This window comes from Alosa pseudoharengus, unplaced genomic scaffold (genome assembly GCF_046254945.1).
Source record: "Alosa pseudoharengus isolate Yale_2024_CS ecotype anadromous, Long Island Sound unplaced genomic scaffold, YU_APseudo_1.1 YU_APseudo_1.1_scf_19, whole genome shotgun sequence".
Taxonomy (NCBI): Eukaryota; Metazoa; Chordata; class Actinopteri; order Clupeiformes; family Clupeidae; genus Alosa; species Alosa pseudoharengus.
The window spans coordinates 9510843-9573237 of record NW_027468657.1 but is presented as its reverse complement, the minus strand read 5'-3'; the positions used below and the strand labels follow the sequence as shown (position 1 = coordinate 9573237).

General features: G+C 42.4%; 5 protein-coding genes across 7 annotated transcripts; 3 read left to right on the top strand and 2 right to left on the bottom strand.

Annotated features, from left to right (window-relative positions):
* Positions 1–6109: 6109 nt before the first annotated feature.
* On the bottom strand, positions 6110–16251 carry LOC143132241 (uncharacterized). 3 transcript variants are annotated; one of them, XM_076291639.1, is made up of 7 exons: positions 16123–16251; positions 13102–13201; positions 9282–10829; positions 7986–8324; positions 7719–7832; positions 7203–7250; positions 6110–6787 (listed from the first exon to the last, which is right to left on the bottom strand). In XM_076291639.1, exons 3-7 carry the CDS (start codon positions 9334–9336, stop codon positions 6591–6593), a joined length of 753 nt encoding a protein of 250 aa, XP_076147754.1. In that variant the 5' UTR covers positions 9337–10829; positions 13102–13201; positions 16123–16251; the 3' UTR covers positions 6110–6590. The 3 variants fall into 3 exon arrangements, with proteins under 3 accessions (XP_076147754.1, XP_076147751.1, XP_076147752.1); XM_076291636.1 differs by having other exon boundaries at positions 7203–7295; positions 16123–16249; XM_076291637.1 differs by having other exon boundaries at positions 7203–7295; positions 13102–13156; positions 16123–16249.
* A 10590-nt stretch (positions 16252–26841) lies between these two features.
* On the bottom strand, positions 26842–29066 carry LOC143133041 (beta-crystallin A1-like). The gene is made up of 5 exons (XM_076292845.1): positions 28992–29066; positions 28767–28885; positions 28143–28284; positions 27471–27613; positions 26842–26989 (listed from the first exon to the last, which is right to left on the bottom strand). Exons 1-5 carry the CDS (start codon positions 29064–29066, stop codon positions 26842–26844), a joined length of 627 nt encoding a protein of 208 aa, XP_076148960.1.
* Positions 29067–31162: 2096 nt separating this feature from the next.
* LOC143133040 (beta-crystallin B1-like) lies at positions 31163–32854 on the top strand. Its single transcript, XM_076292844.1, has 5 exons — positions 31163–31252; positions 31496–31614; positions 31770–31902; positions 32258–32400; positions 32683–32854. The coding sequence occupies exons 1-5, from the start codon at positions 31163–31165 to the stop codon at positions 32852–32854; spliced, it is 657 nt and encodes a 218-aa protein (XP_076148959.1).
* A 2574-nt stretch (positions 32855–35428) lies between these two features.
* Positions 35429–47525, top strand: LOC143133039 (sideroflexin-5-like). The gene is made up of 14 exons (XM_076292843.1): positions 35429–35571; positions 38055–38123; positions 38379–38456; positions 38795–38821; positions 39182–39236; positions 39471–39496; positions 40100–40153; positions 40511–40567; positions 42103–42168; positions 43961–44051; positions 45104–45219; positions 45324–45409; positions 45919–46036; positions 46723–47525. Exons 1-14 carry the CDS (start codon positions 35515–35517, stop codon positions 46798–46800), a joined length of 978 nt encoding a protein of 325 aa, XP_076148958.1. The 5' UTR covers positions 35429–35514; the 3' UTR covers positions 46801–47525.
* A 288-nt stretch (positions 47526–47813) lies between these two features.
* smyd5 (SMYD family member 5) lies at positions 47814–55468 on the top strand. Its single transcript, XM_076292842.1, has 13 exons — positions 47814–47909; positions 48387–48495; positions 48681–48820; positions 49145–49266; positions 50406–50475; positions 51487–51591; positions 51776–51838; positions 52062–52132; positions 52267–52373; positions 52819–52875; positions 53368–53462; positions 54164–54234; positions 55143–55468. The coding sequence occupies exons 1-13, from the start codon at positions 47817–47819 to the stop codon at positions 55270–55272; spliced, it is 1233 nt and encodes a 410-aa protein (XP_076148957.1). The 5' UTR covers positions 47814–47816; the 3' UTR covers positions 55273–55468.
* Positions 55469–62395: the final 6927 nt, after the last annotated feature.

The following is a 62395-nucleotide window of genomic DNA, read 5'->3' as shown; positions in this document are numbered from 1 at the left end:
TAAGTACCATAAATAAGTGGTATTGCTGTCAAAAAGTGATTATTTACCATTTATCAGCGTCATGTTGCTACTTGCCACGAAGACACCGTTTGTCCGGTGGATCTCTACTTTGTACATTCCAAAATCAGGCCACTCCACAGGGTTTATAATCAAGGTCCCATTGTGAGAAAAAAACGTCCATCTTGGCTTGATCAGTGAGTTTTTCCTAAATTGAAGTGGTTTGGATTCACTGTTATTGTTTTTTATTTGCAATTTCAGTTCCTATTCTTGTTGCATTCTCTGTGCTTTCTCTTTTGAGATCATCTGTAGATACAAAGGCTGCCCCACAGTCCCGTCACATAAAACATCCTGCGTAGCATCACAAGTGGCCTCTATTTCTGTGAAAGAGATGCGACACAAATATTGTTTTAATGCTTTCGCCACCTTAAAATACCATCAGGTTTCTCAATATTGTGACAAAATTAAGGATTAATGATTAGATGAATAATGCAGGATAGACTAAAGATGAAGTTGGTGAGAGAAGTGTTGTGGCCTGTAAATATATAGTGAAAAAAACATTAATCACACTGTGAAGAAGAACAACACTCCCTGTGACATGAGGGTGTAATTCTCCAGAGAAAAATGCCTGTATGGTATCCGATACACTTCTGAATTTTGGCACATTCCATGATACTTATATCAAGTTGTGAAAACTTCACAGGATTGTGCAAATGTACACTAATGAGACTATATAGTTTATGTATTTTTTTTTTATTATTTTACCATCTTTCCATGTCATCCACAATAACAATGTTATTTAAAGGTCACAGTTACACTTTAGTACAAACACTTGGTCTATTCCTGTTCTGTTTCACCAGGTTATGAAGATCATTAACGGCACCATAGCATGGGCTATGACATTTGGTAGCGATTTCAAATGTGCTACTGTACCACTGAATCTTGTTGTCAACATGTCTCAATATTTTAGAAAAGGTGTAATGATCATTTAGACAATTTCTTGGTATCTTGGTGTTGGTTCTCAGGCTACTTACCATGAATTGTCCCGGCAAACACCACAACCAAAGCCAGTATAGTCTGTAATCCCATGTTTCAGCAGGTTGTATAGCTAGAGGTATGTCTAAATGTGTCTGATCAAACACTGAATGATAGAGCTGCAGAAAAAGATAAAAGAGACGTGAACTCTCATGTACGACGCCTCTTATAGCTCTGTGGACGGGGCTGTCTGGAGTGTTCTGTGGGTTCACTTCTATAAGTGACATGTGGTTACTGTGAGCTACTGGAGGATTAGCACAAATAAATGACCAAAGAGTTCAGCAACACAAACGATAGAAGAGTACAAACTGAACCAGCCTTGTGATGCGGCTTCTGGCGTTTTCTGTAATAAAGGACGAGGTGAGCCCTGGGTAAAATTGATCCTTTGGAGGTGAATGAGGCCTCGCTTTTAGCACTACAGTGCACTGTGAATACTGATTAATTTGTGGTATGTTAACTGAACTGAAGCAAAGTGAAGGTGGATAAACTAGACAGACTACACTAGAAAAGTCTAGAAATCTGAAATTAGGTACTTAGGTACTTTAAGTCAGTAGCCGTCATTAATACGTTCTCAGAAGGTTGACTTGCATGTTTATGGTGAAGCTGCTAAGATTTAACTCAGTATCTTCATTTATGCAACACATGCACAGCAGCAGTGAAGAACAGGACCAATTATCTGTCAGTATAAAGATCATTAGTGTGCTCAGAAATGTCCCCCAAAAATAGAAAATAGAGTTCCTTTAGAAACCCTTCACCTTTTACTTTTTGTCAGCCACTTTCATCCAACAACTTATTAAGGTTACAGACATAGACATACATGAGAATGAGCCCTGAATGATATTCTTGTGTGTCTATTTTGAGAGAGCTATCTTGATATACTGTGGTCACGTAACAGTGTGCAGTCGTTGCGGCCAACTGTTGAGCTGTGAAAATGCACACCACGTTGATCTGTTTCAGAGTACTATTTACATTTGTATTCAGGTGAAAGATAAAAGCTATTATGCTGATTACTTGATACACAGTAAAAAATGTCATACATGTGAAAAATGCAATGACATGACATGCAAAATGCAAAGCCTAAAAGCTAACGTAATTAATAAGCAAAATGTACTTGCTAATTTGATGGCCCATCATGAGCTAGACCCTAAGCAAACATTGATAGATCATCTTAATGCTTCTCATGCCACACAGATTTACTTCATGCAACAATTTGCCAATCTGAGGTAATGGGGGGGGGGGGGGGGGGGGTTAGACACCACTTAAAGACACCAGTTTATAGCTGATGCCAACATGCTATAAACATGCTATATCACTTATTGATAATATAGTACTCATTATACCTTTCTTTTATTAAACTATTTTTTGACTATTGCCCTTCTATGCTTCTATTTGCTATTACTGTTTGCTTTTGTTTATTGTTACGCCTGGATGTTAAAATGCCTAGGGGCATATGGCTGCGTAACTAGTTAACTTAAATAAAGGAGAACAGTAAACACAAACAAGGAAGTAAATGATTGAGATGACCGGTTTATTGATAAATCAAAATAAAAGTTCAAACAGACAATCACACTAAAGTATGAAAACGGCTAGACCTAAAGCAAATAGTAACAAACAAACACATAAACATACAAACACTAACCTCCCCACTGGGAGTAGTCTTGCCGAACCCGGCACACCCTGGCCACACTAGGCCAGTATTTTGCTACATCGTAGCCACTCTCCCCACTGGGAGTAATTGCCGCACTCGGCACACACTACCACCGTAGTAATCTAAAAATGAGCTGGTCAAGATCACACAGCATGACAACAGCTCAGGACAATACACAACATAAACCATAATACACACAGCCATCCACGGCTCTCACACAACCGTGGATGCTGGCGGGCTCAAAGGCACTGAACTAATGCCATCTTGGGTCTTTTAAGGGCTGTCCAATCAACCCCAATTAGGAACTCCCTTTCCGGCAATCAGCAGTGGGTGGGACCTAAACAAGGGCAAAGGCAAAACACGAGACAGACGGCCGAAACACACTAGGGCCGTAACATTATGTAAAGCACATTAAATGTCCTCTGAATATGAAATGCGCTATATAAATAAACTTGACTTGACTATATCATGCTATAACACGATATGGACAAATAGAATGGTCTGTGGCCATTTTGTTGACTGAGTCAAATAAAAACTAAAGTAAAATAACACTTGATATGTCAATAGCCAAATCTGCCCTAATCTGCATAGCCTACCCAATTTTGCAGTTCTTGAGATACTGAAATGCATCAGTTGTAGAATGGTAATGACACGTACAATTTATTATCAAGATATTCAATATTTTTACATTTCTGTCCTTCACTGTGTCACATGACACAAGTGCCACATAAAGAGATGGGGGGATGGGATGGGCCTATTAGAGGTCAGCAACACTTGCTTAATAATATTTGGCGCAGCGGTTGCAGAACTGCTGCAAAACTGCAAAAAGGGCCTAGGGGACGCCTACACAATTCAGGCCCAGCCACTCTGTTTGGGAAACTCCCTCTGTGTTCTTTGGTGGGGAATTTACCTAAAGAGGCCTTGATTTGAACACTAGAAGACAAACCATGTGTGAATGCCATCTCATACTAGCAGTGAGGTAGTTTTAGTGTAATCCTGCACACAGACAGACAGACAGATGGACAGACAGATGAATCACACAGAGCACACCACCTCCTAGTGGAATCGTTTATGAAATACTCTAATAAATAATAGATCAAATAAAAACATGTAGTGCACAAACTCTACACAGTCCTGCAATAGTCATTAATAACATAAATAATGTGTAAATGAGTACACATTGTTTCCTTTACGCCAAGGGTCACATAGCCTCGTGCATACATCTCAGATTATCTCCAATCCTGCACAGAACAAAACAAAAGATTCCTTTTCTGAGAGGTTGCACTGATGAATGTGCTAGCCATTATAGCTTTGACCAACAAGCTATAATAGAAAACCTCTTGGCCTCAGAAAACTCAAAGAAAGAATTTAATTAATGGTATTTTAAAAATGTGTGTTGATGTTTCTGTAGTCCTATTTGTCACACACTACAGAAATAGGGCCTACAAGACAGGACACCCTCTGTCCCCCTAAAAACCTTCAACACATTAATGCAAGTAATTGGTACTAAGAAACACCTTTGACCTTTGACCTTTAAAAGACATTTGCATTCAATATTGTCATCTCACCCTCAGTCTTAATACTGTCTTTTACTGTACCGCATGAAAGTTTCATACCTTCTGCCACAAAGATGTTTACCACCAGGGGGCAGCCAAGACCTCCATAATTGCATACGAAGACTTGCCTCGTTGGCCTTCCACTGCCTTGTGAAGTTCTCCTGCGTCTTTCTCTTCATCACAAATGCCTGCTACCTGCTACAGATGGGGAGACCCAGAAAGTAAAAGTCCTAGCATCCAACTACACAACTACAATCCTACAATTAGCTCATCTACTTGGCTGCAGAGTTGAGCTCATAAGAATCAGCTGGTCAGTGTGTGTGTGTGTGTGTGTGTGTATGCAGACATGGGCAGTATTTTAATGATATGTATTTTAAATACGTATTTAGTAATTACTTTAGCATATTTTGTCATTTGTATTTTGCAGGATTGGAACAAGTCTAATGTTGTTTGTAACAAAATACTTTGAGGGATTGTATTTAGAGTATTTCAAATACTTAAATATTTTCATTCTTTCATTCTTTCTGTCATTTTTTTGTCTAATAAGCCAACATTTCATCACTCAGATAAATATACTAACTGTTACAATAAACCATGTATATCATAATCCAGGAGCCAAAGGCCAGAATCATGGTGAACCTGGTTTTGTTGGTTAACGTTTTTTTTTCTTTGCTGTTTCTTGTTGCCTAGGGGTTACTCCATAAGAATAGGGTGGGTGCCGATGATATCCCTTGGGCAATTCCCTATATTCAGCTCTAAAGTTGACCTTAGTAGCAATTTGTCCATAGAAATATTAATTTCATTACCCTTTTGGAAGGACAGCATAAAATGTAAACCCATTTTTCCTTTTTCTTGCAGTAGTTTGTCACATTGTGACCAACGTAAGTGTTAGATACAACTTTTCTCTTTTACGATCCCCTCTGGACATGTCTGAAGTTGGAAAAAATGAAAAGAAAAGTCAACTGAGTGAGCCAAAATGGTCAACATGGGTTGTAAACCCAATTTTTTTGTTTGTGCCGCCAATTTATTGTCACCCTGTAGACAACTTAAAAGCATTATATCTGTCTTTTCTGTTTCATCATCCCCTTAGAACATTGAAAGTTGAAAAAAAGGGAAACGCAGTTCAGTTTAAAAAGAGGCCGACCTGTTAAATTTGTCGTTCTACATTCAATGGTTACGGAAATGATGGTGGGTAGTATGTCATGTCAGTGGTTCTCAACTGGTCTGGCTTTGGGACCCACAATTTCCTATGTGCTTAAAGTCGCGACCCATATATTTTTTTTTAGCGTTCAAGCCAATGGATATGGTGAGCCACATGGTAAGACAAGTGAAGTGCCTGCAAAGTGCTGTAGGCCTACTTGTTTGGAACATGCGGATGTTTGGCATTAGGCTACATTTGTGAAGTCTTCAACTCTTGATTTCACCTTTCAAAGTACTCGACAGGTATGACTTTGACCGGGGTACCTTGTTGGCATTTTAGTTTTGATGGTTTCATGCTCTCATGTGCATGTCATCTACCTGCAGCCATAATTAAGCAGTTGAATCTTTTATATGGATTGCATTCACACAGTTCTACAGCCACGTTTACATTATGCATAACTTTTTATTCTGTGATTTTTACAAACTCAAAAGCAACAGGAAATACTCTCGACAGGAAATGCTGACACCTTTATGGGCCTCTTCACACATTCCTCACACGTCTGCCGTGAACTTCACTGAACTTAAAAGTGTTATAGTGGCAAGAAAGACTCAACATAGAAACTGGCACAAATGGTTCCAAAGCATATCAGACTATCACAACTGAAATAGTAGTTCTTCAGGACAGGAAATCTGTTTATGCTATGACTGAATGAATGGAGCCTCACTGACAAGCTTGGAGTAGGCAAGATTTATTCAAAAAAAAGAGGTCAACAGGATTTCCATACGCCAAAAAAGCAATGCTGTCATAACTTATTTACATTATCAATTACCATGCTTCTCAGAATATTTTATTTATTTGTGGTGAAGCAACTGAGAATGTAATGTAGCTTGTATTGTGTCACACCAGCACTCAGAGAAATGACAAACTAAACAGCAGAAGGAACACGTGTGGAAAAGGGTTCTCTCATTTTCTACATCTGATGTTCTGTACAGACAAGAGAGTAATTTATGGGAGGTGGTGGGGAGGTTGTATACAAACAATAATCAAAACCAGCCAATATGACACCTCCAATAATCATAAATATTAATCGTTATAGAACATGAAGAAGAACCTAAAGTTACGCCCTTGCCAACAGGCAATAAAGAGCAGAGAGATGATTACACAAGGTGCATTTACCACAACAACAATAACAACAAGTTTGCATTTCAGATTGCTACTTATTGTGTCTAGTCTTCACCTCAGCATACAGAGCCAGGGAAAAGCACTGATCAGGGTCCACAGGTGTGTGACCTCTCTGGACGTTCACCTCCCCATACTCCACCGTCTCCTCCTGCCTCTCTCTCTGGTCCGACTGCTTCGCCTGTCGATTGTGTATGGTCACGGCTGCATACACCAACTCCTCCGGCTCCGCTACAGAACAGAAGAATGAGAGGTGAATAGAAAAAAATACTAACCTGTCATGCCAAGTTACAATAGCTGTACCTGTTTACCTCATTTATGTGTTTTTACTTGATTAGCTGTTATCACCAAATACGTCTTTGCCATTACACTTGCAAGTATAGTGGTATTTTGTGTAATTATATAAAATGGCACGAGAGCCAAGCCAAGCATGACATTTACATTTACATTTATTCATTTAGCAGATACTTTTATCCAAAGTGACTTATTATGTCAATTATAGGCTACTACAAGGGCCACTGTCTCCGAAGTAACCTTAACCACTACACTACCGCCGCCCCAGCTTAAAGATATTTTAAGGTACACAAATTAGCCATTAGCTAAAGACCAATTTGGTCTGAGATGGTTGTAAATGTTTCAATCTTACCCGTTCTATAAGTGCTCTTTGTTCTTTTGCAGTAATAGAATAATCCTCCTGACACAGTCAAACACAGAAGAGATCCAAATACAACCATTATGGCTAAGAATGAAAAAAGGAAAAAGAAAAACAGAAACTTAGAGACTTTTCAGAGATATTTGTATACATACTGTACAGTGCCTATAAAAAATAATTCACCCCCTTGGTTATTTCCCCTTGTATTGCTTTAATAAATGGAATCTTTGTCAATTTTTACAAAAACAAACAATATTTTTTATTAATTAACATCACATTGTAGAAATCTGCTTTCACTTTGACATTAAAGAGGAGATTTTTGTTAACGAAAAAGGCCAAATTCAATTGATCAACGAATATTCCATTTATAAAAGCAGTAAAAGTGGAAATATTCAAGGGGGGTGAATCATTTATAGGCACTGTACCTATACAGGAATTGAAACTGAGGTAAACAACATTAACCACAACAACAATAACAACAACAAAAATATACCAGAAACAAATTCTCACCAAAGATGATATTCCATTGTTCTTTTGACATTGTTCTTTTTCCATCATTATTTAGAGGGGGGTATGTGGCGTTTGAAATGGTCAGTGTCATGGGGGTCGTCATAGGGGTCGTCTCTGAAACACATACAGCACTTATATTAAATACTTTCACATAGAATATACACAAATAAACAAGTGTTGTATTTTTATCTATATAAAAGTAGTCCGTAAAAAATATTTAACTCTAACAAAGGAATATTGCCCTCAAAAAGTAACCATTTAGCCTACCATTTACTATCAGCCACACATAGTTATCTGCTACCTTGGTGCCGTTTCCTGAGAAGATCTGTACTCTGTACTTTCCTAAATCAGTCAACTCCACAGGGTTTATAAATAAGGTCCCATTGTCAGAGAAAAAAGTCCAACGTCCAGAAAAATTTCCAGCGTCCAGAATGGTGGATGTACTCCATTTGGTTGTAAATCGAAAGATTCTGGATATTGGGTTTTTTTGTCTATAAAAATGCAATTCATAATCCTTGGTTGTTCTGATCAGCTGTAGGTACAAAGGCTGGCCCAGAGTCCCATAACATGAAACATTCTGTGTAGCATCACAAGTGGTCTCCATTCCTGTGAAACAAAAGTGGAAAAATGATTGCTAAATGCTTCGCCCATATCAAAATATTTGTACATTGTGACAAAATGTGTTAAGTTACTCATTCATTGACTAATGTAGAATAGTAGTCTAAATTGAAGTTGATTAGAGAAGGCAGCCTCTTAATCTCCCAGAGCTATACACAGTTTTTTTTTTCACAGTTCATGCAGAGGGTGGAGCTAGTAATCAAGGATCTTTGGTTCATGCTTCAGCCTAAACTGTGCAAGGGAACATTCAGTGGAAAACATCAATCAGAGGGTAAAGATCACCATCAGTCCCTATAGCATGTAGGTGGAATCCTCCAGTCTAGAAGTTAATGAGTGGAACTTCACACCACTTCTGAATTTAGCCTCATTCTATGACACTTGAGTTTAAGCTGGGGTGCATCAAGTTTATGCAGAGTGAAAACTAAACAGGATTTGGCTTGATGGTCTTTTTGGCCCCTACCATCGACTTCAAGGCAGCGCTGCCTTGCCTAACCCTAGCCCTAACCCTAACCCTGACCGTAACCTTAATCCTGGCACCTTCCAGGCAGCGCTGCCTTGAAGTCGATGAGTGGGGCCATCGAAAAGACCATATATCACAGGATTGTCCAAATACACTGACTGCTATAACAGCGTAGGTTAATGGTAAATCGCCTGCATGTTGCACAGTTTATCATGGCTGTCAGGGATATGTCTGACACTGTGTAGGTGTGGGACTAGAGAATCTTAAAGTGTCAGTTTACTTTTAAGAAAAGCACTGTTGCACTTTTATTTAGTTCAAACACTTGGTGATTTTACCAGGTCATGAGGATCATGGAAGGCACATGACATTAGGTTAGGTTGTTAGCATTTTGTAGCCTCTGGCCAATGAACCAAGCCACCAGCTTAATATGTCACAATAAGTGTAATCTGTAATGTATTGGTGTCATGATCGTAGGCTATACTCACCATGAGTTGTCCTCACAAACACCACAACCAACGCTAGCACAGTCCATAGCTTCATGTCTGAGTGAGCGGAGCTCCAAAATGCATCTTATGAAGAAGTCTGAATGATAGAGCTGGAGAAAGAGTAACTATCTCCTTGTCTCAGCAAAGAGACAAGGTCTAGTAAGAAAACCGTTTGCTATAGCACTGTGGTAGGGGCTGTGAAAGCAACACCCAGTCGTTTTGTCCATGTTGTCATGCACCTGTCTGAACAGTAGGCTAGTCACAGTTTTCTGTGGGCTGACTTTAACAAGTCCCTGTGGTGAGATCTGCTGGAGGTGTAACACAAGCACTTGACTGAAGAACTCAGTTTATGTACTGCAAATTTGACATTTACAGATTACACATGTCAGCAGATGTTTTAAACATTGTAATCACCTGTCCTGTACTATTTCTGCGTTTATTGTATCTCTAGGTCAGAGCTACCTTCTGTCTCCTGGACCAGGGCACCATTTCCATCAAGCTGAGTTGAGTTGCAAGAGATGGGGTCCACAAACATTGAGATTGTGACATATTTCTCAGTACATCACTTTATCACCAGTTGACATTACATTGTGAGTTTTCATGGCTTTGACATACACAAAGGGTGTTAGTTTGGAAATATTACATAATGTATTCTAAAACTGGAAAATTAGTTTAAAGAGAAATGATATGAAAGATGAACCTGATATTCTCCTTCTGATCAGTTGAATTTTAATTCACAGTGACAGTGAAATTTAATTTGGGATTAATAAAGTATTTATTATTATTATTATTATTATTATTATTATTGAAATATACTGTAAGATAAATAATAAATCAGCTTACAAATATGTAGCCAAAGACAAACTTTATGATTAAGAAGTGTCAACTCTAAAGAGGAGATTACTGCTACCACATGGAATAAAGGTGTGTTGTCATTTCCTCTTCCCACAGTCTATGGAGACTTAAAAGTGTGTTGTCATTTCCTCTTGCCACAGTCTATGGACTGCACTCAGTAAAAAAACAAAACCACGTGGCTGTATTTGTTATCCCAAACCAGGAGTGACCATGATTACCATATAGGCCAAAGCAACTATTTGCATAGGCACACCGCTCAATCATTTTCACATGTAATTAAAAGAAAACATTTACTGTAGAGTGGCATCTAGTACGGCTGTCACAGTTTTACTGAAGTGGTTCATGAAAGAATATCTGCCTCTATTTCTGAAAACCTGTTCCCTTCTTATACTCATATTACATTTACGGGAAATATAGATTTACAGGGAAAGCCTGAAATTACAGTTGGATACCATGTTTAATGCATTTCCTTTATAGCGTTTTACATTTACCGGTAATTTCCTTTTTTTAAAAACAACACACACCACAGGTAAAAAATGCAAAAAAACAGGAAATTGCAGACAAAACATATTTAATTGTGTGTCTTAACACCTTTCTAGCTTTCTTTTCAAACATGCTGTAAGATTTCAGGTACAGTTATAACAATTCCTCACCATGTTACAGTCTTCTTAAATGCAAGTTCTTCAGTTGAGGCTAGAACATATAAGGATATATTCAGAATTGGTCCATTCATGCAAAATGCCCATTGACATAATCTGTAACAAGGATGGTAAGCCCTGGACAAAAGTGATCTTGAATGAGGCCCATTCAGAATTATGTTGCACTGAAAATATTGACACATTTGCAGTAGGTTCACTGACCTAAAGCAGAAAGAAACTAATGTCTTTAAGGGTTTATGGTAGAGAAAGAAAAATCTGAAATAATTCACAGTACAGATGTGTACAGCACATCACATCAATCAAAAGTCATCATTACAGTTATCAGAAAACTGACTTTCTGTCACGTATATTCACTTCTACAACACACATACACAATAGCAGCTCAGATGCAAGAACAGAGAAGTAACCACGTGCGAAAAAAACAACTGTGCTGAGCTTTTCTCACTGTCTTACTGTAATATGCAGTATGGCAAGAGCACAGAACTGGCAAGACCAAGTGCATTTCACACAGATTGCTCTAGTTTCCAGATTCAGCATACACGACCAAGCTCACACACTCCTCAGGTGTTCCACAGGTGAGTGGTAGGTCTGCACGTCCACACGTGTACCTGTGCTCCTGTGCTTTCATTTACAATCGCTTGCACAATCAACCCTGTTTTTTTTTTAAATTATTATTTTTTGTCAGCCACCAACTATTTTATTATAAGTGTTTTTATGTAGTAGGCCTATTTTAGATTACACCAGAATAAACAGCTCCAGTACCACCAGTGTTGGGGAGTAACGGAATACATGTACCAGCGTTACGTATTCAGAATACAAATTATGAGTACTGTATTCCGATACAGTTACAAGTTAAATAGTTGGCATTTTGAATACAGTTACATTGTTGCAATCAATGGATTACATGACAATACTTCTCTGTTTCATAAGTTTATTCACTCTCTAAATAAATTAAGGCAACTTCATTTCCCAGAAGCTCCTGAAAGCAATCTATGATAAAATTGTTTCCATGTTTAAATCCAAGACCCGCCGTCTTGCACTAGCCTCAAAACGCAGCCAGCGCGCATTATGGACGCGTCATGGGAGACCCTGAAATGACTGTTTGCACAGCAAATTAGGAGTAAAGTAAGTGGAGGTAACTCCTGTTCCTCACTGATTGTGGTTCCTGATGTCTGTTCAAAGGATATTTTCCCAAGTATTAATAGCTCAGGCTACTTCGGCCAATCGGTTACACAGTTTGCTACTCAATAAACAAAGCCTACTTCACGTGTTGATTTAGACCTACAATAAAACCAATCTCTAAAATAGGCACTGCATTCTAAGTTTTTTATTCTAATTTAAAATAGCTTTATGGATTTTTTTTTCTAATTAGATCTACATTTACGTTTTAAAATGAATTATATGGTGCAGCCTCTGAAGAATTATTCTTGCGAGTACTGTAGGCCTATTTTAACGTGTGGTTTTTGATTGTCATTACGCGATCAGGTTCATTTTGAGAGGCCTGATATACAGTAGCCTATAGTGTTTACATTTACAGGTCATTTGCGTTCCTGTCATATGCGCCCCTCACTTGTAGGTTGATGCCACCGAAAAATCTCACAGGCACACCTTAATTATAATTTCTGGCTACGCCCTTAAAGTAGCCTATTTATTTTGTTTGTTTTAATTAGCATAGTTGCCTGCTGTAGTTTTAGTGGTCACCTTGCTATTTTAAAGTTGTATCAGGTAGCTTAGTTGACTTTACATTCTCCTATGTGGGCCTAACACTTCAGCCATTTGGAACAGAAGAACACCAGAATAGGCCTGTTTAGGCCTAAGCAGGATTTGATGGCCGCATTCCTACACTTATAAAATGCAATTCAATGCGGACGTAATCTAAGTATTCAAAATACGTTACTCAGATTGAGTAACGTAACGGAATACTTTACAAATTACATTTTTGGGCATGTATTCTGTATTCTGTAACGGAATACGTTTTGAAAGTAACCCTCCCAACACTGAGTACCACTGACACTGAAGCCAGTGCTAGAGGGATTTTGTTTAATGTAAAGAAACACATCAAAAGAGCAAAAAGGCAAAGATTAATTTTCCCCAGTGTTTTACTTGATTACCCGTTATCACCATTTCTTTTGAGATGCATTTGTGATTACACTTGCAAGAATATTGGTATTTGTATGTAGTTTTAAGAAGCACCAACTCTAGCACAAGAGCCAAGCCAGGCATGAAATAATTGTTATGCTTGTTATACAAGTTAGCCATAAGCTACCATTTATTCTGAAATGTCTGTACATGTTTAAATGTCGTACCTGCCCTGTAGGTGCCCTTTCTTCTTTTGGAGATATAGAATAGTCCTCCTGAGTCCTGACACAGTCAAACACACAACAGATCCAGACACAAGCATTATGTCTAAGAATGAAAAAGGACAAAAAAAAAATATAAACACAGATACTTTTCAGAGATGTTTGTATACATACCTGCACAGGAATTGAAACTGTGAGGGAAACAACAACAGCGTATACTGTATACCACAAAAATGAAGATGATATTCCATTGTTCTTTTGACAGATATCCATCACTATTTACAGAGGGGTATGTGCTGTTTGAAATTGTCAGTGTCATGGGGGTCATCTCTGATACTGTACAGCACTCATATTAAATATTTCGGAGTGTCTATTCGTACCCCTGGTACGAATAGCCTTGGCCACACAACTGGGCTATTCACACCCTGTTACATAACAACAAAAACATGTTGCTCGCGTGCCCAAAAAACATGGCCGACATTCGTTTTTTCGTCAGCAGAAAGTGAAGAATTCTGAACGGTTTCAGCACTAATATCTGTTCAAATTAAAGTTGAGATTTAAAAGTTGTTTTTTATTTTCATAATCTTTGTTCAGTGAACACATACAACCGTCAGTTTGTTAGCTAACAGAAATTTCGTGAATATGACGTTCAGGCCTATAAACTCTAAGCTTACCTGTAAATCTCAACTTTTTGTCGAAGCAGATAGTACAGTGGTCACAGGCAAGGGCTGGCACGCGGGAGACCGGGGTTCGATTCCCGTGTGATGTTTTTTTTAGCGGAGTGACACACAATACATTAATTTATGTTACTATACACCAACTGGCCTGTAGATGGCCGGAGACAATTTTCTGTGAATATCTCGAGAACCGTAGGGCCTAGGAGGACGACATTTTTTTTGTATGTTGGTCTTAAGGGGCCATGTCAACCCATCACATTACCACTTATTTCATGTATAGCACCTAGTTAAAAATTAAAAAGCAAAAAATTAGGTGTTTTTATCACAATATCTCTGGCTGACATGTTCAAAACTGCAAGAAGTGTAGGATCATTATGACACCCTCCGAATGCATGCCAAGTTTCATGAACTTTCGTTCATGGGGGGCCTTACAATACAATAATGTATGTGTACATTTAGTGACCTTACACCAACAGAGTTTTCTGTGAATATCTTGAGAACCGTAGGGCCTAGGATGACCAATTTTTTGCGCATGTTTGCCTCCAGGGGTCATGTTAACCCATTCCATATGCACACATGTGCATAAACAGATACACATGCACACACATACATTCACAGTAATCATACGTTTGACACATACTCACACAGTAGACATATGTACGCATGCATGCACATGCACAGACACAGGCACATACACAGGCACACACACAAGCACATGCACGCACACACACACACACACACACGCACCCACACACACATAAACATAAATATGTACACGCACACATGCACACAATTCAAGAATTTCTCAGCATTATGAACAATCAAAATGGGGGTGGGGTTGTATAAAATGTATTTTACATGTGAAATCTATGAACTAATCATGTTTTGATACTTGTTGTCTAGCAGATACCAGTGAGAATTGAGTGTGCATAATGCAATTCAGTGAGACAGTTAGAATCATATATGCCTTTCAGCGTGACTTATTTTTGTGGAAAAAATGTGCTGGACTGGGCGGTCATATTTTGTAACGCTCTGCGGTACATCTAGTTTAACAGATAACAGCAGGTTTCCAGGTCAAGCAGTTATTTATTTACTATGCACAGTACTCCTCAGCGAGGCTTACAAAGCGGTATGAGGTCTTTGCCCATAATTATTACAGAGACATAAACAAATGTATGAATTCTAGCATCGTAATATTTGGCTGCATACCCTCGCACACTTCTGATTATTTAGGTAGCTTGACATTTAAAAGCGATTAAACCACAACCGCTTCAGATACAGTTTGTGATAAATACAAAACAACAAGAACCAGTCTAAGGCAGTCATGCAAGACACCTTCTCTAGACCTTAGGTTATAGTAAGTAAGTAAGCAAGTAAAATGTATAACACATATTTAAAATACAGTTTACACTGACCAAAGTACCAAAAAGGGCCTGAGACAGTCATGCGATGCAAGTCTCTAAGGTCATACAGGAGTAAGATACAATGTTTGCATATGCACTTAAAGGACAAGTTCTGTATTTTACACTTAAAGCCCTGTTTTCAGATTGTTTCTGATTAAATAGAACGGTTAAGATTGAAATTTGGACACATGCTGCTGGACCGAGAATTTTCAGTTTCTGTGGTAGCGCCCACCTCCACTATAGCTGCATAGGTGCACTGGAACAATCCTTCCTAAAACGCATTAAACTTTCGTTTACAAAGACGTGAAGCTCACCGAGTGGTCAGGGGTTTATCATGGCAGTCAGTGAAACCAATTCGAAACTTCAAGCATTAATTTACTTGTACTTGTCCTATAAGAAAAGGTCACTGTTTGTATGTTGGGCTAATGAACTAAGGGGACCTTTTGTCAACATAATATGTCACAATATATAAAAAGGTGTAATGATCATTTTGAATCATTTACATGTATTATTTATGTTAATTTAGATAATTGTATCCAAAGCTAAATGAGAACAGAGATGAGGAAATGAGCAATGAGCATGGTGCTTTGAGCATGATGACACATTTCTAATTTACACATACTGTGGAACAATCCGCTGGGATAATCCAAACCTCCCATGGCTGACAGAGTCTGCCCACACAGGAAGTTTACCATGCAGAAGATGTACTTGATACAAGTATGACTATAATGAAATGCAGGGCACTTGAATTATTACACTGTGATGAACAAAAGTTGATACATTGTGAAAACTGAAAAAATATCGTGTAGCCCTGCTCCACCTAACCAATAACTTTAGCCTATGCTAAAGGACCTTAGTTTGACAACATTATGTGTCCCAGTAAAGGTCAAATAAAAAAAGGAACAGTTGCCATCATCAACGTCTTCATACCACCGTAAGCTACTTACCATGCGTTGTGCCGTTAAACACCAAAACCAGTACAAAGTAGTACAGTCTTCATCTCGAGTTCTCAATTTTTTTGCGATCAGACTAAATGTCTGATCAAAGAGTCTTAAGGCTAGAGCCGGGGACAGTTTAACATTTCTTCTAAATATCTGTCAGCAGAGACACAAGGACCAGTATAGTGTGAAACGGGGGGGAGGGGGGGGGGGCTGCTGAATCACTGTGGTGGGAGCTGTGAAAGCTACAGCCGTTCTGTTAGGGTGTTGCATGCACCTGCATGTAGAGTTTTATCAAAGTTTGGTGGGTTGACATCAATGGCTACCAAGAGATGGAGACTTCACAGAAATAACAGAGCAGCCCATGTGTAGCCTACATCTTTCAGTTCTTTCTGTCGTAAATCTCACACATCTCAACAGTTTAGACATTAAACACTGATGTAGACCAGAACTATTCTAGATGTTTTTATAGTGAATGGAATCCACTATCTTGAAATCTCCTGGCTTCTTCTTATGATTATAACCTTTTCTTTTTACCTTTTCAAGAATGAATGCGACTCTAACCGCTTAACGTACAGACATGTTGAAATAACCGTTCTGAAGGTCTGGAGTGGGGCATGAGAGTTATTATTTCAGATTTTTTTTTAAAGTTTATACTTTTTGAGAAATAGGGGATTAAAAATGTTAAAAAGCTCATTTTTCCCCCATAGACTTGAATGGCTGTGATGTCATAATGGCCTAAAGCCAGCTGCACTCCTTAAGTAAGGGATAATGTATAGAACGCCGGTCATTATTGGGGAAATAAGTCCCGACAGGGCGAACCGGACCCTGACGCACCAGCGGAGGGGTCTTGTTTCGCCCTGAAGGGACTTATTTTCCCATAATGACCGGCGTTCTATACATTATCCCACTTATTATATGGCTACTTGCCAAAACGAAATAATAAACTCCCCACGATATGACTTTAGCCTACATAGCCTAGCCTATTTGTTACCGTTCATCGTGGCATTTGCTGAGAAACAAATAGTTTGCAACAACACACGCTGCTGAACTTGAATCAAACATTCTTTAGAACACAGCTGATCAACCGTCTGCTTTCACGTTTGAATGAAGTTCCAGTCCTTGCGTAGTGATATGAAAGACGTATCAGAAGCACAAAACCCGATGCCATTGACAGCGGTAATTATATGTTTGCAGCGGTAATTACATGAATTCATTTTACCGCTAGAACTTTGGGAAATCCCATTCAAGTCAATTGAGCGTTCTACTAGCATTGTGAAGAGCCGTATAATAAGTAAGGGATAACGGCCGCCGAGGTGTCCTGTTATAGGCCTACAGAATTAATGGACGAGGGCAAGGGGCAAAAAACTCCCCGACGCGCAGCGTTGAGTCCATTAATTCCGTATAACTGGACACACCTCGAAGGTCGTTATCCCACTTATCACCCGGTTGCCACTGTAAAGCAAAGGAAACACGCGGTTCCGTTTAGCTTGTTGTACAACTTTCGTTGGCCCTATAACAGCGATAGCATTGACAGCTTGTTTACAGTTGATTCCATTGTTGAAGCCGGCAACCGTCGGTCTACTATGGTTGTTATAGTTACCATTCATAAGCATTGATATGGAGCGGTGTCCTGTTATTCAGAATTAATAGCCACCCCACCAGCCAATCAGAAAAGAATATATCTTCTCTCCGGGTGATAAGCTCCCAGAGTAGTTCCTGGGCTAATCAGAACAATGGCTGAGAATGATTTGCCCCTCTGACAATCAGTTTGGGTAGGCTATACATGTAGGCCTAACTGAAGCAGCTGTGCACCATGTGATTTTTCGAACTGAGACATGGTGCTATGTCTCCTGGGCCCAGTTCAAAAAATTTAATCTGGAACAAAATTATCCGGATTTGAAAATCCCATGTTTTGCTATCCAGGATCACCTGATCCATTTTACTTTTATGCCAGTTTTTTAAAGGAACATTGGATTGGATCACTGTGATGTAAATACCGAATTTCAGGATTACCAAATCCTGTTTACAAGAGCTTTAAATGGAGCCAACAGTGTAGCCTACTGGTTAAGCAAAGAAGTTACATCTTAAATACCACTTGCCACAAATTGCCATTGTTTGTTTTAAATTGAAGAAACAGAAGCACTGTAATAAACAGAAACATTTTGCATTCCTTATGTTATTTTTGTTAAGTACCCAAAAAATCACTGTCCAATAGTAAAAAAAGGACTGTTTCAATCGTTAATATGAATACATATCACCTGAAAACATTGATTTTGTGATCATTCGTTTTTTCAACCCATTAGTCATAAATGGGACAAATATTTATAAGCCTCTAAAACTGTTACTGGGGAATTTTCCAATACTGTTTCAGTATATTGAAATAATAGAGTGTTTCAATGAAATGTGTGCAATGTCAAATGTTTTGAGTAAACTGTCACATGTCCAGAGCTGTTTATCTTCTTGATTGCACCTTGAGAAGAGGATGGCTGTCTCAAAGCTCCTGAATAAAAGGTTATTAAAGTATGTTAAAATAAACATAGGAAGATTGTTTGTACACATGCTCTTTAAGTTGTCTAGTTATGATATATACATTTGTAATTATTCTGTTTACAGAATGAGTAAACATTGTGACCAATGGGATAAAATGTTGTATCTAGATGCACACATATTTTTATACAAACAAAATTCTTGTTGTATCTTACCTACCTACCTACCTACACACACACACACACACACACACACACACACACACACACACACACACACACACACACACACACACATACATACAGAAACACACACACACACTCGCACGCACAGACATAGACACTCAGGGTTCTATTTTAACGAGCTGAAACTCCTGGTCAGAGACGCAATAAATAAACAATGTACATATTTTTGCCATTGGTCTCAGTGTTTATATCAGTGTGGAAAGTCCCAAGTTCCTGATCAGTAATTGCTGTCAGAATACCCTTATTTTAACAACAACAAAAAAAACACAAAACAATTTGAGCAACCTTTAGTTGAGAATACGAATATTATTCCACCAGTCACAATTGTGACTGGTAATAAAACACACTTTTTCATCTACTTTTCTACATAAAAAAAAAAAAAAACATAATTCTTGATTATTTCAAATGGTTGCTAATAATACATGATTTGTATATTTGCATGTCTGGAAAAAATTGGGGCTTAAAGATCGAAAAATCACAACTGAATCCACAATTCTAATGGGATCAGGATAATCTTGTTTTTTATTTTGATCAAATAGATCCCAAATCAAGTTCAACGTTTTGAAAACCCCAAAGGACAGGTTTGTTCCAGATCAAATGTAGCCTAAAATCGGATTACATGATCTGATTTTATTTCGGAATCCCTCTTTTGCTTTTGAAACCCATTTACCAGATTTGATTCAATCCGTAGTAGGCTAGCCTAGGCCTACTTTTGAAAAACTGGTCCCTAGACATCTAAGGGATGACATCTAGGGGTTTTTACGTGTCCAGGGGTTCTTACGTGTTTTGTGAGATAAAGTGATGCTCAAATAGCCTGTGATAATGTGTGTGACGTAACCATAACTTATTGCTTTGGCGTTTTGGTTTGACCTTTGGTGTGCTTTAGCCCCAAAAAGGTTGTGAACCTAGTCCAATTGGCAGCTGCCAGACTAATATGCCTATTACACTAGACTACATGTGATTTTACACTCTGAAGTCTAAGTTTACATACAGGTTTGCGTGAACCTTTTGCAATTATTTATTTATTTGTTTATTTATGTATTGCTTTTTCCATTCGTTCATTCATTCAGTGCTACATGTGGAACTTTTTGATGTATTTGAACGTTTTATGCATTTCGTTTGGGCTCTTCGTGTTGTTTGAGACAGACCAAATAAACTGATAGCGTGGCAAGCGTGGCAAGCAAAGCCATGGAACAAGTGTAACGTTACAGCTGGAGTGGAGATGTTAGGCACTGACACCTGCGATGATAGCGAAACACTGCAAGGCAAAACAAAGGTCACTCAAGGTTCAGATTAAGTTGAAGATTTAAGTAAACCACCCGGTTATAGTCAAGTCTGGAGGAGGACATCGTATTTACTGAATTATCGGTAAGAAAATATACAGGCTAAGCAAACTTATGCACATGTAGATAGCTAGCCTAAGCTATGTAGTAGAACATGCTTTCTTGCTTGTTGCCGCTTTATAGCATTATAAGTTAAAGTTCTGTAAACCTAAGCTGTGTTGGTCATATAAATATACTACCTTGTCATCGATGTTAATTTCACAGATTGATGGATCCTGAGCAGTCCATTGTTATTCAGTTCAATCAGTCAGTTTGATCATGAAAAGTAGCCTAAGTTCTTGTTGAAGTGCTAGTATGGTATGGTTAACAATCGTCAAAATCAGATTGAATATCATCACGTCATAACTGGCAAAAAATTAAGATGACTTACATGTATGTGCCTATTTAGAAAGTCTAAATCTTCTTATCATGTGATGTGTGTCCGGTTGAACAGAAGCCCTCTTTCAGACTGGCATCAGAGGGGTCTCAAGTAAAAAGCACTGCACATCACCCCAAGACTGATTAATTATTGCTTGCCTCTCTATCAAGCTAGTTCTCTTTCTTCTGTCCCTGCCCATCGCAGTGAAACACACACACACCTGCACACCTCACACAGTCATCCTCCATCTCTCTCTCTCCACCAGATGGGGATGTTTGAACAGCTGTTGGTGAAGGGGCTGCAGAGGCAACAGCACAGAGCTCAGTTCTGTGATACAGTCCTGCAGACACAGGGTAGGCCCGTTAATGTATACAGACACTTGATATTAACTCTTTCTCTCTCTCACACACACACACACACACACACACACATACAGGGATGGCTAGGATTCTCACTCTTGTTTCTAAAATTTTACACATGAACAGACATGTAACTGTAGTGTAATAAATAGTAAAACTGGATGATAATGATAGTTGTTTCTCACATATATCATAGCCTACATGGTTTGGATTTTAAAGGTGCTCTAAGTGATGCCACACGTTTTTTAGGCTAAAACATTTTTGTCACTTACAGCAAACATCACCTCACCATCCATTAGCTGCCTGTGTCCTGAATACACTGTAAAAAAAATGTGATCTCTGTGGACAGCCCAGGCTCCAAAAACAACAACAAAAACAACCTGGGCAAACCTAGCCCATAAAAACATAACAAACTGTTCAGCAAATCACAACCCGAGATGCCACGTTTAGGAGAGTTTCAATTGTACGGGAGGGAGGGGGAGGAAGTAGCGAGCTAGCTCTCTGTTTTGTTTGAATGTCAACAGAAGTGACGTTACCCAGCATCACTTAGAGCACCTTTAAACTACTACTGGCAGTTTCCCAGAAAAGGGAATAGCACTAAGGCAGCTCAAATGACTGTTGCTCTTGCATTTACAAGCAATCATTCTATCTTCTCTCTCTCTCTCTCTCTCTCTCTCTCTCTCTCTGTCTCTGTCTCTGTCTCTCTGTCAGTCTCTCATGTTCTGTTCTGTGTGTGCACTTGTACAATTCCAGTTCAGTGGTACACCCACTCCCTTAATCACTCTGCTCTGCTCTCATTTCCTCTGTAGGCATCTACACACTGTCTGCATTCAGGCCTAGTAGATTATTTGAAGACGATTGAGAGATGATGATGACTCATTGAAAGCTCTTAAAGGGGAATTCTGGTGGTTTTTCACGTAGATCTCTGATTCTCAAGGTCACAGAGTAATGTCGGTAGGGAAAAGAACAACACTCTGGGGGCATGAACATGGGGGCTCATGAACACGCCCCCAGAGTGTAGCGCTATAGCTGCCTGGCTACTTTAGCTGTTGACTGCAGCAACTTGAGCTAGGTCAGGTGAAACCGATTGTTTTTGTTGTTTTTAAAAAAAAAAATTTTAAAAACGGATATCTACCTGAAAAATCACTGGCATTTCCCTTTTACTTTAAAACCCTGAAATTCACATCAAAATTCACAGATATTCACATATATTGCCATTTGATACATTTACCTACATTTTTGTCTGTAAACATTGCCCTGACCACCTTACGTTTTGATCCCACAGCTGATCAGAGCTATTCCCTTGATTAGTAGAATGTTCATTTTTAATTTGCATAACACAGTGGATGGAAACGCAGGCTATCCGCACTTTCTTTTAAACAAATTTTAATGAGTTGAATCCCAGTTAAACCCAGCTTGCGACTGCCAACTGTGCCCCCTTGTCCTCCTACAGGTATCTCAGTGCCTGTCCACGGCTGTGTGCTGTCGGCCTTCAGCCCTCGGCTCTGCGAGTTTCTGTCCACTCTCCCAGCCCTCCCCAACGGGAAGAGTAGAGTAATCGAGCTCCAGGCTGTCGAGGCCTACACGCTGCTCAGGCTGGTCAGGGTGCTGTACACGGGCACAGTGGAGGGCGAGAGGACAGACCTGCAGAAGGCCGCTGACAAACTGGGCATCACGCTCCCTCCGGAGAAGGTGGAGGAAAAGCAGGGAGAGTGGGAAGCAGGAGAGAACAGGGAACCGCTGCAGGACGGGGCCTTCGGCAAGACAAGAGGACCTAAAGAGGGGGGGGGGGAGAAAGGAACTGATAGAAGGGAGTGTAAGGATGCGGAGACGCAGTTCGATGTGACACAGACTGACGGAGGAAGACACGCAGCGGAGATGGACACGCAGACTCACTCTGACATCACTTCCTCCCAGTTCATGTATGAGAGGCTGAGCTTGACGGAGTTCCAGTCTGACGTGCCTCCGGTTGGCCACATGAGTCAGTTTTCGTGGGTTACGGACGGCTGCTTTCAAGCGTCTACTGTCGAACACTCTCTCATGTCACTCCCTGATGATGTCACCACTGCTGGGGCAATGTCGTCCACGCTTGATGACGTCACGGTGTGTCAGCTGTTCAGCCAATCAGCTATTGGAGCCCCCGACACCTGCCCCGCCCTCCTCCTCCTGCCTCAAGAGGACCAGCCAAACGAAACGGAGAGACTTCGCGCGGGGGGTTCCAAAGGCGACAGCGGCGAATCGGGTTTGGTGGAGGGTTTCGAGCAGTTCGAAGGGAACATCCCAGAATTCATCAGCTACTTCCTGGACTCGGCGGGGCGCGGGAGACGAGGCCAGCGGGCGCTGAGAAGCCCGCGGGGGGCGGGACGGGCAGAGAAGCGGGGGGGTGAGAGAGCCAGGCGACTGAAGGGGGAAACGGACAAAGGGGACGAGGACAGGCAGGCCATCGAGAAGGTGGAACGGCGTTTCCCGCTGAGAGAGGGACGCCCCGTGGTCCTCACCTGGAGGGGAGTCGGAGGGGGACGCATCGGACGGTCCCTGCATCTGCCGACCAGGAAGAAGACCCGGCCCAGATCGTGCGTCAGACAGAACAGTGCAAAAGGGAAAGGGACAGAGCAGAATCAGGTATGCGGTCAATCTGTGTGTGTGTGAGTGTGTGCGCATGCATGTGTGTATGTGTGTGTGTCTGTGTATGTATGTGTGTGTGTGTGTGTGTGTGTGTGTGTGAATGAAAGTGTATTTTTGGCAACAGCTGTTGAGTTAATGAATTCTTGTCTTAGACATCCATCTTTAAACTAAGATTACATTCAAATGTAACCACTGGTGGTCAAGTGCTTATTGTATGTTGATTCCACACCTTTTAGCTTTTTCTGATTGTTATGTGTTGTCATATCATATGTTATGTGTTGTTCATCACAGGACAAAGTCCCTGTCATCAAAAAGCCGAGAGGGCGACATCGGGTCCGGCCACCCCCTCTCGTTGCTCGCCTGCCTCCCCCCGACATTGGCACTTTGACCCCCACCCTTCCCTGCCTGCCCCCGACTCCGTTCATGCTGCAAACCCTGCCCCCCTCTACTCCGCCCAGGTCCTTATGGGAACAACTCCTGTTCGAGCTCAACCAGCCTATCGGTGCTGGAGAAACAAACACTTCAACTCCCAGAATGCTCTGCCCGTCTGGAAACAACGCCGAGGCCAGAAGCTCCCAGCAGCAGCAGCAGCAGCAGCAGCAGCCGGATGGGGAGGTCAGCGACATGTTGGATCACCTGCTGCTGTCGCTGGAGCAGCCGTCGAGCATGCGGCCGTACACCATCATCAAGGATCTGCAGCAGTGCAGCAGAGAGGAGGCGAGAGATGCTGCGCCGGCACACACACACATGCGCACTCCTCGTCGGAGAGCACCGCGGCTGACGCGCACCATGCACCTGTCCGCCACCCCGTGGCGCCGACACTGTGATCCCGCCGACCGCAAGATGGAAGGCAGCGGCCAGAAGAGGATCCTGGCGGAGATCAGCCTGCAGGCGGAGATGTTCGAGGAGCGGAGGATGACCAGGAATCAGGCCAAACTTTTGCGGAAGTCCGCCACCAGCGAGTGGGCTTCCAGCAGCAGCAGCACGGGGCCGGACGTTCCCGACCCTAAGCGCAGAATGCCGGGGAAGAACATGAAAATACTGCGGCTAAAGTTGCTCGGGAAGCGGAAGAGAGAAAAGGAGGAGGAGGAGGAGGATGAAGAAGTGTGGGGGAGGGAGAGCGCCGAGACGTCCCCACGGCCCCCTCTGCCCCCCAGGCCTCAGTCCCCGTGCCAAGGCGAACCAGACACAGAGGCACACCTCAGCCCCTCAACCGCCCCGGCCAATCGACTCGCTGGACGGCTGGGCAGGACCAGTCCACAGGGGGGCGCTGTGACCCTGTAGGAGCACCCTTAAGTTTGATGGAGACTGTGCAGTGCACAGGAAAGAAAACGTTCTGTGGCTTAGGTCAAAGGTCATGACATTCCACCAGAGGTCAAAGGTGGATCAGCAGGAGTTCAGATTGAGATTTTGGGTTCAGTTGAGTAGTGTTAATGCTTTTGTTGTTTTGTTAAGGTTCAAATTAAATTGTTTCTTTTAATGCACAGGTGTATGTGTTTTTATGAGACTTGTTTTTTTTAACCTAACTTGCTTTTTATAAACAGCCAGGATTCTCCTTCAGACTTTCTGGTGTCCATTTTAAAAGGACAATTGGCATTGATGCTGGAGTGCCTTGGCCCCAGTAGGCTACAGCAGAACACCTACTGTAAGTTTTTCCTCTGAATTATTTAAGGACCTCTGAGCTGTTCTGTCCAACAGAATGGGTGTCATAAAACAGAAGGGTCATCTCTCTCATGTTTGGAATGGCAAGTAATAGCAGGCTGATGTGTTACAGTAAAGGTTAACAGAAAAGGTAACTTATCACCCGGAGAGAAGAAATACTCTTTTCTGATTGGCTGGTGGGGTGGCTATTAATTTTGAATAACAGGACACCGTTCCATATCAATGCTAATGAATGGTAACTATAACAACCATAGTAGGACGATGGTTGCAGCGCTCTAGAATCTTTGGTTGCAGGCTTCGCAACAATGGAATCAACTGTAAACAAGCTAACTGGGCCAACGAAAGTTGTACAACAAGCTGAACTAGTGAGCTTCTTTTTAAACAGAACCGCGTGTTTCCTTTGCTTTACAGTGGCAACCGGGTGATAAGCGGGATAACGGCCTTCGAGGTGTGTCCAGTTATACGGAATTAATGGACTCGGGCGGAGGCCCGCGTCGGGGACTTCTTTGCCCCTCGCCCTCGTCCATTAATTCCGTATAACAGGACACCTCGGTGGCCGTTATCCCTTACTTAACCAATGCAAGACCATTTAAGTTCATAACATAAAATCTGTTGCTTTTGTATACTGTAGGTCTTTGTAGCCTACTGACCTACCCTGCATCAAGCAGACCTGCTTAGGTCTGTAATATAGGCTGTAGAAGGAGTTGTAGAAGGAGTATTTTAGACAATGTTTATTCTAACTTAAAAAAGCTAAAACATAGTTATACTGCAACTGCAACATATGTGTGATTAGATGTCATCAGATTACTGTTTTGACACCAGTGTAAACAAGCCACTTGTTGCTTCTCATTGAGTAATGGTTTACCTCTATCTAGTGGATATTATTAGCTACTACATGTAGGAAATTATCCATTTCTCAATCACTATTATAGACAACACACTTAATTTAATGCAAATCTATTTATTTATATTTTTTACCAAGTAATGAACTATACTCTCTATGGTTGCTGGATGTATTATCACTTACAGAATGGTCAAACACTTTTAAGTCCGCTGACAAGGTAAAACACAGGACACCACCACAACATTTACAACCAGACACACAAGCTCACACCTGCACCCACCCACACACACACATACACTCACAACCACAACCACACACACATGCACTCACACACACACGCACTTACACATACACACATACTTCCACACACACACTTAATGATAACACAGAGGTGAGGTACTGAAGTGCACATAAGTTTATTTTTTCCATATTATTTTTAGCTTCATGATGATCTCATCCCCCTGCACACCTAAACTGGACCAGCAGAAGGATGGGTCTCCACTGCCACGCCTCCACCCCTTGACAAATCACACATGGGGGGGTGTGGTCTAGTCTGTGCCGATTGGATGGAACCCTCTGTCAGAGTGGCTCAGTCGCGAGTGTGCGCGCGGGGCAAAGTTAGTCAGTTCCAGACGTCTTAACAGTATAGAAATGCAGGTGTGAATGAAGGTGGTTTCTTTTCTCTGCTAGGAGTAAAAAGACACTGGCTTGGAGTAGCTGAATAAGTGTGTGTGTCTGTGTTGTGTATGTGTGTGTGGCGGTCTCGGTGGTGCTGGGAGGGTTTGCGGGCGTTACGAGGTCCTTAATGCTGGATTCTGCGGATAGACTGGATCTGGGGGGTCTGACTGTGAGAGCCCCAGTTCCTCCAGTGCTGGTAGTCTCCACTGTGTCTCTCACACTCCATGATGTACTGTCTGCCTCTGTAGCCAGAGAACTCGTAACACACAAACCTGCAGAGGGACAGAACACAAGGGCGCGCGTGTGTGTGTGTGGGATGGAAAGGGAGATAAAAAGAAGGAATGTTCATGAGTACTGAATTTGGAGGAGAAAGGGAGGGGGGCATGAAGTCTGTGTTGGTAGATCTGCTGTGCCTGTAGCTGTAACTCACCTGGCTCTAACACACCCATGTGCCTAAAGGGCTTGGACTGTCTGTGTAGTAACTGTGAGCTGTAACTGTGTTTATTCATTCGTAAGAATATGCTATATTTTTGTGATGTCTTAAATGAGCAATTCTAACACCAAACTTACTCGTATTCTGAACTATATGGCAGCTTGCTATTTTTAGCATGAAAACAAATAATCTGCAATTGAGTTAAATTAGGAAACTGAAAACATAGTCAAAATTGTGACATTACAATTGATTTTACATTTTCACATACATTCTATAAGGACAGAGGGGGAGTGTGTGTATGTGAGCTGATTCAGACTTACGCGCCACACTGCACGTGCATGGAGCCGACCTCAGTTCCACACCAGCCCATGGCCTGGAGAGAGGGGTAGTCATCACAGATCTCCACGCTGCGACCCAGGAAGTTCTCCTTCTCAAAGATCATCATGCGACTGCTCTGGTGAGACTGGGAGACAGAGAGAGAACGAGAGAGAGAGAGTTAAGTAAGTATTCATAAACACACACACACACACACACTCATGTGCAGAGATTACTGCTACAGAGCATACTACTACTACCCTGTTAGGCCTGTTAGTCTGAGAAAGAATGTACACATTATTTAACTGAAAAGACAAATCTAAAATACGGCAGGAAGTCAGAGACTTGCACACACTTCATCACCACAGAATAAATAGCACACTATACTTTTTGAAGAACACATAAATATGGGCTCAGAGTTGGACAAATGGTCTAAAATCCTCTGACTTTAACATGCTTTGCACATTTGGTACAGCCACACAGATTCCAGACACATGCTAACACTCCAGACATATGCTAGTACTCCAGACACATGCTAGCCCTCCAGACATATGTAGTACTCCAGACACATGCTAGCCCTCCAGACATATGTAGTACTCCAGACACATGCTAGCCCTCCAGACACATGCTAGTACTCCAGACACATGCTAGTACTCCAGACACATGCTAGTACTTACAGCGCAGTAGATGGGTCTGAAGGACATGAGCCTCTCTATGTGGTAGGACAGGTTTCCGCTGTAGGCGTCCCAGTGAGGGTACTCACCCCTCTCCAGGATAAACTGCTGGCCCTCGAAGTCATGGTGCTCATAACCCACCCAGCTGCTCACACACACACACACACACACACAGAAACAAACACATAGGGACACACAAGGAATTGAAAAGGTGTTAATCCAATCAAATCTCTCAGACAATTGAAGAATTTTCAACTTCTGTCTCTCTAATACATGACGAATATAATATAGTATACATTCGTTCCACAAAGACTGCTAGTTTGAGACTAAGAATATCTTGTGTATATACTTACAACACATGGATCAATAGTATATACTTACAACACAATATATGTACACACACACACACACACACACACACACACACACACACACACACAACCGAACTCATGCACAACTGCACACACAGTATCGAAACACACACACACACACACACACACACACATACACACACATACACACACACACACACACACACACACACACACACACACTTCCAAACATACTGTAAATACACATGGACACAATTGCATTTCCTTATTCCTCTTTCACACAGACTAGACTCACGCTCCACACTCCACGCGGATGGAGCGGATGTTGTCGAAGCCACAGTCCTGGATGTTGCAGCATTCCGAGGTGAACTCCTGACACTTGCCCTGGAAGTGCTCCTGCTCGAACACGGTCACCTGTGACGAGACAGCGAGTGAGAGACCAAAACCGTGAGTGTGTCCGTTCCTGTGAGCAGCACGACTTCCTCTGGATGAACTAACGCCTGTGCACTTAGTATGTTACCTTGAAAAAGGGGGCCATGCCCATGCCGGAGTGCATCATTGGCTGCATCATCGACGAACGAGTGAATCTGTACATCTTTTAACCTAAGAGAGAGAACGAGTGAATCTGTACATCTTTTAACCTAAGAGAGAGAACGAGTGAATCTGTACATCTTTTAACCTAAGAGAGAGAACGAGTGAGTGAGGGACCATGGGGCATGGAGTACTATTGAACAAGGACTAGTATGGTAGTCCTACACCAGCTCAAAATGTATGACAGCATGTCACTGGCCATTACACAGCACTTTGTATCTTGTTTTTTGAAAACATACTAATAAATAATAATAATAATAATTATTATTATTATTAATATTATTATGACTTTCTCCATGAAGATTTTCTGCCTTGCTATATCCATTTGGACCCATGTGTTTGCCCTTCACCCATCTGTGTTTCCCTTGTCTCTCTCTACTGCCTTTGCAAAACTCCTCACCATAGATACACTTTCAGAAAAGTTCCTCTTAATCAGGTCTGCTTTAGTTAGTAGACTATACGAATTTGTTAAACATTGTTAATTATTGGTTGTTATAGTTAAACAACCAATAATTAAATATTGTTCATTTTGGTTGTTGTAGTTAAAGTCAATACTGATCTGACACAGTTAGGATAATCAAATATATATTTTTTGTTAAGATTTACAAAACTTTCTGATTTGCTGTGAATTGTGGCGGCCATTGAGTGATTTCATTTGTGTAGAAACACCAATTCCATTATTGGTTTTGTGTCAGTCAGTGAATATCCGCGACTATCCGGTTAGGTGTTTTGGTGGAGAAGGTAAAGTCGAGTGTTTGGCACCTTACCGTACTGGCCGTCACTGACTCGCAGAACTTGGAAGTGGCACGCGCCTGAACGCCTGTCTCGCGTGGAGCTTTGAGAGGACCTGGCGCTTCGGTTTTATATCAACTGCCGCCGGCCGCGCGGCCCCGTGCGTCCCGTGCAGGAGGCGTGCGTGGGGGTCGGAGCGGCGCGTGACACCCCATTTCTCTTCTTTCCAGCCAACTTGTTTTGCGCGCTCCCGGGACACACTCCCCGCCACTGAGGGGTACGCCAGGTCAGCACATACTAATGTGGCTCCACAGAGGTTTCCAAAGCGGGCCGTTAGTTCTGAATGGGCCAGGGGAGGTACAAAGACAGTGACTTTAGTTGAACTGCTGACCCGTGCAAAACACAGTGTCACCGGGATTAACCTCAGCTGGCTCAGTGTGTGTGTGTGTGTGTGTGTGTGGGGGGGGGGGGTGTCGTGTGTATGCGGGTGTGTTCTAGAGCAGTGTTGGAAAACAATAAGAGACACACAAACACTCCACAAAACACACTGGGTGTGTGCCACACTTAGTCATGTTACTTTACTTCATTTAACATTTGTGAGTCTGAGTGGTATATGGACCACCCATTCATTCTCTCTCTCTCTCTCTCTTTCTCCCTCTCCTTCCCTACTCTGTCTCTCTCTCTCTCCCTCTCCTTCCCTACTCTCTCTCTCTCTCTCTCTCTCTCTCTCTCTCTCTGTTCCCCTTAGCCTCTGATGATGTTGTGTTTCTATTCTCTGGCTGGCGGACAGCTGTGCGGTCAGCAGGTCTCTTTGTGGCGGCGTAATCCAGCTCCTCCCTGCGCCAGACTATAAAAGCAGGGCACGAGCCCCAGCACACACACACTCTCAGAGTGGACATCGTCACCGAGCACACAGGTAAGGTCACACAGCACATCCAAATCACACAGAAACACACACATAGCACACACAACACACACAGAAACACACACAGAGACACAGGCTCACTGGCCAGCCTCATTAGTACAGCTAACATCAGCTCTACTGCGAGAGTAGTTTCCCGCATTCATAAATCCTCACTTCCACACTCAAATATATCTTTTTAAAAATCACTTTATTCACATGACTGTCTAATGCATCCCCCTGTCCACCACTAATACTCACCAAGAGCACTGGAGGCAGTAAACCAAAGTTCTGCACCAACGTTGCTCTTTTCCCCCTCAGTTCTCCCATCTCTGTATCTCCTGTGTAGTTAGCTGTGTATTAAACGCCCTCATTCTCCCGGTCTCTCTCTTTATATATATTTCCCTCTCTCTCCTTCCTTCTCTCTCTCTCTTTCTCTCTCTCTCTCTCTTTTCCCCTCAGGCATCATGTCTTCCGATAAGTCTAAAACTGCCTCCCAGACCGACGGGAAGGCCGCCCAGAGCAAGACCTCCGAGATGGGCATGATGAACTACAAGGTAAACACACACACACACACACATACACACACACATGGACAGTCACACACTCCTACACACACACTTACAGTCTTGTAGGTTCTCACGGTTTCATCGTATAGCACTTTGGTCAACTGTTGCTTTTTTTTTAGACAGGGAATATTCATACTTACACTGGATATGGTGTAAATGTTGTCATGCTTCTTTGGTTTGTATGAAGCCACATACAGTACACACTTAATAATTCTGATGTCTTCCTCTCAGATGTACGTGTTTGACCAGGAGAACTTCCAGGGTCGCATGATCGAGATCACCGCCGAGTGCATGAACGTGTGTGACATGGGCATGGACAGAGTGCGCTCACTACGCGTGGAGTGTGGTCCGTAAGTACGACTCCATTTTAGTTTCTGTACTATTTTGTAGCATATTTGTTTGTATTTGACCAGTAAAAAAAAGTGGTCAAGTGTCTGTATAGTTGTGAGTGAGTGTGTGTGTGTGTGTGTGAAAGTGGTCTCACATCTGCGTTGTCCCTGTGTAGTTACGTGGGCTTCGAGCAGATGAACTTCTGTGGCGAGATGTACATCCTGGAGAAGGGAGAGTACCCCCGCTGGGACTCCTGGAGCAACTGCCAGAAGAACGACTACCTGCTGTCCTTCAGACCCATCAGAATGGTGAGGAAACGCCTCTAGCATCCGCATGGTTTGCTCTCTTTCTTTCTTTCTTTCTTTCTTTCTTTCTTTCTTTCTTTTTCTTTATTTCTTTCTGTCTTACACCAACTTCTTCTCCCTGCCATCTTGCTCCACTTAAAAGTTAAAGTTGACTGGTATTTAGCAAACACTTTTATCCAAAGTGACACAGACTTGCAGAACAGCAGGTTTGGGAATCTGTTTTCATCCTTCATCTTACACACAGGGCTCCAAGCTGAAAACAAACAAACAAACAGAGACATGTTTTTTTTGTCTAACTAATATCTTAATGACCCGACTGACCCGACACCTTCTCTCCTGTTTCTTGTGCCTTCATCAGGACCCTGAGAAACACAAGATCTGTCTGTATGAGGTTGGAGAGTTCAAGGGCCGCAAGATGGAGATCATGGACGATGACGTCCCCAGTCTCTCCTCCTACGGCTTCACCGACAGAGTCGGTAGCATCATCGTCAGCTGTGGAACGTAAGTGTTGCCCTGGAGACCACATTCGGTTCCTATGGCAATGGGATTGTTTACTTGAGTCGCAAAGGGGCCATTGTGTATCTGTCTTAGTGTTTAAATAAGGAATCATCATTCTGTGTAATTATGTATGTTTGTGAGAGTATTTTCATGCAATCTGGAAGTAAATTGTGTGGATCTGAGCAAAACCCATGCAAATAAGTATCCACACGTGTGACGTGTCAGTTATGTGTAAGTTTGCACTAGCCAGCTCTGACCTCCCACCCAATTGGCTTTTGCTTGCAGCTTTGTGGGCTACCAGTTCCCTGGATACCGTGGCAGCCAGTTCCTGCTGGAGAAGGGCGAGTACAGACACTTTAACGAGTTTGGCGCCCGCTGCCCTCAGTTCCAGTCCGTGCGTCGTATCCGCGACATGCAGTGGCACCCACACGGCTGCTACACCATGGCTAGCAAGTGAATGCCCAGCCAGGAGCGAAAGAGGAGGATCGGAAGGGAGGGAGAGGGGCCGAGGAGGAAGGAGAGAAGAAGAGACGTCTGAGGCCGTGCCTCCGGCCCTCTCTGAGACGGGAGCAGAGCGGAGCGGAACATTCCACCTGGGGATTCCATGGGGGGGGGGGGGGAAGGGAGGAATGGAGTCTCCGTGTGTGTGGTTTGAGTTGCACAGGACTGCCTGTCTCCGTGACCGCCTGCTCTCATTCAGGCCAAGGCGAAAACCGGCTCGCGCCCCCCTGAACACCACAGTCCTTCCCCGAGTCTCCTCTCTCTCTCTGCTCTTCTCTTTCTCTCCTGCGCTCCGACTGTGGCTATTTCATTTCCTTCCATTTTTTGTCACTTTTTGTTCTCTCTTTTTTTTTTTTTTTCGCCTACCCCTTTCAAATCATGTCCCTTCCCCCAGGAGTATGGAGAGCACGGGAGAGAGGAGGCAGGTGTCACAGACGGACCTCCTGAGCCCAGCTTGTCTCACTCCAACACTGCTGTACAGAATCCTGGCCACCTTTTAAATAAAATCCCAAATGCTTGATTTGAAAAAAAATGATTTGTGAGTCAGTGTTTGTGAATGTGTGAATATAGCGCGCACATGCATGTGAAAGCTTTGCCATTAGTTTAGTTAGTTGCTATAAGCTTGCCGTAACTACTTAATAAAAACATTAGGGGTCAACCAAGCTACTGTAAATAAGAGAAATGCTTGTTTTAGAAAGCTTGGCTATCACAACAAAGTCAAAGCTAGTGAACCGTTTGATACCCTATTGCATTTCACCAGCTATGAATGCATTAGGATACATACACAACCAACAGGGTGCTTATATACCGCCTTACTTACAAAATAAAATCCAGTTTACTTTCAGAGTTGCAGACAGTTGATGACTAATTTTTAATGTGAATAAGGTTTCCAAGTGGAACATTAAGTAAAGTTAATTTGCTCTAGAAGAAGGTGAATAAAAAGGATTTATGAGGCAATTACAACCTCTAGGAGTGTCATTATGCAAGATGGGACATAGATTGGAATTTAGACGCGTAATGGATTTAGTCTCAGACCAGCGAGTCGGACCTCATAAACAAGAAGTGTGAGCAGTTAAAATGTGAAGGAGTCCATCAACTGCTGTTCACAGATCCAAAGTGGATTGATCTGAGCAACTGTTAATTATCCAAACCCCCCAGACTGTAGAAAATAAACTGTCCAAACCAGCTAAAATGAGAAAAGGAATAAACAAAATGGTGACTAATGAACATGTAAACAAAATGGCCACTGCCATTTTACTATTATAAGCACGTATGACTATGTATTAACACAGGACCTGTTGGTGTGTAGTCTAGTTATGATTTATTAAGGAATATATATAAACATATTAATATTTTTTATTTTGTAATATAATAATATATTGACTGTTAGTTCTTGTTTTTGTACAAGAGTAAAAACAGTGCAGAGAGCTGAAATGAGATGAGGAGTAAGGAATTCTTAAGCATCTGTTGAAATGTACCACTTCACATGTACAGTATGCGACCTGTGTATCGTGTCAGAAGGCACCTTCCAGTTACACACCAACCATTGTTCCTTCCATCTGATAGAAATGTATTGGATATTATGTTATTTTGCTATATGGGAAATAGCTATCTACATCTATTTACATTTACAAATGTGGGATTTTAAAACATGCTCTACCTGTTGGGTCTCCTTTGATTCTAATCAAGGGTTCCCCAGGAATTGACATAGGCTGATGGAGTTGCTGACTGCACCAGTAGACTGGTGGGGTCTCCCTTCCATGCTGGACCTTTTGTGACCTTTTGTGGTATGGCGGTAGACCTCCACCTGTTGGCACGGATGCTGCCTCCGCAGCCCTTGCAGCTCTCCTGCAGGCACCATGGGAAGCATCTGTAATCGTGCACCTTCTTCCTACACTGCATATGCATGAGGGATAGAGCCATCTGTCATTTTCGGTTGGGTTGGTTAATTTTTAACTTGGCCAAGAGTGTAAACTGCTTGAGTAATTGTGCTTATTTAAACAAAAAACATTTCATATATATTATAAATCTTGGTAAAGAATGTGAAGTTTGACTAAAAGTAGGTGGATAAATGTTTTGCACATGTGGTCCATAATTGAACATTTCAAAATTGTATTTGTCACGAAATGATCCAGTGGACATATTCATTATCACCCTCTCGATTATGTGTAACAGCTGTATTTTTGATGGATCTAAATGACACAACCATGACAACCCAACCCGACCCCCCCCCCATCAGGCAGCCCCAGCAAGCAACTTCAGTCACCTCTCATTAAGCACAGGCGCCCTCTAGCGTTCCTCAGCTATACTTTCCTATAACGGGACGAATGGGAGGTGGGCAGTCTCTTGAAATTGGCTCTGATTCAACCGCACACACAATACACGCTCAGACCACTGCCTACAGTGAAGTCCCGTGTTACCCACCTAAAACCCAAGTGTGGGCCCCATGTGGACATGGTGGCTGGAAACGAACACTACACTTCCCAAGAGTCTCAGCGACAGTCTCAGTATCGAGGTCTTCCCACAGTCTCAGCTCTGTTTGCCACAGGAGTTAAATCTTCAATTTTTCGTTTCATGATACCCATCACTATCTAAAAACAGTTCGTCGTCGCTGCCATGGCGGAACCTGCAGCTTGTCCGCCTTTTCAGTTGGGAAGACCTCGATATGATCAGGTAACTAGGCTCTGATGAGTTTCTTATGTATGCAAAGTGCATTGTTTCCTCGGGTACAGATCAACATTTATTTTTTGCAGGTTTGAGGTGTTATGATGTCTGCTGTTTGCAACTGCCGATTGGAAGTTGCAGATAGTCTTCCGCTCCTTGCATAATGTGTCTGGCACATCAACCGTGTAACCTGTACTGTATTATGATAACCATCGTTGTGAATGTCATCAAGCTAATATTGTGTTTGTTTGATTGGACTGGGATAACTCGAAGCTACTTGATCAAGTTGATAACCTATCAATGGTATAGGTGAATTAAATTCAGAAAGTAGTTAGATGATTTACTAAAGACTAATTACAAAGATTTCCAATTAAAAAAAGAAAAGAAAGAAATTTGCGTGCGTAATTGGGCAATTGGGTTGCCTACTGACACTTAAAATGTAGGCTATCAATATTGCAAAAATTATATTTTGTTGTTTCAGGATACAGGGTGTAGCAGAACTTAAACGTCTCCGACAGCAGGACAGCCCGCTCAGCATCTGTTTTGATACTATCGCTGTTCTTTGCTTGCCTAGATGCCATTGTATTGTTTTGTGTTTCTTGCTCATTTTTTGTGCTTTACTTTTAGAACGTTTGGAAATCTGGGTCAGTTCTGTAAAGCATGTAAGATTAATGGGCCGGCTGTCCATATCGTTCAGATCGTCTTTAAATATATAACCATTGCAGACTGTACTTTGGTCTAATAGGTTACCATTGCCAAAGGACTCCATGGAAACGCCACTGTCTATTGGACTCTTCTATAATTAGAAAAGCAAATTGCGACGCTAGTCTGTCACGGGCACGTCAAATTCCTCTTTATTTAATGAGATAGGCTATAGACTAGATGGGATCACAATACGCCGATGTTATCATCACACATCGAGTGCTATACCAGCGTTACATTAGACTGTGAACGTGTAGTGTTGTCTTTTATCGGGACAGGCCTATTTCACCATCAGGTCCAGAATTACCAATACCTTTGTGAAATAATAGGCCTACTCATTACCTTAATGAGGGATCCCTCTGCTGGTCAGTGTATCACCCTCATAGCTCCAGCTCCTACTACCTCTTACCATGGGATTTGTATGGGAGCATGAGAAGGACAAAGGGTGTCATCATAAATATTCATTGACTGCTACAGGACAGCTGTGCCAGCATTTATGCAAGGTTCTTCTCTTTTACAGCTCTGCAAATACAGAATCCGGTACACACTTGAAAGTCTGTTGTAGATTCAAATTTCAGAATATAACCGGATATGATAAAGTAGCTGTGTAATGTAGGGTGTCATAACTGAGTCACAATTCTTGATGGATCATGAAAACAGTACACGATTATGGTCCCTTCTAATGAATTATAATGTTTTAGGTTGGCATAATTTGGGCAAATTGGGACCCATCTTTCTTTTAGATAGTGAAATCTTCTCAGTCCTTGAATGGGAGTGTGTTTCTCATTGCACAGATGCATCACTGCTTGCTGTGTTGCGTAGTCTCGAGGGATCTGAAACACATGCATAATTAAAGGCTTCTCTCTTGCATCTGCTCCCTGCTCTCTCTCTCTCTCTCTCTCTCTCTCTCTCTCTCTCTCTCTCTCTCTCTCTCTCTCTCTCTCTTTCTGTCTCACACACACACACACACACTCACAGATCACACATTCCAGCAGAGAAGCTGAGATGCTCCACTGTGCTGTGTTGCTCGCTAACCTGTTTAAAAATAACACACATGACATGAGCAGCAAGGAACCGAGTGGAGTAACGGAGCTACTGAAAGGTGAACAAAAGGCAGAGGAGTTGCCGTCATAGATACCTTTGGAGGGAAATTCATCTCGCTCTCACCGAGTGGCCTAATTTCACAGAGGAAGAATTGCTCCAAGAGAGAAAGAGAGTGAGTTGAGTGAAGCTGCCATGTTTGGTCCCTTGCATTTGCCAACAAACAAACCCTTGGCAACCATCGTCCACTGTTTTTTTTCTCTAACTCTTGGCACCCATTCCAGTTGGCACTGGCACACAGACAGAGCAGGAGGGGGAGCAATGGCCATACCGGAGTGAGAGGGACTAATTGGAATGGAGTTATAGAGGCATTCTCACATCCGAGTGTTCTCTCTGGAAGTACTCGTCCACAGAGAGTGTCTGTAGTGTAGGATACCTCAGAGTCGAATTATACTCAGACTAATATAATGGGCATAGCTGGTTTGCAAGCTCATATTGTGCATCTTAGTGCAAAAACAGTGTATATTTATTGGGCTTTTATACTTTCGTGGCTATTAGATTTGTGCTGACAGATGCAAAGCGATAGAAAAAAAATAGACAAAAAGGCTATAAAGGAGACATACAGTAAGAAATGTTTTATGACATGAAATGGCTTTCAACTTCAGTTCCTTACTTTCATTCATTTAGGTGGTGTCATGCAGTATGTCATTGGATGTTGTTACTGTAACTGTTGTTGTTTTGTTCCATAGAGCTCATTTCTGGGGAGGCTGAAGCATTTCATCGACATCATTGACCCCAGCACACTCTTTGTCTCAGAGGTAAGGAGGTCTCCACTAGGCTTAATTGTTCCCTGGAAACACCCATTTACGGTCATTAATTACATCATAAAATGTATCTGTTGTTATAGTGACAGCTGTTAAGTTAAATTGGTCGGAATGAAAACAAGCTGAACTTACAATAAAGCTTGCCCAGTGGCTGCCATTGTTCAAAGGACCCCCTGCACGGAAAGCCCTCTGCTTTTGGTGGGAGTCCAATGTAGACTGTAATGTCTCCTTCCTTCTCCTTCTTTTTAGGGTCGATTAAATGAATGTGTGAAGCTCCTGGATGACTATAAGAATGGTAGCCTTTCCCCTGGAGTAACTGACTCACAGGTACATGAAAGATACAAGAAGATAGAAAAATAAGAAATACCAATCCCAAAAGAAATTTGAGTATCACAACAGCACCGTCCTGCACATGAAAATACAAAAAGGAAAAAAATAAAAGATATCAAAATATAAAAGATAAAGGTCACCTCAGTTGCATCGGTGTGGGAGAGAGGGGAAGAGTTATATAATTTGAAGGCAGTTGGTACTGTGGTGTCTTTGATATATTTTGCATTGTAATGAGTGAATGTGAGGACATGCATTTCTTGATTTTTGTTTGTTTTACCCATCGTGAAATCATCAATATTTCAAAAGATTCTTAAAGATGATTTCTTTGTTCAAAGCTCTGGGAAGCACAAAAAGCCAAACAGGTAAGACTTCTTTCCAAATATTTTTTTCTCTTTTGCAAAAATCACTGAAGCTGAAATGTCTTTCCAAAAAAAGTTTGCTCTCATATCTAAATGATATTTTTTGTATAAAGAAAAGTGAAACTTATTGAGGTATTTATTGTCAATATTGTTTTTCTTGTGGAAACATTCCATTCTCAGCATATTATCGCACTTGATAAACCTGCAATAAACATGCTGAAGAATGCCTTTGTCATCCCTCAAAAGGCACAGACACATGTTGCCTTTTGAAAGACAAAAGTACACAGACACTGTCAAATCGGTGCACATTTGACAGTACTAGTCATGCTATGACCACTGAGGTTGTCATCTGTCTGAATGCAGGCTATCATTCATCCTGATACAGGGGAAAAGATCTTTATGCCTTTTCGCATGTCAGGTATTGCTTTCTAACACTGTCATTACATCTGCATGCATGGCTATACTGAGTTATTCTGTCCTACTCATTCCACATGTACTCTATTGTATGCTTACTTTGTGTTGATAGTATGTAATGCATGAAGAAAAACATTGTTTTATTTTTGTGTTTTGATGCAAATGTTTGTATTTAAATGGTTGCTGTTCTTGTCATGCTTCAGTCTTATAACTAATTGAGTGTGTTTGTTTTTGGCAGGCTATGTCCCATTTGGAACACCAATAGTAAGTTTACAGCTGCTTGCCGGAGTGTAATATCAGATTAATCAGTGTGAGAACCTTAACAGATGGGCGTACTATCCAAGGGTGTTGCCAAATACTGTAGATACATGTGAGTGTAGGGAAGAAATGCTGTTAGGTTAAAGTTCAGTATGTAAAATTGTTGTTGAATAATGATTTAACATCCCCATAACCAAATCCAAACCCTAAGATTAACCATAGATTATAGTTAACAGTCAACAGATATTTTGTTGTTAATCTGAGCATAGCTGTTGATCTGTCTTGTTGATCTGTATCCGAGTAAAGTGTGACCATTTATTTTGCTGGTCTTTTCTTTACAGAGATTTATGAGAGCAAGACCTCAGTCAGGAGTGAGACAGAGACAAACACCATTCATTAGCCTAATGAAGCTCTAACTATTTATGGCAGGTTCATTATGCTTAATCATTGCTCCTTTTATAGGTCACTGCAAAGGCTTTGAATTAAAACATAATTGATTTATTTTTTAAATGCTGTAGCTCTGAGAGTGTTTGTTACGAGGGTCATTTCCATATGGCTGTGCATATTAAGTAGTTTCTAATTGGTTGTTGTCTGTTCTACCTGTTTTAGGTTGTGGGTCTTCTGCTTCCTAATCAAACACTGGCTACAACTGTTTTTTGGCAGGTAAGGATTGAGGAACGAAGGAAATCATTGTCACACCAAAGATTAATAGATAACCAAACAGACATTTTCTAGAAATTGCACTTGGAGTGTGAAGGTCTTGAATGAAATAGTTTTTCAATTGTAATATTTAGTATTGAGTAATATCATTAACATGCACTGTTATGTTATGAAGGTAGGGGTTGGGGGGGGGGGGTATTTTCTTATGCAGGGCTGGGGAGACAGGAAACATAAGCAGTTTGCTTTGGTATGACATTGTCATTCATAGATGCAATTTATGAAGACATGTCCCTTATATAAAGATGAGTACTACTATGTGTAGGTACTACGGTAATAACCAAATCTTTTTTTTTCCTGCAGTGGTTGAATCAGAGTCATAACGCCTGTGTGAACTATGCAAACCGCAATGCCACAAAGGTAATATGTTATGTACTCTGGGTTTTTCTAGGTCATCCTATTCCCTTGAGAAATGTAAACAGCTGGAGTTTCAATGGAGGGAGAGCAGATTTGTAATTCCATATGATTGAACAACCCTCTGTCCTCAGGGCAAAGGGGTCTGCTTAGCATATGGCATACAAGCCCCTGACGTAGACATTTTTTAAGAGTTTCCACTAGAGTGTATTTTTAGTTGTAGTGCAATTTTACCGTACAAGCTGTAACAGATGCGGCGGGCAGCGCGTCTGGTTTTCAATCAACCAAAAAGGGCACATCACCCCACTGTTAATTGAACTCCACTGGCTAGCCGCCTGCATCCAATTCAAGGCACTTAATGCTTGCCTACAAAGTGATCACTGGGTCTGCTCCCACTTAGTTAAATGCCCTCATAAAGGCTGATGTTACCCCTTGACCGCTCCGTTCCTCCAAAGAAATGCCGTCTGGCTCTGCTGCCCGTTGCACACACAGCAGTCCAGACTATTCCCATTTGTAGTTCCCAGATGGTGGAATGACTTAGAGCTGCAGTTGGCAAGATTTTTTTGATCATATTCACTGAAACCGACACTATGCTCCGACAGAACAACATAAATCAGCCGGTTTTAGAAAAAAAACGCACTTCTACCTCCACCTCTAGGGCCTGTTATTTGTTTTGCAAAAATCCATAGCTCCCGGTTCTTCTGGTCCAATCAGAGCAGGGCTGTGTGAGATCTGACTATCAATCACTAATTTGTAGTGTAGTTCCCAGATAGTGGGACGACTTAACAAGTGCTACCAAAACAGGGGTGTCCCTCTCTATCTTCAAGAAGCTCTTAAAAACCCAACTGTTCCAAGAGTATCTCTCCTAACACATCTACCCTCCTAATATCGCACTTACCATGCACTTCCTTTTGCTACCTGCTCCTGCCACTAATTCCTTCAACTACACTTTGACTAATACTTGCTCTTATCCTCTGCTAGTCTTGTGGAGTTTGTAAAGTAGTATTTATTGTTACCTAAGGTATCGTTTGCAATGTAGCTTGAATATTATGCTGCCTTCACTTGCAAAATGCACATTAATGCCCACTGAGGTTGTCATTTTTAATGGGAAATTGGAAAATAATTTTGATACACGAGTTTCCGAGATGAGATAACCTTTGACATTTCAACATGGTGGAGAGTAATCGTTACGTATGGTAAATAATGCCTTCATAAACAGTTACATTACTCATTAACAAATCAATAACTGTTTTACCAACGTAGCAGGTAGGATGAACCGTGTGTCCGACATTTTTTTCTCTCGCTCCAACAGCAAAAGCATTTGAACAAAACACACTCATAGTTCCAAATTCAAAAATGGGAAGTATCATCTTCCTGACAGCATGTGAAGGCGCTTTGGATAAATGCATCTGCTAAATGAATAGATGCAAATGTAATGTACCGGTAAATGTAACTTGTATGAATGTAACTTGTCTTCTATTAGCCTGTCATTGTACTACTTGAAATCCTAATAATTATCCTGTAACATATTATTCTCTCAGCCCACACCAACTTCCAAGTTTCTGCAAGGCTACGCTGGAGCTGTCGGTAGCGCTGTCTCAATTGCAGTAAGTTCCACCTAACCGCTCTTTGCGATACGAGCTGTATGTATTTCTTAGTAAATGTTAAGCAGTTGAAGTTGAATCCAGTTGCGCCACCGTTGTGCTCTCGAGCAAGGCACGTAACCCCAGGGTGCTCCAGGGAGTCTGGCCGTGCAATTAATAGACATCTGTAAGGGAGTCTGGCAGTGCAATTAATAGACATCTGTAAGTCGATTTGGAAAAAAGTGTCATCCAAATAGATACAGATAACTGACCGCACTGCATATCCACATGCCGACCATACTCCAAACAAAGTCACCTGTTCACTTCACTTCAGATCTGAGCAGACACTACGGGTGCAGATAATTTCTCTATTTGTCCTCCCTTCCTCCCCTCCTCCCTCCCTCCCTCCCTTCCTTCCCTCCTTCCTCCCCTCCTCCCTCCCTCCCTCCCTTCCTTCCCTCCTTCCTTCCTTCCTCCCTCCCTCCCTTCCTCCCTCCCCCCCTCCCTTCCTTCCCTCCTTCCTTCCTTCCTCCCTTCCTTCCCTCCTTCCTCCCTTCCTTCCCTCCTTCCCTCCTTCCTTCCTCCTGTCCTAACCCCTTCCTTCTAATTAATTTTGTGAAGGAAATGAGGAAGGAACGATAGGAGGATGGAGGAATGAAGGAGAGGCAGATATCAGAAATTAGATTTCCTGCACACTCACTCTCTTTTAAGAGACGTCAATTACGAATGACGATGCGGCGCTTCACCCCTTCGGCTAGAATAAACAAACGGTTTTACACGCAAATGGCAGAGAATATGAACTTATGCCAAAGCCTACAAATATCATATCAGCATGGAGCGGGAGGAACAGAGACCGAGGAGAGAGGACGCATGCAAATAGAGCTTTGGGATGCACCCTATCGCTCGCACTCATGCTCTACTGTTTGCACTCAGACTCTGCTATAGGCCTCACACCTGTGGCCTATGTACAATCAGACAAAAAGGCACCACAGCGCCCCCTGCTGTATGGAGTGTGATTGTGTCAAAAACTCATGCACCTCATTTCCTGACAGAAACTGAAACTTAAAGGAGAATTCCGGTGTGATATTGACCTAAAGTGTGTTGAAACATGATACCGAGTGTGAACGTATTTAGTCACGATAAGTCGAGCGACGAGTAAGAATGAACAGGTATGATAAGGGATCAGATTCCAAAAATAATTCCGTGGAAATGCATGGATTCCAGTTGCTGCTACTGGAAGAAACTGGAATCCATGCATTTCCACAGAATTATTTTTGGAATCTGATCCCTTATCATACCTGTTCATTCTTACTCGTCGCTCGACTTATCGTGACTAAATTCAAGATGTCTGCAAACGCTATACTTCGTGAAGGACCTGTCTGTATAAATCGTCTTGTAAGTAAACTACCAGTGCTTTTTCAAAGTTCTCAATGTCTCGTTTTAAATGTCAGGGCCCTCGGACGTCTACCAATGAAGTGTGGAGATACATTGAGCCTCGTAAATGGTGTAAAACAGTGATTTATTTGCATGGCTAGGCCGATGCCGGAGCACCACCATTGTTAGCATCGGCTAACTAGCGCCAGATTTTGGAGTGCAGGGGACAAGCCGAGATGGGCTATGAGACATACGTTCACACTCGGTATCATGTTTCAACACACTTTAGGTCAATATCACACCGGAATTCTCCTTTAAGCCATCTGTGACATTCATGAAATTGACTCTGCTGTTCTAAAACTCTGTGTGTGTGTGTGCCTGTGTGTCTGTGTGTCTCTGTGTGTGTGTATGTCGACTTGTTATTTTACCTGTGCCTATAAAGGTGGGGCTTAACATACTGATCCAGAAATCCAGCAAATTCAGTCCAGCAACTCGTGTCATTATTCAGAGATTCGTCCCCTTCCCTGCTGTGGGTATGTTTTATCTTGCACTCCGCCGTATCGTCTCTCACAGTTACTGTGTTACTAAGGCAACACTATCATCCTGTTTAGCGTTTTTGTTTGTTTTGTTTTGTAAAGCATGTGTCAGGCTGAATGCATGGCTTGCATATGGCTTAGTTTTCAATATTTGTTTTAGTTGCACACTGTGGTTTTAATAAAGTGTCTAGTGCTGTTTTTGATGAATTGTTATCCTTCAGGAAAAAATGTTGTATAGTATTGGCAGAGGAATGTTTGCTACCACACAGTATCTGGCAGGTAAATCGCAGTATTTGAAAACTACAGTACATATTTCAATGATATCCAAACAGTGATGTCATATTTATTACTGTAACACTGACTCTTGTTATGCAGATTTCAGCACTGAAAATATGGCTGTATCAGGCACTCATTCACTCATTTTGGGGCAGTCGTGGCCTACTGGTTAGCACCTCGGACTTGTAACCAGAGGGTTGCCGGTTCGAACCCCGACCAGTAGGCACTGCTGAAGTGCCCTTGAGCAAGGCACCTAACCCCTCACTGCTCCCCGAGCGCCGCTGTAGCAGGCAGCTCACTGCGCCGGGATTAGTGTGTGCTTCACCTCACTGTGTGTTCACTGTGTGCTGTGTGTGTTTCACTAATTCACGGATTGGGATAAATGCAGAGACCAAATTTCCCTCACGGGATCAAAAGAGTATATATACTTATACTTATACTTATACTTATACTATATACTTATACTCATTCATTCCCACTGATACAGTATATAAATTACCTGTAAAATCCTAAAGAGAGAAGACATACATTTACCTTATCTGCTCTGTTTGAGGGGTGAAGACATTCATTTATTTTATGCAATGTGATCCATTTCTTATTACTGTAACACTGCCTCAGTCTTTGTGCGGTCCTCCTGCATTCCTAATTGTCAGATCTCATAAGCAGCGGCATAATGCGAAGGGGCCTTTGCCAGAACACACATTGGCCATGTTTAGTGCAGAAAGGACACGGCGATGTCCCAGTGATTAACCCAGCTTCTCGTGCCTCCTCAGCCAGCGCCAACATCTGTAACGTGGGCCTAATGAGGCACAATGAGCTCTCCGAGGGGATCGATGTGCTGGACGACAACGGGAACGTCGTGGGCTCGTCCCGGATAGCTGCCAAACACGTCTGTGAAAGACTGCTTACATTCCATTGCTAACATTTTGTTTTCTCAGTATTGGAGGAAAAATCGATAAAAAAAAACTTTTTTATATATATATTTCCCCTCAGGCACTGATGGAGACAGCCTTTACAAGAGTGGTTCTACCGTTTCCCATCTTTGTCCTCCCGCCAATGATAATGGCCTACCTCGAAAAGTATGACTATCTCCTGATGTGAACCAGCTGTCCATACAGCCTTCCCAGCAAGCATCTATTGATCATTCTGATCCAGTAAAACAGCATGCATGCTGTGGTTATTGATTACTGATATATTTCAGAATTTAAGCCCCATGCCTCACTGTCTGTTAGGTCCGCAGAGTGAACCATTGCACGGAACCAATGCCTTAGTTGTAAATTGTGCATCATAACCCCGCTGCGCTAATTTGTTTAAAAACTTTTGCATTCAAGTTAATTCTGCAAACCTACCACCACAAATATAATTAAATTCTGTGGGAAACACTGGAACCATTGCACGGAACCAATGCCTCAGGCTTTATATAATATCTCAAATGAGCCATACCAATTCAGGCTGTAATTAACAGTGACACTGTAACCCAGTTCTGTTCTGCCCTGGACTGGGAAAGCCCAGTGTGTTTTTAAAAAAAAAAAAACTAGAAAAAATCAAGAAAGTTGTTCAGGGCTGTGCGTGTGTTTGCCTTTGACAGACTGCCACTGCTCCAGGCTCACCGCAGGCTGATGCTGCCCATCCACAGCTTTGTGTGTCTGGCTGTGTTCGGCCTGTCCTTGCCTTTGGCCATCAGTCTGTTCCCACAGATGTCTCAGGTACTGCCCGTCCTCCCAACCAGTGGAATCAGCAGCTGAGAAACAGAGTTTGCGTGTGTGTTTGCGTGTGTGTGTGCGTGTGTGTGTGTGTGTGTGTGTGTGTGTGTTTGTGTGCGTGTGTGTGTGTGTGTGTGTGTGTGTGTGTGTGTGTGTGTGTGTGTGTGTGATTGTGTGTGTGTGTGTGTGTGTGTGTGTGTGTGTGTGTGTGTGTGTTTGTGTGTGTGTGTGTGTGTGTGTGTGTGATTGTGTGTGTGTGTGTGTGTGTGTGTGTGTGTGTGTGTGTGTGTGTGTGTGATTGTGTTTGTGTGTGTGTTTGTGTGTGTGTGTTTGTGTGTGTGTGTTTGTGTGTGTTTGTGTGTGTGTTTGTGTGTGTGTCTGTGTGTGTGTGTGTTTGCGTTGTGTGTGTGTGTGTGTGTGTGTGTGTGTGTGTGTGTGTGTGTGTGTGTGTGTGTGTGTGTGTGCGTGCGTGTGTGCTAAAGGGAGGGGAGAGCAGAGAGAGGTTGCTGAATACTGTAGTTGCGCTTACTTATCGTTGCCTGTATTTCATACAGGATTACTTATATCCAGTGTTTTTTTTTTTTTCTGATTTAAAGAGCAGGTGTTGTGGTGTATAGTCATGGTCAAGGTTGAAAGGGGAGTAGGTGTTCAGGGCTGGAGGTTTGCTCATCAGAATCCACTTTTCACAGATTGAGGTGTCTCACCTTGAGCCAGAGATTGCCATGGCGACGGATTGCAAGGTAGTGACCTACAACAAGGGACTGTGAGGAGAGGCGCAGGCGGCGAGTGGAGTGCACGGGAAGGGAGCCAGTTCCTGATGTGCAGCCAATCACAAATGTGAATGAAACCACTGGCAAAGTGTATGGCATGCCTGCCAATTCTGGACATGCTCACAAAGAGGACTTGTATGTAGCCATAAAGCAATACTAATGGTAAACCTGCTGTCTATGAGTTATAATCCAGGGTCTTAATTGCACTGACATAATTGTCTAACAATAAACCTCTAACAAACTAAAAGGGAACAAGCATATCTCAAATCTTGCTTCTATTTTGATATTGATTAAGTACTGTAACTCTAACAGAGATTCATGCATTTTGAGAATGGGCATTGTTAAAAGATTTTTCTTCCTACCTGTTTTGGGACTAATTTCTATTAATTTATACAATGATTTGGGAAAATCAATGATAATATGTAAAAATTGCATGGTCTAAACATCATTGTACAGACGATGTACTTTTATCTGTAAAGTACTTTTACTTTATCTATATACTTATTAAATGTAGCTTAAATTATGACATTATTTATTGTGTTTTGATGACCAATTCATTTAAGTGCAGCTAATTGCTTGCAAGTGAAATGCTTTGAATTCTATATGCATCAGCTGTAGAAATAATTATTGCATAATTGTCATTAACATTTTTAACAAAAATATGTAATCTATTAATATTTAAATACAGTATGTTGTATTGATGGTTAATGCTATTGCTAATTTTTTAATCACTGGGTGATATTTGCAATGCAAATACAATACTCCTAAAAATAATACTGTAATGCAAAATAAAATTGAAAATCAATATAAACACATTTAACGTGCATTGGCATTTACTTCTTTATTCATGTAGGGATATTTCCTCATCATAAATCACTGCATCATAAATCCACCACACCGCTGCTGGTAGTATCTGACTGTGTGTAGAGCGACTTCTTCTAAAAGGAAGAAGAAGAAAAACGAGACGTCCCATTGGTCAATTCTAGTGTCAAGGTTGAAAAAGAAATTCCAACATGGCGGCCCCCCAAGATGACATGTTTTCTCTCTGCGTGGAGCCCGGCAAAGTTAGCAGTGCAGTAGAAGTCCGATTCATTGACAATATAAAGGTAACCTGCGCCTCTACAGTCAAACAGTTTTGACCCATTAAGCGGATACGGCTAATTATTGTGTACTTACACCTAAATATACATATCAAAGCCGGTCCCTCAGCTGGGCTTGAGACTGTAGAAGTGAATAATGGCTTTGGCTAAAGCTAGCTAAAGTCTGGTTAATTTGCCTGATTTTGACGTGCCTAGCATTAGTTCAATTGTTCGCATTGCTTTTGATTTTGTTGTTGTTGTCTATCTGGTACTGTTCAGTGTTTTGGCCGTATGTCTCAGAGCCATACGCCTTGTTACATGTATAGCAATGCAAGCATAGGCTAACGGTGCTTCTCTGCATTCATTAAAGCAGAAAACGCTGTTTTCAGTTCATCACCGGATCAAACGCAAACGTTATACAGCTAATGTAGAAATCTAATAATTGGTCACTGATCGTATGTTATAAAACATCATTACCAGCTTATTTTATTGGGAACCCTTTAGGGAAAGGGATTATTTGCAAAGAGAGCCATCCGCAAAGGAGACACTATATTGATTGAGCGACCACTCATCTCCTCTCAGTTCCTGTGGAATGCGTTATATAAATATAAAGGTGAGTTGCCTGTGATGGTGAAAACAGATGCTTTGATGCATTTACGGTCATCATAAATATTTCCTGTACCCTCATAATACATAATACTACACTCCTCTCTCTCTCTTTCTCTCTCTCTCACACTCACACACACACACACACACACTTTCACTCATCTCCATCTTCCCATTCTTGTCTGTATTTAGCTTGTGAGTACTGCCTGCGATCCTTGGAGACTGCCGAAGAGAATGCACGGAGACTCAGTGGGGTCCCTGGGCTTAGCCTGCCCCACCCTGAGCTGTGCAGGGTGAGGTCAGAGCTGCACCAAGCATGCCCGCAGTGCCAGGTGAACAACACACACACACACACACACACACACACACACACACACACACACCAACCATCACCCCCTCGGACAGACATTGCCAGCTACCACACATTATTGCTCTCTGCTAGAGAAGTCAGAGGATGGGAAGTGTCAGTAATAAAAGTAATCTCATCACAGATCATAACAGATATCATAGCAATACTCTAAGTACCTAATAAAATACTAAGATGGGACAAAAGACCTTCCATTCATGTGGGTACAGACGGACATTCCATTCATGGGGTACAGAATGTTCAGAATAAATGTGCTCACAATGTCCTGGGCCTCTGTCTCCCTCTATAGGTGAAGTACTGCAGTGCAGAGTGTAGAAAAGCTGCTCAAGAACAGTACCACAGGATCCTGTGTCTTGGGTCCTCCCAGGAAGATCCTGATCATCCCATCAACAAACTGCAGGATGCATGGAGGTGAGTGGTGCATTAATGATCCAGGAAACGCTGCAAGATCAACAGGAAGTGGAAGAGAAGGTGCACTGTTGTCAGGTTTCTTTGTCAAATCGTTGAACAGCGACTATGTTGGATCTGCATATCATCAGGGACTGAACTGTGATTAAAATGTAACTGCTTACTTGAACTCAACTGCTGAAATAGAAATCAGGGTTCTTACATGTCAGGGAAACCTCTTAAACAGTTGACTTATTCTTTATTAAAAACATAGAAAATGACAGAAAAGTGAACTGTCCTGGAAAATCTTGTATTGTCCTAGGAAATTATTTCAACATTCCCTTTTTTTCTTTTAGCTGAGAATAAACTGCTATCAATCGGAGCCCCCAAAAACAGATAACATAGCCAGCTGCCTTCCATTACATTGTGGTGAAACTTTAAAGTAACAGCACAACTCATTGTCTTTAAACTATTTATTAATCACGCTTCACCTTGGCTGTCTGACGAAATGTTGATTAATAAATAGTAGAGGAAGAAGTGTGTTGCTACTCTTTATGAGGTTCGCTATATTTATGCAGTTCGCTTGTTCAGATTAGATAGGCTGTTTCATCCTCAGGAAATGCTTGCATCATTTTTGATATTGGAGAGGGAGGGAGGAAAGTGTTATCTCCTCCACCAGATAAGAGTGCGGGTGGGAAGAGGGTGGAGATGAGAGCATCATTGATGTGTGTAGCAGATGGGAACAGCAATCACCTGTCCTGCCTCTGACAGCAGCCGTACTGCTTATTTCTACTGAAACTTGGGTTTGAGGCCAGATGAGGTGACTGCTCTCGTACCTCTGGCAGTATATGGTGTAAGAAGCGAGATGACTTACCACAGAGAGGGACATGTTGTTCACGGTCTGTCACACCAGCTAGATCTTCTCTGATAATACCCTGGAAAATGAGCTCTAGAAAATAGTGGGAACCCTGAGAAACTCACACACCAAAAATACCTCCAGAATAACCTCAATGGTTGCTGAGTTGGAGACTACAGCTACAGACTATACGCTCTATTTAAGCAGACTTTTCAAACTTCACTCTGGCATTTGTTGTTACTGAGGAGACACTGTGCTGTTATCCTGCTTTCGGGAGGGCTAACCATCCATTTGTCTTTGACCTCAGGAGTGTCCACTATCCCCCTGAAACCTCCAGCATCATGCTGATGGCAAAGATGGTGGCTGTGGTCAAACAGGTAACTCTACCATCTTTCTGTCTCTCTGCATCCAGAGTTCAGTGTACAATGAAGAAAATAGTTTTGTTATGGCTTTACATTCCATTAAGAAGATACTTGTTTGGAAAGATTATACCCTTTCCCACTAGTATAAAAAGCTTTAGATGATTTTATCTAAATTTTTATATGTACTTTATTTGCCTTTTTACTTAGTTTGAAGCAAAAAGTCTTAAGGGACTCATAGCAGACCTTTCAGCAGTATTTGGTCTTGTTATGTAAATGCGTGCTTCATAAGCAATATTGGAGGACTTCCATTCGTGGGCTATTAATGGCTGAGCGGGATTGGTGTATTTGCTCTTAAGCACCTTACATGTCATACTCCAGGAAATGGGGTTGGCTGTTGACTTAATGAATTTGCACTTGCCATGTGCAATTTCAAGCTGACTGAAGAGGTCCGGACGCCCACAAATAGCCACCTCTCTAAGAGTCTAATATCAAGGCGGACGGATATGAACCATGCCTCGTGCTATTTTTCCCACCTAATGGAAAATTTGGTCGACTGAAATGTTAGATAAGACAATTACTTTGTTGCTGAAAACAACATGCAAACGGGCTTTGTCAAAGCCGTGGTTGGACAAAATTGCTTTTCATTTTTAGTCCATGAAGAAATTTTAACCCGTAGAACACAGCGTTTTTGCATTATCAGAATGTTTGTCCCTTATGCATTGAACTCACATTGTGTTCACATATATTTTACATATATTTGTTCACATATACAGTATATTTTAAAGGTTGTGTGAAAGTGAAAATGTTTTTTAGTATACCTTATTTTCCGGACTATAAGTCGCACCGGAGTATAAGTCGCACGAGTCAAAAAATGTTTCATGAAGAGGAAAAAAACATATATATAAATATATATGTTGCACCTGAGTCACAGGACCAGCCAAACTATGAAAAAAAAGTGCAACTTATAGTCCGGAAAATACGGTATGTTGTTGTAGAGCTGACGTGCTCTCGTTCATGCTTGTGTAGGCTCAGGAGAAAGGACGCTGGCAAAGGCTCTTCTCTCAGTTCTGTAGTCGCTCTGCCAACGAGGAAGAAGAGATTGCTCACAAACTCCTTGGAGAAGAATTTCAGGTACTTTTAAATCTGAATCCCTAATGTATCCTTTGAGCTTCTGTTGTCATTAACCTCCCATTAGTCTCACAATTGCAAGTGTATTTCGTTGTGCTTGACTGACTTGATCCCAAACATTGATACACAAACTAATTTGTTTGATACCCGTGATTATTTATTTGAACTGACAAATCTTCTCTTTCAGGGACAGCTTACTCTTCTCCGAAGCCTGTTCAAGACGGCACTTTACGATGACCACCTTAACCAGGTCTGTATGACTCATACACTGATCCTCATGCACACCTGCTAGCTCATTACACTCATTTTTAAACTTTCTTCTTGCTCCGCTATTAAAGACTTAACTTAACTTTCCTCCATCATTTCCCCCGAGGCATGAATCACTTAAACACTCGTGAGAGGTTTAAAAATAGAAGCGTTTTTTAAAAATAATATCGCTCTCCTTCTCTCTTTTTAAATTTATTTCCGTACAGTGGTTTACCCCAGAGGGCTTTCGCTCTCTCTTCTCCCTCGTCGGAACCAATGGACAGGGAATTGGAACCAGGTAAAAAAAACAGCATGTCAACTGTCTGTCTTATTTCAAATCAAACTTGTTTGTGTTCGTATAGCTATTTAAATATGATTTAAATGTCAATCTGGAGCATTGAGATTGTTGACAAAAAATATGTATCTCCCCAGCTCGCTGAGTCAGTGGGTCCACGCCTGTGATGCACTTGAGCTTCCTGGCCACCAGAGGGAGCAGTTAGACACCTTTATTGACCAGTTATACAAGGACATCGAAAAAGGTCATCACGTCTTACTGGACAGAGAAACATCTAAGAAACTCTCTGTTTCTCTGCTCTTACTTCTTTCTAACTCTTACTGGTACTCTCATCTCTGTCTGTATCTGTCTCTATCATTTTTTGCACGGAGGCACACACACACACACACACACACACACACACACACACACACACACACACACACACACACACACAAATACAGACATTTCTTCTCTTTTGTAGACACTGACAGGTCTAAAAGTAATGGGCTTTGACATTCTCCCTCCCACCCACGCACTGCCACCCAGTCTGACAGCAGCGTACCTCTCCCCTCTCATCCCCTGTCCGCACTCGGCGTCTTGCTCTCCCCGCCGCACATGAAACCTGCTTCGCCTCTGATTGATTCTGGGCGACAGCAGGTGAAGCGTCCGCCCCACAGATTCTCATTCGGCTTCGTTTCTCTCCACAGAGACGGGCGACTTCCTGAACTGCGAGGGCTCTGGGCTCTTCCTGCTTCAGAGCTCATGTGAGTCTTCTCCCCCCACACACACACACACACACATATACACAGTATACACACACATATACACACAAACACACACATATACACACACAAACACTCACTCACACACACACACACATGCATTCAAACACACACACACGCACTCAAACACACCTGCACACGCACACACACACAAGCACACACACACACAGACACACACACTCACTCATACGCCTGTCTGGAAATTGTGCCCCCATCCCTGAGGGGGTAGATTACTGAGCATGTCCACTGCTGACATGCACCGTTAGACAGAACGGTGCCCCCGTTTGTAGGAATAACTTTCTACATGACTTACCTCTGTAGTTTGTCAAATTGAATTTCATCAATATGATTTTCACAAGACAAAGCCCATTCACATTAAGTTTGCACAGCAGATTGGGCTTTCCATCTTGCATAGAGTGCTGTTGTTGAGTCTGAGGGCTTTGGCTGATGCAACCATCGTCTTGCTTTGTTCAGGCAACCACAGCTGCATCCCCAACGCTGAAGTCACTTTCCCCGACAACAACTTCCTGCTTCACCTCAATGCCTTGAGTGACATCTGCGCAGGAGAGGTAAGAGCAGAAGTCCTGATCACCTAGGAGACCGATGATGATTGTGCCTCAACCAAGAATGAGAGCGGAGAACACCACACACACACACGCAGACACACACACAGACACACACACGCACGCAGACACACACACACACACACACACACACACTCCGTCCTCATTGTCAGTCAGAATTACAGTGCTGCCACAGGAGGGATGGTTGAGTTGTTGGCAGCCCGTCTGTCAGATTGAAAAGGCTTCTATCTGTCTTCTGCGCTCGTGGAGCCTGGAAGTGGGACTAAGTTCTGCAGTATTGGGAGGCAGAAATCAGATCCCACGCCCCCCCCCCCCCCCCCCCCCCCCATGACTGAAAATTCACAGCACGCTTGTAACACGGAGCTCAAAGTGAGCAGAACAATTTAGTTTTTTAATTATCATAACACATTAATTTAGTAACATTACCGAGCCAGACACACCGATAAAGAAGGCTCCTGGCACAGACTGGTGATCCATGGATGGATAGATGTGCCTGTCTGTGGTAAACATATTTTTCTCCCCCATAACGGCCTGGGTAGTTATTTCTGTCACATAAATGCATTAAGCTGGGATTGCAGTGCGGGCTTAGCACTTCCATCACTCGCTCGGAGACCCGAGGTGAGCTGTGCCATGAATCCTCCTATCTGCCTCCGTCTGAGCGTTCTGTCCTCGCCGTTTCTTCGCAGGAAATCTGCATCAGCTACCTGGACTGCTGCCAGAGAGACCGTAGTCGCCACAGCCGCCACAAGATCCTGAGGTAAGACAGAGACCGCACCCGTGCCGCAGGATAAACCTGGGAAAAGTGAGAAAAAAGACCTGCTTGGTTTTTTTCATTCATGCATTCTTTCTACCTCTTCCCCCTACTTCTCCTTCTTCTTTTTCATCCTCCTCTTCTTCCCTTCAATTCTTCTTCTTCTTCTTCTTCTTCTTCTTCTTCCCTTTGTTAAATCGTTCTACATTGTCAGACAGTGCATCAGTGTACTTTACACATAGTAATAGTGGTAAATGCCTTTTTGACCTCTGCTCATGGAGTGCACATGGCTGTGTGTGTGTGTGGAAGCCCAGCTGGGCGTCTGCCCCAGGGATATGTGTGTGTGTGTGTGTGTAGGGGCGGTGGGGTGGGGTGGTGGGATCAATAGTGCTCCATCCTGGGCAGACCCATCTGGTGCTGAGGAGGGCAGCGTGCCCCAGGGCCTCAGCTCTGTGCCATTGATTAGTTACCTGCCAAAAGGGGCGGAAGCTGATTCACACCCTGGGAAACCTGATCTGGGCCCGTGTGTTGATATGTGGCAGGTATGGGCTGTAGTGTGTGTGAGTGTGTGTGTGAGTGTGTGTGTGAGTGTGTGCGTGAGTGTGTGCGTGAGTGTGTGTGTGAGTGTGTGCGTGAGTGTGTGCGTGAGTGTGTGTGTGAGTGTGTGCGTGAGTGTGTGCGTGCACGCACGCATATGGCAGTGAGTGAGAGAGAGAGTGTGTGTGTATATGACTATTGTTTTGGAGTGGAGTTGGGGCTTGGCAGTCATAGATCAGATCTCTAAGTGAACTGTTCCCTCTTTCACTCCTGAACAAGTGGCTGCCTCAGTGCTGTGGTGTTGCGTTGCGTGGCGTTTTTGTTCATTGTGCTCAGCGGAGTTGGCCGCGGGTTGACAGGTCGTGCTCTCTTTTCAGGGAGAACTACTTGTTCGTCTGCTCGTGTGCCAAGTGCGCGTCGCAGATGGACGAGGCGGACGTGACCTCGGACGAGGAGGACGAGGGAGAGGCCGAGGGTGAGACAGAGGACGAGATGACGGACGTGTGACCTGTTAGGACCTCTCACCCCACCCACACCCAACCCAACCCACCCCACCCCAACCCCATCCCTAGTGCAGACCCTTCACATGGGCCACAGCAGAAAGGAGGAGGAGGAAGAGGAAGGCAAAGACATAGAAGAAGAGAAAACGACCAGCTCACATTACAAAAACAAAAACAAAAAACAAGCCAAAAAAAAAAAACAAGTGAAAATTTCAATGTCACATTGGCAAATATATGTGTGTGTGACGAGTTCAAAAACTGCCAGTTTGCACCTTCAAAGTGATTATGACTACATGTTACACACACAAATTCCCCGGCTGAGGCCTACTGTGCTCTCTACCACATGAAGGTGAACTTTGACCTCCCCCTTTCTCTCTCACCACTCGCCAGTGGTGTGCAGTGAGACTCAGCGCTACAGATAGACACAAGTATGCACTCAGAAGCACCATTCTGCTCTCTCTAAGTACAAGCTGGTATGAAACACATCTATGCATCTGGAGTCAAGTGGGTATGCACTCTTTTTTTTTTGTTTCCTTTCTTTTTGAGGCAATCAATGCACCTTCCATTTGCAGCAAGTGTAATTGCAGTGCAGTTGGTTCGGTACAGCAAATTGTTGTCAGACTCTCATTCCCCCCCCACACACACACACACCATCCACTTACCCCCCCCCCCCCCAACACACACACACCACACCACACCACAAACACATATACGATATACACACCCTCCCACTGTCCACTGTGGAGTATATTTAGTAATCTATACATGTATATGTATATTTAGTAATCTATACATGTATATGTATATTTAGTAATCTATACATGTATATGTATATTTAGTCATCTATACATGTATATGTATAGATGGTCGAATATGTATATTTGTATGGCTCTAACTTCGACCTTCTTAGGCATCATCTTGAGGGTGAACGCAGGTCTGAGAATGGCATCTGTGGTGTTCATCATGCTTTTGTCTGTTACCCTCCCGGCCTTCTCATGTTCAGCTACAGGTCCCGACAGTGTCCTTACTGACACAAGCAAGCGTATTTTTTATACAGCACTCTGCCAGGGTACCTGCATAAGTCAACCTCAACAGCGTAGGGAAGGAGTTTGCTAGTCTGAGGTGGGCTTGACGTGTTACACGAGCACTACCCGGCAGGGGTGATCCTCGGCAGTCTCACACTTAACCGTTGTGCTCGCTGGCAAGCAAAAGGGGGGAAATAGTCTGTTCTTCTGCGCTTGCTGCCGCAAGCACTCAGTTTGTGGTGATGGGAGAGGAGCTGCCTGTGGATGTGGATGGATGCTGATCTCTTGGGGTTTCTCTGTCGATGTCCTCCTGCATTAAAAAATGTCTCTTTCCTGGCACTGCTGGTCTCTGTCCCATCTATTACATAGCCCTGGAAGTAAGTGTGTGTGTGTGTGTGTGTGTGTGTGTGTGTGTGTGTGTGTGTGTGTGTGTGTGTGTGTGTGTGTGTGTGTGTGTGTGTGTGTGTGTGTGTGTGTGTGTGTGTGTGTGTGTGTGTGTGTGTGTGTGTGTGTGTGTGTGTGTGTGTGTGTGTGTGTGTGTGTTTTTCCCCCTTCACTGGTTGATCTCCAATAAAGCATAGCAAGTGAGGATTATCCTCTGTACCCCAGAACACATGCCTGCAGTGGTCAAACTCATCTCATCCAAGCATATGTCCTGACTAGCCATGAATTCCCGTAATTACAGATCCATTGTGTGCTGGGACTTGGAGACCCTCTTACAGAATAATTGCTGCTCACTGCCAGTCCTCCATTTTAGATTGTATGTGTCAGATCATTCTGTTCTTGTAGTGTAATGCTGCTGCTTGAGCGGTCTCAGTACCTACTCCTTGGAACCCTGAAGGGTCCTTATTGTTCGGTCTTCCAAGAATACTTCCAAGAATTTTTTATTTTTTTTTTATCTCTTAAGGGCGTTTTTTTTTGCCATATGTAAGTAAGTTCAGTCCTGATCACACACGGATCTCTCTGAAAAAGTTATTTTTCCTCCTAGTCCCAGTCCCATGCTCATTTCTTTCCTTGTGTTCCATGAAGACTTGAGTTGGATGCCCTCTCTGAGGGATGAGCCGGATCGTGTTATTTTCTGTGAGCTTCACCACCACTGCCACCTGGGAGACAGCCAGGCGAGAACAACCTCTGGACCCGGCAAAGAAAAAAGAGCCCGATCTGCCTCGTTCCTCTGAGCCCTCGCCAAGGCCTCAGCAGGAGCGTGGCGGCGGCAGCTCTGGAATGTTCCATCAGAATGGCCCACTGTGGCAACCGTGCGGGGGGTTAGCGGCGGGTGGGGCGGTGGGGTGTGCGAGCTTGGCCGCACAACACTGGCCCCCTTCTACACGATGGAGCGCGGAGGGTCAAAGGTCACGGCCCAGGAGAAAGAGAGCCCTGATGCAGATATGCATTTGAAGATGGAGAGAGTGAGAGGCAAACGCGGGGATGAAGGGGAGGGTGCAAAGAGGACAAACTCAAATGGAAGACAATTATAACCACAGAGAAGAAAAAAGGCCCTTTTGTTCCAGGCAACCCAAGGCCCATGGACGTCTAATTTACATTTCAAAATGAGCTCGCAGGGGAATAGAAGGAGGCAAATTATGCCCATTGCGAAGTCATGTGGTGGCCGAGATAATGCAATCAACATCTCCAAATTAAGCCAGCCTAGTGCCGCACGAGCATGACAATACTTCAGAAACTATTGACTCGGCAGCAAATTAATAATCTTGTGCATACACAAGAAATGTATTTGGAATATTTACTAATTGAATTCATTTTTGTCAATTTATTTGGCTCTAGCTCAATAAACCATCATTATTCTTCGCTTCTGAGCAGTCACAGTTTACCACAGATCGAGCAAAGCTTGATACAACTTTCATTGATGATGCAGGCTTGATATCAGATGACCTTCTCAGACCTTCACAATTTCAGTTGGACTCACCAGTATTGCTTTGTCTCAGCCAAGGAGATGTCAACTGTGGCGGTCTGATGTGATAACCACACGTAAATGTCATTAATTTAGCTTAAGTGCCATTTCAATTGTGATTAATATATTGCATACATGCTGAGATCAATCAATTGTATAAATATGAGAGCAAAAAAACAGGATGATAAGCAAATGCACTTTTATATTCCACTTTTTTTTTTTATACTTTATTGTGTTCATTCAGGTTTCAATGAATTCATAAACAATCATGATAATTCATTTGTGAACACATTTTCCATAATTTTTCTTTTTTTTTTTTTCCCCACCCGTGTATACCTCAAGTAAGACATAATCATAATAGTAATAATAATTATAATTAAATGGCCGCTTTGATAGGGACAGCAAGGCGGTGGCCATCAAGGCTGTGGTCTCTGCAGATCACCAGCCCCTCACACTCTCCAGCACTGATGTGTGTGCGGCACTGAGCAGGACTGATGCACATAAGGCTGCTGGTCCTGATGGCATCCCCGGATGCGTGCTCAGGGCCTGTGCTGTGCAGCTGACTGAGGTTTGGACTGACATATTTAATCTGTCACTAGCCCAGGCAGCTGTCCCCTCCATTGTGCTGGTGCCAAAACACTACACTGCAACAAGCCTTAATGACTTCCATCCAGTTGCACTCACCCCCATCATCATGCAGTGCTTCAAGAGGCTGCTCCTGGCCCACCTCAAGACCTGCTTACCACCCTAACTGGACCCCTTCCAATTCGCCTAGCGTCAGAACAGGAGCATGCAGGATGCCATCTCTACGGCACTTCACTTTGCCCTGTCCCACCTTGACAATATGCTTCCTTGCCTGTACCTGTTGAGGTGTCCACGACCATTGCATACTTGACAGGGACAACAAGAAGGTGGACATTGTGCGTACTTTTCCAATCAACAGCCCCCTCTCCCCCGGACAATTTCCTGTTAAGGTGTCCATGACCATTTTGCAGACCTTTTTGCCCCTCAACAGACCCCCGCACCCCCTCGGACAATTGCACTACCCTATCCCACCCATAGTGTTCTATTTATTTATAAATGTACATACTGTAATTACACTTATACATATTCTACTGCTCGTCATTCTATTCATCCTGCACACTTACTCTTGCTACTCTTCTAATGTTACTGTCTCTGCACTACAATGGTACTGTTGCCACACTGCACATAGCTGTACACTGTTCATATCTGTCTATCTGTGAATATCCATATTTCTTTTGTTTAAATGTTTATAATATATTCTGTTATAATACACTGCATATATCTATATTATTCTTACTGCTCTTATAATGGTACTGCTACTACACTGTACATATCTGTACATGTTGTTCATATATTGTTCATATCACATACTGTAGCCATATTTATTTTGCTCTTAGGTTACTGCTAATAGATAGATAGATAGATAGATAGATACTTTATTGATCCCCAAGGGGAAATTCAAGGGGAAATTAATACACTGCACATATTTATATTTAATTTATATTACTGTAGACCAACTGTATATACTGTCTACACTGCACTATCTTGTCCTGTCTATGCACAACCTGTCTATACTTTGTATATCACATTGCACTTTTCTGCTTTTTTGTACTTCTGGTTATACACAAACTGCATTTCATTGTCTTTGTACTTGTACTCTGCACAATGACAATAGTTGAATGTAATATTCATAGGCAAAGCATTTTGGAAATGGGAAAATCAGTGGCAGAAATGCAAGTTCCATATGAGGGTCAACAACCATCTAAGATCTGTCTGAAATGAGTGTGTTAAGCTGGTGTTAGGATCCTGAATAGCATTATGTTTAAAAATACATATTTCTCCAGCAAAGGTTCTGTGCCAGTAGAGACATCAAAACCAGTATCAAAACAATATATATTGGAAAACCTGCTAAACAGCAGGCAAGTGAGATTGAAAGGCTTGCCTGATTTTTATTTTTTTACTTCTGTCTGGTGACAGCTGTCATAGTCACCATGGTAACTGCAGAACAATGGAGTGGTGGTTGACGCATTCATTTGAAATAGGCCTATATCTATATTAGTCTTACTACTCTTATAATGGTACTGCTACTACAGTGCACATATCTGTACATGTTGCTCATACATAGTTGTACATATCATGTTTTTCTTTCATGTGTTCAAGGTTTTGTGTGAGCACCTGGAAGTTTTGCATGAGCACATGAAAAGTAGGCTATTGATGCTTTGTAGGATTTTACATGGGAGAGCAACATGACATTTTCGCATGAGCACATGAAAGTTTCAAATGCGTTCATGAAACTAAACTTTTTTTTTTGCTCATGTCCCCTTAGGGGCTCTGTAAAATACGAATTTACTTTTTATTTATTTACATTTATCCCAATCCGTGAATTAGTGAAACACACTGAGCACACAGTGAACACACAGTGAGGTGAAGCACACACTAATCCCGACGCAGTGAGCTGCCTACAGCAGCGCTCGGGGAGCAGTGAGGGGTTAGTTGCCTTGCTCAAGGGCACTACAGCCGTTCTTACTGGTTGGGGTTCGAACCGGCAACCCTCCGGTTACAAGTCTGAAGCGCTAACCAGTAGGTCATGGCTGCCCCCTGATAATTCTTCATGTGCTCGGCAGAGCAGTGCCTTCTCAATAGTGCTTCGGAGGGGATCTTGCGCATTGTAAGGAAATATTTGCCTATGTGACAAAAAGTGTTAGGTTAGACATTATCTTAGCTTATAATTGCTTACGGTACCTTTAAGACCAGGGGTGAGTGAGATTTGAGTTTTGGAGTTTCAGAAAGTATCTCCATTTTCCCCCTCTGCATTGTCAGTGCTATCTAGCCTGAGCCTAACGTCGTCGCTTCTCTGTGATCCTTGACAGCTGTGGTGGTGCCTTCTGCAATGTGAGAATAAAGCCACCGCCATGCTGAGTCGCTCCTGTCACTCACACCATCCCCACTGCTTTCAACTCGCTCTGTTTCATGGCCGACGTTTTTTCATGCCATGATCTGCTTTCACCCTGAACATTACAAATGTCTACAGCCAGGCCAGACTCACACAGAGAACAGTGCACAGAGAGAACATTCTAGAAGGCTGTGCGGCCTTGAGGGAGAAAAAAAACAATTCTCACCACCCTTGCAGCCTTTGATTGACACGAGGGGTGACAGGGTGCTGCTGTTTAAGGGATACAGTGTGTACTATAGAGAGGCCTTTTGTCCTGATTAAAATGTTTACAGTATTTCCTCTTAGCCTTGCCCTCTGTGGCCCAGAACATGTGAAAATGATTTATGAATGGGCCACTAATGGAAAGGATCCATTTGTAACAATAATTTGTGCCATTAGTGTTATGGAGAAATGGAATATCCACACCATGTTGTTTCAGTCATGTGGAGGCACAGGGCTGTCATTCTTTAAATGTTATTTATATAGCCTTCGTCCCATCAGTCCTGCTAATTGTGAGGCTTTGCTCCACACCTATACCCTGTGTTTGACGTTTGACAGTCCACCTTGTAAAACTAACCAGTGGAGCCTATTTTTGTGACAGAAAGTCAGACCCTTTTAACAGCATTGTGCCACATATGGAAGCAATCGGCACCGGGCTGTCCAAGTCGGTTACCGCAAAGAACTTCATGATTACCTCCAAGGGCCACAGTGTGCTTGAATCACACAAATTCTGTCCCGTCGATCCAACACAGAGCTGTAACCTGCCACTGACCCTACATGAAAACAAACTTTGGGTGAGGAAATGGATTTGGTCTGCTTTCACCACAAAGTTACTTTGCGATTCAAAAAACATTCATGATCGCTGATTTGTAATGGTTTGTTTTTCCATAACATTTTCCTGAGTGAAAATGATCCAATTATGACTGAATTAAATACAACTCAGATTTCCCATTTGGTTTATGTACAGATTTAAAAAATACATACACACTACTTTAGCCATTTCTCTGTTTCACTGTGTCTCACATTTTTTGCCAAGTCATTGCTTTGGTGGAGTAAACACAAAGTCCAATTTGATGCATGGTGATTTAATCACAGAGGGTTTGAAGAAGATTCCGTTTAGTATTCCTCTCATGTGTACAGCAGCGCTGGCTGAAGACCATTGGAATATGTTGACATTTGCTAAATTTGTCGAACCCTGTCCAAACCTGAGCCACAATCAAAGTGCCCAAAGCAGTGTGCT

Coding starts and splice junctions, on each gene's coding strand:
- LOC143132241 (XM_076291636.1), bottom strand. CDS start 9,336: ATGAAGCTATGGACTGTGCTAGCGTTGGTTGTGGTGTTTGTGAGGACA. Junction 8,325..9,281: donor GTTTGTGAGGACAACTCATG/GTGAGTATAGCC, acceptor TTTGTTTCACAG/GAATGGAGACCACTTGTGAT. Junction 7,833..7,985: donor TGTGTGGCTGATAGTAAATG/GTAGGCTAAATG, acceptor TATGTGTTTCAG/AGACGACCCCTATGACGACC.
- LOC143133041 (XM_076292845.1), bottom strand. CDS start 29,066: ATGTACAGATTCACTCGTTCGTCGATGATGCAGCCAATGATGCACTCC. Junction 28,886..28,991: donor GCATGGCCCCCTTTTTCAAG/GTAACATACTAA, acceptor GTCTCGTCACAG/GTGACCGTGTTCGAGCAGGA. Junction 26,990..27,470: donor ATGCACGTGCAGTGTGGCGC/GTAAGTCTGAAT, acceptor GTCCCTCTGCAG/GTTTGTGTGTTACGAGTTCT.
- LOC143133040 (XM_076292844.1), top strand. CDS start 31,163: ATGTCTTCCGATAAGTCTAAAACTGCCTCCCAGACCGACGGGAAGGCC. Junction 31,253..31,495: donor TGGGCATGATGAACTACAAG/GTAAACACACAC, acceptor TCTTCCTCTCAG/ATGTACGTGTTTGACCAGGA. Junction 31,903..32,257: donor CCTTCAGACCCATCAGAATG/GTGAGGAAACGC, acceptor TGCCTTCATCAG/GACCCTGAGAAACACAAGAT.
- LOC143133039 (XM_076292843.1), top strand. CDS start 35,515: ATGGCGGAACCTGCAGCTTGTCCGCCTTTTCAGTTGGGAAGACCTCGA. Junction 39,497..40,099: donor TCCCATTTGGAACACCAATA/GTAAGTTTACAG, acceptor TACCTGTTTTAG/GTTGTGGGTCTTCTGCTTCC. Junction 40,154..40,510: donor CTACAACTGTTTTTTGGCAG/GTAAGGATTGAG, acceptor TTTTTCCTGCAG/TGGTTGAATCAGAGTCATAA.
- smyd5 (XM_076292842.1), top strand. CDS start 47,817: ATGGCGGCCCCCCAAGATGACATGTTTTCTCTCTGCGTGGAGCCCGGC. Junction 47,910..48,386: donor GATTCATTGACAATATAAAG/GTAACCTGCGCC, acceptor GGAACCCTTTAG/GGAAAGGGATTATTTGCAAA. Junction 48,821..49,144: donor AAGCATGCCCGCAGTGCCAG/GTGAACAACACA, acceptor CTCCCTCTATAG/GTGAAGTACTGCAGTGCAGA.